This window comes from Polyodon spathula, chromosome 3 (genome assembly GCF_017654505.1).
Source record: "Polyodon spathula isolate WHYD16114869_AA chromosome 3, ASM1765450v1, whole genome shotgun sequence".
Lineage (NCBI taxonomy): Eukaryota > Metazoa > Chordata > Actinopteri > Acipenseriformes > Polyodontidae > Polyodon > Polyodon spathula.
Genome location: NC_054536.1, coordinates 90,351,811 through 90,423,899, shown reverse-complemented (window position 1 = coordinate 90,423,899; position 72,089 = coordinate 90,351,811). Strand labels below are relative to the sequence as shown.

Below are 72,089 nucleotides of genomic sequence, written 5' to 3'. Positions count from 1 at the left end.
TCCCGTAAGACATCTTTACTGGTTTTAAAGAAGACTTTTGTGTAACATTGTGTGTATATATAACTGTTTATTTGACCAACCATGTGTTTTTCACTTGTCATTTTCACATTCTTTTGGAGCTTTCAATGTTGACACGCCTTGTACCTCTGTTCATAATATGCAAAATCCAAAACTTTTAGAAGGTATCAAGTAAATCACCACTTGTTAAATAGAAAAACTGGCCTGTTTTTAAAGACATATACTTTATTTACCATACAAAACATAACTTGTCACCATATTCTATTCTAAACATAAACAATATTTTCCATTACACACTGAAATTCACAATATAGGCTATATATATATATTCTAGCTGAGTGTGCCTAAATGTACATAGAAATTTCCGAGCACTAAAGGACCAAGATCAAATGAAACTCATTAATTATATCCAGAATAAGCCCATGCAAACAGGCCTGGAAGGAAATTGTGTTTTATGTTTGCCACACTTGGGCCAAAAACTAAATGGACTGAAGTTTCCTGAGGCAAATTCGAGTCACCCACGGAAATTAGAAAACAAGCACGAGGCACATTTATTTTATTACTACTTATTATTCTTAATCCCCCAAAAACCAGAAACAAAAATATAAGGTCACTTGAGATTTTTGCAAATAATTACAAGAACGTTGGCGTGCAATTACTATTCACAGTGAAGCACTGGAAGCATTTCTCACTGCTGTCTCTGATCTGTGTGGAAATATTAAGAGAGCACAGCCTTCTTAATACAGATGCTGATAAAACCATTAAAACAGGACCCACTCTGGTATTATACATACTTACCAACAAACATGCACAGGAATGCTTTAACACTTCAAACAACATCTATATTTATATGCAATTTGTGATATACTTCAATGGTGTTTCAATAATATTTGGTCATCTTTTCTTTTTTTACTGACTGTCTTATTATGTAGATTTGAGAGACAACACAATTATAAAATGAACAAACACCACATATGATGACACAGACCTAAATGAATTAAAAACAGGGTTGAGCTGTGTCTGTTCTTTCCTGGTGATGCAGAATTTGCACACGAATGACCCCAGTGACCATCAGCACATTCACTGCTTCAATGCCTTCCCCCCAAACAGTTCCTGAATGGAATCTTGAATCTCATCATTTCAAGGCTGTACTTGGTGTTTTTCAGACGGAGATGCCGACAACAATCTAAAGAGTTCCCCCTCCCTTGCTCCTGTTTTGCAGTCTTGTGAGGCATTGTCATCACTGCCATGTCCCAGCACTGAGGATGAACTGCAGGGAGGAAAATAAAATAGTCAAGAGGAAATTGGTTTCCACAACATACTGAAAGCCTGAGTAACAGAGGAGAACCTTAATTATCTCCAGTCACAAAGAGGGACAGGAAATGTGGACTTTTAATTAGCCGTTCGGAGTGCAGTCCGTTTTTTTTTTTTTTTTAAGCTAGCTAGATAATTTAAAAGGAAATAATTCAAGTCTGACTAAATGAAATTCACATAATCATAATGCAGACAATTGAATTTCCTCCACATTCATTAATTCAGTGCAGAGGTGTAGGCAAAGGCTTCTATGATGAGCTGTCATGGCTCAATAAAAAAACCTCAGTCAATTCATTTTTTCATTATCTTCATATCAGATAAACAGAAAGTATACTGACTAGATAAGCTGAAACACAAAATACCTCTCTGAGTCAGAATCCGAGTAGGTTGGGCTTTTCTCTTCGTGTTTTTCTTCTGCAGGGAATCGACTGTTTGCACTAGAGTATCTCTGTATTGCTTCTGCAACAGTGTACTTGGTCTGCCCGGAAACACAAGCCTCAATCTTTGTGGGGCTGAGCTTGGACTGCAGAAAGAGGTGCAGTCTGCTATCTGATAGCAGGGATGTATTCTGTAAAATTCTTCAAACAAAACAAAAACAAAAACAAAAAAACACATTATAATATATAGCCATTTTTGTTTATCAGAAGATAAAATCTCTAAATACTGTATATTTTATTAATACTAATCTTAGGAAGTTAATCATTTTACCTAAAAGCACATAGGAACATGTTTTATTTAAAATGCCTATTAGTGAAAACAACCACAAGCTACTTAATCTTTACCAGATGCCCTGGTAGGATCTCTCTACAATCCAGTATATATAGTATCATCACTCTAAACTCAAAATACCAGTTTATATTTCCAGATAATCATTCCAGGTTTGTTTTTTTGCCAACAACAACCAAGTACTGGTATGCACCATCGCTGTGCCACTACAGCTGTGGCCTTGCAGCCATTGCCACAAAGTGGTCGGGCACCCCTCCCCACGGTAGAACAAAACACAAGCTACTTGTTTTAGGGGAGCTAGCCCAACTCTCCCATGGGGGAATACTGTGGGATAGACCTATGTATCTAATATAACAGATAAGAGGGGTAAGGGGATAAAACACACATACACACACAATTTTAAAGGATAATTTTGTTTCTGTACACGTCCCTATGGAAATGAGTGTTAGCACTAAGAATATAAATATTTTTCTATTTTATCGGTGATCTAATACAATTAATTATCCAATACAATAAATGAGAATTGATATAACTTAAAATGATGCTTTTTAAAGACACATTTTTAAATGGCCTTTAGATTTTTTTTTTTATATACACTTGTAGAAAATGTAACGAATGGAAAGTTCATAAAGTACTGTTTTGTCAAAAGGTATTGAATTCAGTTCCATTAAATCCTGATTTCAAACTGTCACAGAGACAAACATCTATAATAAAGAATAGGCCTAATTATTCTGTATTCTCTACTTAAAAAAAAAAAAAAAAAAAAACTGCAAAATTACAGTCTGGAGTTAAAGATTAAGTAGCACGGTTCTGAAAAATAATGTGTTCCACATCCCAACACGTTGCTACAACTGTTTAAATAACATACCTTTAGTTTTTCTTTTCATTGTTAACATCCTGACAACATTTTACACATATAAGTCTATTTTAAAGTTATTTTAAAAATGTCTGTTCTAATCTGGGTTTGAGATCTGTCCTCTAAATAACTGCAGGAAAAGGAAAATGAATTTTTTAAAAATAACAAGTGCTCTGGCTTTTTTGTTCTGTACCACATCATGGGTCGTTATTGCTGTGTTACCTATTTGACAATGTGAGCAATAATCCTGACAGTGCACTAGAGCAGACATTTTGAAAAGAGCTTTGAAACAGACTGTAAAAAGTTGTCAGAATGTTAACAATGAAAAGAAAAAGTACAAGTACGTTATTTAAACAGTTATAGAGGCATGTGGGGATGTGTAACGCTATATTTTATGCAAGACTGCTACTTGCTCTTTAATATGCCCCTATGTGATGCATGCATTCAGAATGGGCATGGATTTTGTTTCTGCATTGTTGCAGTTAACACGTAAAATCAATTGCACTTCTATTACTTCACACAGTAGCACACAGTTTTTGTGTCAATGTCCAGAAAGGTAACTTTAAACCCCTACACATTATTGGGAAGTAGAAAATAAATAGAGCTGACTGTTAAAAGGCATAATAGTGAAATGCAATAGTGTACATTCAGACCAAGCGGACTCAATGATCAATATATGAATAAGCAATTTGTATTCAGTGCAATCTGTTTTGATGAAAACATCAACAAATATCTGAGAAATATATGTAGCTGCTCACAGTGCTTTAAAAAAATAAAAGCCTAGAAAGAAATGCAGAGTACCATACTACTTATAATTGAATTGCTCAATCAGCAGCATAAAATGTTGACATTTTTTGAAAATAATTTTCATTAGGCTATACATTGCTGTATTTCAAATTCAGTTTATATACTGAACTAGAGCCCCACTACTGCTGAGAATAATAATTGGAAACAAAATTACCCAACTAAATTGCACTGCATTCGCTCTACTACAATTTGCTACCACCCATGTAAATGGCAAGCAGTTATGCTCAACTGTTTGCACATTGATCAGGTTATTGCTTCTCTAAAATTAGATTTATTTTCTTTATGAAATAATATTTAATCTGCAAAGATATTTTAAATGGTTTGAGGCAGTCCATTATACATAAAACAATCTTTAAATTATACTGGACATTCATTTATTCCAACTTGATTTTATGTCCAAAACAATTTTTTTCTAATGGCTGCTGGCCCCTTGATGCACTTTAACAAGCTTCACAACTCCCTCATCTTGGTAGGAAAGAATGAAGGAAATATAATTCAATGAAATACTAATGCCTTTGGCCATTTCCTTCCAACATGTGATATTAAACTAGTGCTGAGCACACCATTCTGTGAAAGCCCAGCAACAATTAGAGGTCACACAGTATCATTTATTTAGATATGGTAAAGGAGATGCAGCTGGCACAATTTTTTTTTTTTTTTACTTCAATCATTTTTTTTTTTTTATATGCACGCAGAATGCACGTTGTTTTGCTTTGTGCTTAAGCAGTTTTAACTCGAACAATATTACAAATATTATTTGTAATATTACTTTTTGTAACATACATGTCCTGCCACGCTGTACATACAAAGTACTGCACAATGCCTTTACCTACATCTACTGTATATACAAGTCAAAATGCCAGCATGACAGACAGACAGAGAGGCTCCTCCACATGTCCCCACATTCAAATACTATGAATAACTTCTGCTAAACAATGGCCACATCAGTTTTCAGCAATTTGATAACTAGTTCACTACACATACAGTTTGCAAACGTTTGTCACACAGACCAATTTCACTGTACTACAGCTTTATATTTTAAATTCCAGTGTGACTTGGCAATTATATTTTAGAAATGTAAAATGCCATCCACAAAATGGAAACTTCCATATAAATAATTGACAGAACTTACTGATACATACACAGAAGCTGTGCAGAAATGTCCTGCAATGCTCACAACCAGCCACAAGGTGGCAATGCTACGACAGGCCACACTGACAAGTCGCCAATAACAAAAAATGTCAATATATTCCAAAGTATCAGATGCTATGCAATAAAATACTTACTTTTCCAGGAACTCTTGCAGCCCTTTCATCCTCTGTTCTACATGCTGTGTGTTGTTCATACTGAAGAATGGGTTTTTTGAAGGGAGTGCAGGTACATCTCTAAAAGTAGAAGCAAAACAGCAGCACATAAACAGCTTATTGTATGTAGTGTTATTAACAGAATTCATTCTGGACCAATGGACTGAACACACAGTCAGTATAATGAAGCAATACAGTGCAGCATTTAACTTCTCACATTTTGAGTTGAATACCTTTGTCAAGCTGTCAAGTTGTACTTCAGTTCCCAACACTAACCTACTTCTAGTGTAATGCAATTCAAATGGTGCATGTATTTGAGAAATATTTAATATTACAATATAACAACCCTTATAAATCTGCATGGTCATTCTGCAGTTTTTCCATGGTTCTACAAGGCATTTACCATAGTTTACCATGCTTTTTGATATGCTTCTCGACTTCACTCTGCTTTCACTTTAGTAAACCTTCATAAGGGCAAGTTTGCAAGATGTCCACAAGCATGCACTGTATCATGCACCACAAATGTTATTAACATTCCAAGTGCCAGTTATATACTGGCAGACAAATAACTACAGTGCTTATTCCTGTTTTACTGTTGTTATTTTATCCAAACACTATGTCGTCAATATTATCAAATAGCACATACTATTCTGTTATGAAGAATCACACAGTCTACAAATTGTAAAACTACTTGATCTCAAAAGTATTTGATTTAGTAACTTCTGAACTATTTCTATGTTTGTTGCCTCTGTTTCCAACAACATTAAGGTTCAGGAGGTTTGAATAATGAATAAATAAATACTGAGAAAACACTGCTCAACTGATCACAGAAATTACAACTCAACAATTAAACTAATGGCCATTCATTCAGAACTAATTATTTCAGGTGAAAAAGCTTGCTTGCCCCTCCCAATACAGAAGTTGAAGCAGAAATGTTAGGAATTAAATAAAAGTCTGACACTTACATTAGTAGTGCATTATCTTGAAGTGCTTGCCTTAGCCATGCAAACTCTCTGTACCTTCTTCTAACACAAGAGGTCTTCTTCCTGAAACACATGCTATTTGTCTGCCAAAAAAATATATGAATTAAAAGATGGTATGCTACTCATGTATCAAGGATAACTACGAGGTGAGGCTGCCGCTAATTTTAACAATAGCAGCACAAGGTGTGATTGATAAAATCCAAGGGACTCAAAGGCAAGTGTGGAAATATGGAACCACTTCTTTCAGGCAGTTTATTATTAAATATCTGTGACATTTTTTAATGGGAATAAATTCCTTGTTAACGATTATACAAAACAAAAGATCCAAGAGAGTATGTATCTCTAGATAAGCTTCTCACTGTGGCAAGTGTGACATGCAGGCATGACTCAAGCGAGACAGGCTGGTGACTCCTATCTTCTGATTTTACTGCTGTCAATAGCTTGTGTTAAAAATACACTAGTTTCATCACAAACGGATGCAGTGTTCTCTTGATATTAAATACGAAACTTCATGACATACAGCCTCCACTATATTAACAGAAATCATAACAAGGTTCATTTTAAAAAAAGTTAGCAAATTATTGCATTTAAAATTCTGTACGTACTTTTACCAGAACCACTGGAAATCACATCCTGTCACTCAGCATATTACAATAAAAAGATATGTTGATACTTACATGAACACAAATCTCATAATCAACATAGGACTGCCAGGAGTCTTCTTTTTGTATTCTGGGGTCCCGAACCCAAACACTTACAAATTCCTGCAGAAGCATTACAAAAATAAGAGCAGTTTGTTTAAGCAACTACAAAAGCTTTGTCTTTGGTGGCAGTTCACTGGTCTGTGCAGTTAAGATCTCAGCCTATTTATGGGTAAAATGGGGAAGTAAAAATACTGACTCATATTGAATAACACTGCATCACATTGGGTTTTTTTTATTGCAATTCAAGAAGTTCCCATCTTATGTGCAGTAAATACTGGTAGAAATATATAACATGTGACTGGCAAAACCCACTAGGGAATGTGAAGGCTGAAGCCCAGGGAGTTTACCATAAATCCCTACACTTAGAGAAAACAGAGAAAGTCACATGTTGTGGCCAGCAGTCAGTGTGTTGGATTTCTGTGGACAACTTGTATTACAACCCAAGTTCAAAGGTCAAGAACACAGGCCAGTACATTTACCCTATACTGAACTCTCAACACTGATATTATTAGATACCAAGAGTAAACAGGCATGCATGTTCATTATCACTAAGGAATGCACAAGCTCACCTAACCTGTTGCTTAGACAAGCAACGCTGCTGCTAAATACTCTGGATTTCTGCATTTTTCTGTGATTCATGCATCTGAATTTTGCAACAGAGATACCTATTGAGCAGCAGTTCCCCACTGCTTAGGGTAAGATAGCATGTACTTTATGCATTTGATAAATATTTTGTGTGGTAGTTTTTTAGCTAAAAAAAAAAAAAAAAAAAAAACAATTTTAGAAAAACTGAGTAATTCGTAACAGTCAAGCAATGCCTATTACAGTAGTTCAGTTTTATACTTTTAAATAAACAACCTGATCTAATTATGACTACCCTGATGCACTTGTCCCAGCTTGTTTTGTGTAACATTCACACCTCAGTAAATCTACTGAATAACTTCCTTATTCCATGGATGAGTTCAGTTGTTTAACAGGCCTGTCATGTTCAATGCTCTTCAGTGCTTTTTAAAATAGGGAAGTGTACTTATTAATGATGGGGTTTTCTCTTGTCTTTAATTAACTATTTTTGTAAAGATCTGATTTTACATTCTATTTTACTTCTCCAGGTTCACCTCAAAATAAAGTATTTCCATATAAATGCCCAAACACCAGTTAACATTCAAAACTAACATTTGACACACCTTTTTTGTTCTTTTGTTGATTTCATCCATTATTCAAAATAGCTCTGTAAAAGAAAGCAAACCAAACTGTAAAAAAATGAAGATTTACCCTGCTGACTAGAAACAGGGTTCACTGTGCACAATCGTACTGCAAGCAAAAAGTACACATTGTTTTATCTTAGTGTTACTGAGCACTTGTTGTACGGCTATGAATATCAGTTACTCTAATGTATTATCTTGTTTAGAATTACCGTGTGTTTGTCACTATATCCTAGTAATTTGTTATTTAGAATAATGTAACTACCAATAACACATCTACACAGTTTTGCAGAGGGAAGGTTAATGGAAGTTCCAGAATTTAGAGGTGATTTTGAGCTTGGGTGCATGGGTGCTATAAACTTCTGAGTTCGAACTCAAAGAAAAGTGAATCTAAACAAGAATACTACTGCTATGACTACTACAACCACTACTACATTAGTAAAAACAACCAAGCTGTCCTTTAGACCCCTTCTTCCACCACCCCCCCACCCCCCACTGTGGAACCTTTTTTCTTAACGCATACTGTTATTCTTATATTCCACTGGGAGGATTAAGAGGTGATGCAGATGTTGATAAGTGCAGTCTTTATGAAATACTACCTGACAGTAATGTTAAGATTGCAGTTATTGGAGCACAGCACAGAGGATTCTTGACAAATACAAATCACTCCCGAATATATGTACTAAATCCCAGAAGAACAATTCAAATCACCTCCTTTTTTTTCATTAAACAGCAATTCTGTATACTACAGACCTGAATGAATACTCCTGCATCGTCATGGTACATTTAATCTCTTTATAAGTGAGGTAGCTGCTGCCACACTTCAATAGGCAATACTCTAAAGTTTGTAACCTGAACTAAGCCTGATATTACATCAGCAATATCTGCTTTCAGTGAACCAAGGCAGCTCGATACTTCACAGTATTACCAAAAAAATTTAATCATTTAAAAGAAAATACAAGCTTTTGCTGGCTTCACACACATCGATTAACACTAACCTTGGATTACCTAATGTTACCTTAGGCAAGGTAGACCAGCGAGTTGTGAAACCAGCCCTGAAACTTATGTCAAATGCACGTCACATAACACAAAAGTTACCTTTAGTACATCTGTAATTAGTGAATGTATTTTGATGCTGCACTTCCAATAATCACAGCATGGAATGCAGTATTGAAAACATGCGAGTCAAACAGAAGCAGCCATTGGTTACTTTCAGTTTCATGTTAATGGGAAAACTCAGAATTCAGCATGTTTTGTTTGTTTGTTTTTGACACAGGCCTAATGTCTCAGTCGAACAGAATCCGAGTTCAGCTTTCATTATAATGTGTCTTTTTCTGTCACTTTAAACTGTTCAATCACTTGACCTATAATTACGGACAAGACTGTGGCTCCAGTAACAGCAACAATACTCCTCAGTAGTGACTTCACTTTACAGAACTGTCTTTGATTAAACACTTAACTATCACCACAGACAATAAGCTGATAGGTAAGAACTGGAAGGCAGTTTTGAAAAGGGGCGGGGGGGGGGGGGGGGGGGGGGGGGGGGGGGGTCTGTCTGTATGGGTGAGGAAATGTACAATAAAATACACCAAGTGTGACACAACATGCTTTCATGAATAAACATGAAAACAGTATTCCTATTATGTAAAGGTTCTTAAATTTGAAAACGAGAAATGAACTGTATTCCAGAGGCAAGAAATAACAACAGTCACAGGACTACAATGTGCTATTTAACTTGTCTTTAATGGGTCTAGTCATTACCATACTAGATTCAGTCTATTTTTAGAAAAGCATTTAAGAATAAGCCTATTTAAATATATTTATATAAATGACTTCAGCATTTGACTGAACTGCACACTTGGAAAATAGAATGTATTGTTGTAATGAGATAAGTTGCATTTCCGTTTATAAATTAACATTAGGCATTACCAACATACAGAAAAATACCAAATACTTTAACCATGGTTATGAAAAAGAAAATGAACGTGCCTTAAGTGAAACACATCAACATATACACTTTAAACAACATACAGCAACAGAAATGACACTCGACAAAAATGAAAGCTGAAACTGGCTACACCACCAACAAAATGTGAGAAAAACAGTTTTGTATGGGTTTTAATTAGATCATTTCAGACCTTTATTCTTCTTCTTCTCAGCTGATGCAAGCTGGACTATTGATGTCAACAGAATGCAAGCTGAAAAGGGAGAAAAAATTAATCATTGTACAAAACACATTATGCATTTATTTACTTTCTAAAGCTTATTGCAAAGAACTAGGACATGAATACCAGCAGGAATAAAAAAAACACACTTCACAAACTGTCAAGTCACGAATTCTACTTCAATAGGCTGTAACTATCGGTCGTTCATGTAAATTATGTGTTAAATATAGACAAGAAAGTTGGTTACCAATTACACTCCTTATATACACAAATCCTCGGTCTTAATGATTTCAACTGTAAATGTGATCATTCCCAATCTAAATACACTACATGTGTATGGCAATTAAAATGCATCCAGAAACAGCCTATTCCAGCATTTCAACATTAAATATAATACATAGTAACGCTTAAGTACAATCAGTTATTAAGATCAACTGCTGTTTCTAGCTTGAGACTATACAGTATGTTACAGGACAGTAGGTTACTTTATCTTAAAAAAAACAGTTAGTAAAAATACGTGTTGAGTACTGTACGTATGAAGCGTCAGTTATGTGAAAACCTGATTTACAGTAAACAAGAAAGTCCGACCATAACAAGCATTCATAAATGACGTGTAAACATGCAGAACTGTTTTTAATGTAGTTGATCTTGTATTGATAGATAAGTGAAGCAACTCAGTGGCTGAGGAAACGATATCCTATATCCTCGTTCAAATGGAAAGAATGCCATTCATTATCCTCCTGCACAAACCAACACACAACTCCGGTATCGATATATTGTGTCCTGTGTTTTTCATATTGTTAAAACACTTAGTCGATCTAGCATAGTCGTCTCCAGTCTACACTCGCTAGCTATGGCATAGATAGCACGAAAACAAACACTGCAGATTCTGATTGCATTCACAGCAAAACTTCAATAAGGTATACTAAGCACGGTTGCCTTTACTGTATAATAACTATAGGAATTAGGTCTTATCTTACCTTCGGGTTTATGAATGAAACTGTATCGCCAAGCCGTAGATCATTAACAACACACCCCTTGTCCTTTGTCTAAGCTTGTTTCTAATCACGTGCGTTTCTACACGCTATAGGATGAATACCTAAACTCAAAGGGAGAATTTAGCGTCACGAAAACGTCACTAAAGACCAACCGTACCTTTCCGCGTAGCTTGCACACAGAAACACTAGCAAGGAAATTACGCCATCTTGCCTAGGTCTTCACATCTACAGGTGTAAAAGGTCTCGTTTTTATTTTTATTTTTTTGAATGTTTGTGTCTTCTAACGTGTGTTATGCCTCATAAAATACAAACCTTAATTATGTAGTTTTACTATGTTCAAGTAATATATTTTGTATTTTAATTATTAAGTTTACATTTTGAGGCCCCAAATTTTACGCGCCATGTCTGTGAAACTGTCTGAAAGTTTAAAAAATAAATAAATAAATTAACACGTCTGTTGCCTTTCTGGTTATGTGAATTGTCTTGTTACGTTATCTGACGTGCCTGTGTATTACAGCAAATCAGTCCGCAACGAAGACTCGTTGAGGGGGCTCACCTTTCACTGAACCTGCTGATTTTTAAACATCCTAAGAATGATATTGATGAAGTCAGAACTGAATATGCATGCCTGCAGGCTTCAAAACAACACCATCCAGCATCCTTTGAATGTTTTGAAAAGCAACGTTACTGCACTGTTTTCCTTTTACACAGCTGAAGAAGGGTTTTTGACCAACACGTAATAAGTCATTTATTTTGTAATCATTTAAATGTTTGCGTACATTAACTTATTAATGTACACTGCAGTTCAACCTCTTCAGAAAATCATATATGTTTTAATTTTCCATGTACAGTATTAAAACATAATTGCAACTTCATAATGTAACTGAATGTGTTAGAATGCTATATGAAAATGTGTTTACAGTCATGTAAATTGTCTTGGGTAAAGCTGTCTGCATGCAAAATAGCTATAACAATTGTGTTCAATTTCCTATTACTCTTCTATTAAAACCTGCTACATTTTCTTTCTCTATTCCCTTAATATAATCTCTAACATGGTAATGGAAAAATTGGAAAACCGCACGTTAAAGTTTAAACAGCAATTAAACACCTATTTTGTATCTCCGCTTTTACGTTGCCTTAGAGAGAATGTACTTCTGTCCCTAGGCAATATGGCCGCCGGTTTGCATCCAGCCACTCAGAGAGCGTGTATAGACGTGTCCTATCTAGTGTTTGTATATATCTATGATCTTCCCTTCGCTTCGGGTCTCTTTGGAACGCCTCCTTGCTTTCTTTCACTTCACGTGCACGCGCAGCTACGGAAGAACCTTAGGTTCAAGCAAGAAGCTTCGACTTCTAAAAGCTTGCTGGAACTCTTGTTGACAGCACTGCAGTGTCAGCCTCAAATTCACTACCATTGGGTTTTAACAAAGTCTAAACCGGGCTTCTAGTATAATTACTTTTTCCACATATATTATAGAATCATATGTTTGCAAAAAAAAGCTAAAGTTTGGACTAAGCATGTTTTACGTGATCAATTGAATCTATTTTCCTTTAGGCAATATACAGTTTTTAATTAAGGCTGTTTTATCCAAAAAAAAAAAAAAAAACGCAGCACAGGGGTGGTATTAACTAGTAAAACAATATGTTGTCGTTTACCGTTTACAGAGATCATATATATATATATATATATAACCTGTATTATATCGATATATATATATATAATATTACTATATATATACATAATTTATACTATATGATGTATAAACATATATGTATAATGAAGGATATCAGGTGTTTCATGATGCCACTACAGGTGTCATTAAATATGTCATTCCTATATGAAGAACGTATTGCCCCAAGGTAATTGCACATTTTTATATGTGTGCACACATCTTTAAAAAAAAAAAGAAAGAAAAAAGCAATACAGAAGGTCTTGAAAAAGCTTGCTCTCAGATGACCATGTTTCTGTAACACCTATCACACTGTAGTTACTTGTTAGTGCAGTAGCTTCAAGCTCTAACATTTAGTTTTTGAGACATCTAGCATTTAAATAAATACATTTAACGTCTATCTTACCTGAGTTGTTGCCCTTGCTTTGATGTAGTCTTCCGTCTGTTTTTTGTGGGGTTTTTTGTGTTTTTTTTTTTTTTTTTTTTTTAAATCTGCTTTTATAACGCACAATTAATGCTATAGCTGTGTAACATACTACTACTACTACTACTACAAGGAGAGACAAGCATGGCTCCGGGACTGGTGAAGAAAGCACTTCATAGGCTGGGATCGGCTGTTCCTGGGTGGCCTGGTGTTCATTGCATGACCTGTCGGCTGTATTGAACTGCAGTAGCCCAAACCCGATCGACCAAACAGACAGCTCGGTTGGCAGTGACAAGATTTGAACAGCCTTTCAAACACCCTGACTTCTTCCATATGAAGGATCTTTTTGCACCTGGGGCACAAGAGTGGCTGCAGACACCAGCTGATGGAGCAGTACCTCTTCGCTGCTGTTTGGAACAGGACATCCTTGATCTGGACCACAATGGAGCACCTGAAGCAGGCTCTGAACTTCACCACATGTGGCATACCGCCGCGGCATCATCCTGTTTATCAGCCGCGACTGTCAGTTCACCCACGTGCTCAACAGCATGGCCAGAGACTGCGGGGAGTAAGCCCACAGCCGCTACTGGCAGGGCGGTCTGCTGACCAACGCTAACGTCCAGTATGGTAATGACGTTCGCCTGCCGGACCTCATCATCTTTCTCTGCACCCTCAACAACATCTTCCAACAGCACGTGGCTGTCTGGGACGCAGACGATCCCCCACAGTGGGCATCGTGGACTTGAACTGTAAACCCAGTCTGCTCATCTACCCAGTCCCGGGGAATGACAACTCACCCCCAGCTGTGGAACTCTAGTGCAAGCTGTTCAGAATGACCATCAACAGAGCCAAGGACAAGAAGAGGAAAGTGGAAATCCTGTACGGCTTGAAGAGCTAGAATGATTGATTGTAAATAGGGGTCTGTGACAGGGACAGAATGAGGGCGCTCTGTAAAGGGAATAGAGGTCCCTGGATTGGATAGCCAGATAATTAATTCCCAGGGTTAGGCAGAAGTCGGCCATCTAGAAAGGGGGCAAAGCTACAGTATACTAAATCATCGACCCAGAAGGGAAACGATGTGGCAGACGTGGATTGGAGGTGTGATTGGAATTGTTAACCAAGGGGTCATGATTGACGGTATATAAGGGGACATAGCAAGGTGATCTGTTCCTTTGTTATGGTTAACACTAACCGGAAGGAGACCCGTATTGTGAAATCGTGAGTATTTTCTTTGTTTTTGTCATCTAATTGTACTTGTTTGTTATTTAGACGGCTAACATGATCCGGAGCTGTCGCTACAGGCCAGCACAAAACCCGGACAACACTGCACTTTGTTTCACGATAAATTGTATTTGCACCACGAGCACTACAGCACTCGCTTTGGACTGGTGACCGTGTTTGTGAATTGCGGGTGTATTAAAGACTGTGTTTATTGTTTTGGGACTGAGCCCCTGGGTTAAACTGTGTAGTACACAGCATTGTGTACTACTACCATTCGTTATTTACCATTTGCCATCAGAGTTTGGATTACAACTAAAATACCCTTGCACCTGGATTATCGTTGTCTTTTATTGATCACCACATCACTCCTGCACATACACACTGCTAACCACTTTTCCTCAGGGTCTTGTTTTAATGTGGATACTCGTCAGTGAACCGACAGCTGTGGTTAAACCCCCCCCTCCCTCCGATTACTTTGCAAAGGGTTACTTCAAAAACATGTGTCCTTCTGAGGTTTCTGTTCACTTGTACTCCAGTTAGTTTGCTGTCTCTAAATCTGTGAGCAGATGGTACAACAGGTAGGTGTTGTATAATTGCTAACGGGTTGAGTCAAGTCATTATCTGAAGGTTTTGTGTGGTATAAAATATTGCGAAAGGCATAATCTGTGACTGAACATGTGGGATATTTGGTGAAATTGATTATAACCTATAGGATGTTGACGACTATGGAGATTGCATGTAGTTGGTCTGTTCTTGTGAAGAAAGCATATTGATGCCTGACGTTTTACTTAAAATGATCAGTTAGTATTATAGATTTATGTTTCAACTTCAAGATTATTTCTCTGTTCACTGCTGCATACTGGCACTACATTTAACAATATAAAACTATAATTGTCTTAATAGGGTTCTTCCTGCCTCTTGCGGGTCTTCATACAACAAGGTAAAACCAAACCCATTTAAAGAGTGCAAGAGATGAACTATCATTTAAGCACAACTTGGGAAATGTTATAATGTATAAGTTGCCAATCTATTTAGAGGTAGATAGATGTACTGAGATGGTCCAGTCGCAGCGCAAACATAACGCATTTTGCATTTTGGTTACGACAATTCGCAAAGTATACATTTTGTCGTACATACTATTTAACAATATGTTAATGAAGGGAGCCGCAATATACTAATTTAAATATTATTTGCGTCATCTTAACGAGAGCTCTAGCAGGAATCGTGCGACATTTTCTTCAAATAAAATAGCGGAAGTTGAGTTGTGGTTTGCTGCAGCAGATAACGTCTATACATGAAAGGGTGCAAGAATCAAAATAACATTGTTTTTGTTAAATGTAAAAGTCATCTGTACAATGCATTTTGTTTTGCCTATTTAAATACTTATATATAAAAAAATGAAAGGCAGTTTTAATCCCATCAGATTCTATAGTGGGGCCCCAACCTTCACCCCCCAAAAAGCTTTTCATAATCATACAGTATCCCCTCAAACTGGATAGGTTTGTCTGAGATAAGGAGGTCAGGTTTAAATACAATAAAATCGCACTTACATACATTTACAGTTCTCGATGTATTTTAAATATAAATCATTGCGCTGAAATAAGTGTACAGTAGTAAAATTAAATGAATACCGAGCACACTTTCTTTTCACTTTAGTCTACTAGTAACACAAAATAAATCATGCTGCTGCATTGTACACATTGGTATAAATATTATTTTAAATTGAAACTAAATGATTTTATTTTAATTTTAATTATTATTATTTTAACTTGGTCTAGTAGCCTGGACAGTTAACACACAATATATCATGGTCCTGTACAGATGCTTAGAATGAGCTGGAGGGGTTAGTGGCACATGTGTGCAGTCTATTGCTCCCAATATGCTGGGAAAACCAGAAATGTCACAGAAATGTGTTTTCAAGGCTTTTTTTATTCAGTATTTTTTATCCCTCATTTGCACTATCTCCACCCTGTTTTTGTGAATTTCTGCAGAAATGCCCAGAATTACATATTCATTTAAGGCTAAAGTGCAGATAAGAACTGCAGCTGCAAAGCATTTGTTAAAATGATGCTAGCAGCGTTGTGTTTGTTCAGTACATTTCACACTACACTTCTGACTGGTTTGCATGTGGTTTGCAACGATTGAGACGGATTACTCACATTAGTACATCTACCCCTTTTAATGTTTTTAGTCAAGCAGAAATAAAGCACATAACTGTCTAGTTTTGGACAAGGGAATTGCACGCTATTTAGTTCAGATTTCTGTATTAGTGTTGAGTAATAAAAAAAAGATGCAATGTAAAATGTGATTATTAACATTTCTTTGAAAAAGATGAACCTCCCTAATAAAACAAATCTTTGATTACTGTCAATTTTTTTTTTTACAATATTAAAACATAAATTTAGATAACAGCACTGGATACTACTAAAGAATAGCAATTTGACTAAAATGTAATGTCATCATCAATAATACAGGACAGTATTTAGACAAGCAGTTCTTCTGTTGTAATAAGACATATACTAACTAAGGCCTATGCATCAGCCAAGGAGACATGTACTTTAATGTATGGGATCCTAATGAAATAATTAAAACATGTTTTCAATACTAAACAATGTATAGTGTAACAGCATATCCTCTAGAGTAGGGGTAGCCAACCCTGGTCCTGGAGAGTATAATCCAGTATGTTTTACAGGTAACACTTAATCATCAAGTTAATGTGCTCAATTATATCAGGAGTGGTCAGCTCTGGTCCATGAGCGCTGCAGGTTGTTCAAGTTTTTGATTAAAATTGTTTCTATATTACTTAATTGAACAAATTACCTGCTTAACTAGTCAAAATGAAATAGTTCCAAGACTTTAGAAATTGATGATTAAGGGTTACCTATAAAGCTTGCTGGATTGTGGCTCCAGGACCAGAGTTGGCCAGCCCTGCCATAGAGTTTACAAAGCGGCAGTCAAAGTAGTAGAGCTGCCCTCATTTTGAACATGTCAAGCAATGTGCTCCTGTGAAACTTTTCAACGCTGCCAAGAAAGTGGGTTTTACTGCTGTTCATCTTCAGGGCATGCATGCCAGGTAAGTTTATCCTCATAAAATGCAATTACAACCTAAGGACACTTTACATAGGCTTCTCTGGCTGGCACTAACTCTACCTCCTTCGAGTCCTTCCTGAATTTAGAAAAAAACAGAAACAAAATCAAACAATTACTGCTCGCCCTTTCAGACTGCCCGAAATGTAATCGTTCAAGGATGAAGAAACATACAGCCATCGGTTCACAATTCAAGATTTACTACACATTCCAACAATGCTTCACTATCCGTCGCTCTGTTGTTAAAATGCAGTTCCAGCAAATTCCTTTTATTGTTCTGCTTGTTATCAATCCCTCCCTGTTCAATTTTTTTGCAATGTTACACTCTAGATCTTGACTATTGAGATTTATTATTATCATCCATCCATTACCAATAACCAATTAATCCTTTACAGGGTTGCGGTGAGACAGAGCCTCACCCGGCAGACACAGGGCACAAGGCAGGACTACACCCTGGACAGGACGCCAGTCCATCGCAGATTATTATTATTATTATTATTATTATTAGTCACAAAAAAAAACTGTTGTCCTATTTCTGGATTAATATTGTTGCCTGACTTATTGTATAGTTTCATATTTATTTACACAGAATTATACAGAGAAATTCCAGCATTTGCTGTTTAATTGTTTGAATCAACTGCTAAATCACAATGTATTCAGTTTATAATTCACCTTAATGCATTTCAAATTATACTGTATTTTCTTATTAGTTTCCTTATATATTACAGTATTCATTAGACAGATCATAGGCATTGCTCTCTGTTTCATTTTGTTGTGCTGACTTGCTTGCATATTACAGCACACTTTCTTTTTTGAAAATATTTAAATACTACTTTGTGTAGTTTTGGCGGAGTGTCCCGCCCCTTTGTTTATTAGTGTTTTATGTTGTATGTAGTTTGTTAATGTTGCTGTTTTATGTGTAAAATGCACAGGATAAATATGGGTTACGAGCACGAGTGTTTAAAATGTATGTTTGTATTTAGGCACGAGGATTGCACTTCATGTGCAGGTAAAATGTAATATGTGAGCACGGGGAATTGCACTTTCATTACTTCACGTACAGTTGTATCGAGACTACAACTGATTGATTAGCAATCGAGTCTTGGTAGAGCTGCATAAAAGCAGCATGTTTTCACTCACTCAGGGTTGTGTGTTCGGTGAGTGGAGAACAGGTGGGGAGGAGGAGAAAACAAAAAGTAAAACTAAATAATAAATTTGACTCGCCATGTTTGTTTGTTCGTCCACTGCTTGTTTACTGTTTTGTTCGTCTTTTATTTGGTGTCAAGTGCCGTGTCCTGTTTTTGTTTAAATCTTGTATCTGTTTCATTAAAACGCTGAGCGCAGTCATTGCGTCTCAGTTTCAACCCCAGTACTGCCTGCCTGTGTGATTCTTTCTGGCCTGACTTCACCCCTACAGCCAGCCTGTTCACAGTAGTATATGTAAATGTATATTTATATTTAAGCAGCGTGACGAGTTAATGCGAGAAGGTTGGTTTGACTGAAGGGTAGGTCTAAACTAAGTTGTTTTGCATTTAAACATAAGTTAGTCAGCTTGACAAGAGACAGACATGGAATCTAACATATTAAGGAACAAAGTTATACCAAAAAACCATGGCAGGTTTCAGCCAACTCAAAAATGAAGGTCTTTCTATGTTTTTGCTCATGGATTATATTTTCCTATGCAAACGCTGACTCCGCTCATTGCGATGCATGCGCTCTAGTATAGTATTAAAATGATGGTGTAGGGGTTGAGTTACGGTATGCTGAGAGGCTCAAGACAGAGGAGTGCGATTTACCATGTGTTAAAAAAACTAACTCATTAAAAAGCATAAGTTAACTGTGATTTAATTTACCACCCTAATTAATAGCTATCTGTGATATTAAATATGCTGAATGTTGTGGCTGAAATCTCTTCAGACACTTAATAACCAAGCTTAATATTTTCATAAACACAATACATGACTCATGTGAAACCATGTTATCCTGTTAAAACAGTACAGGTAGGGGTAGGGTGGGTAATAGTTGAATGCAAAAAATAATACAAAGTGGAAAGAAATCTAAAAGAATGTTTAGTGTGCTCATGACAGGTTTTTGTTTCTGCTTTTATTCAACCCATCTTCTAGATGGGATTTAAAATAGCACATAGTTAAACTGAATGTTGCTACAGACGTCTTAAAGCAAGCATTAAAATGCCAGATATATATTCACACCCTAAATGCAGTACCAGCATAATGAAGAAATCCTCACCATTTCATCAGGAACATTAACTCTCCACTGCTGTCTGTCGATCCAATGATGCGCTCTGCTTCAAATTCACCGGCAAACCCTGTTGGCTGGTCGGCCTCCTCACTCTCATTGGCCTCCTGGGGTTTGTCTGCCTATTGATGTCACAGTTCTACATGATTTACCATACAGTAACAACTGGTGGTAGCATCACAAAAACAATTACATGTTTCTAGTCCCCTACTCATCGCTGATGTTCTTTTATTTTGCACGATTCAATTATTGTCTTGGAAATAATTTAGGTTGCTTGTAGCCAAGTTTTTACCATTATCTCCTCTATCAAGGAACATCTGGAACTTCAATTTAATTAGGGCAGATGACACACAGATTTCTCTGCATTAAAGATATTATAGATTTCTAGCAGTTATTCAACTCCGAAGACTAGAAGTATCTCCTCCTTTTTCTCCACCCCAACATGGGAACATAAGCCCAAGTACTGAAAGGCTGGCACATTTTAGTGCATCTATGGTACTTGGGCGGGGGGGGGGGGGGGGGGGGCGACAAAGTGACAAAAGGCTATTTGGTCAACCTATATCACACTGGTAGAAGAAACAATAGGGTTTTTATAAGTAGTTTGCAATAAGGGGATTCAACTAGCAATCTGAGGGTATATGCTGATCGATTCAACCTTATGGTATCTTTAATTGTATTTAGATTCTGTTTATTATTTAAGAACATAAGAACATAAGAAAGTTTACAAACGAGAGGAGGCCATTCGGCACATCTTGCTCGTTTGGTTGTTAGTAGCTTATTGATCCCAAAATCTCATCAAGCAGCTTCTTGAAGGATCCCAGGGTGTCAGCTTCAACAACATTACTGGGGAGTTGATTCCAGACCCTCACAATTCCCTGTGTAAAAAAGTGTCTCCTATTTTCTGTTCTGAATGCCCCTTTTTCTAAACTCCATTTGTGACCCCTGGTCCTTGTTTCTTTTTTCAGGCTGAAAAAGTCCCTTGGGTCGACACTGTCAATACCTTTTAGAATTTTGAATGCTTGAATTAGGTCACCACGTAGTCTTCTTTGTTCAAGACTGAACAGATTCAATTCTTTTAGCCTGTCTGCATATGACATGCCTTTTAAGCCCGGAATAATTCTGGTCGCTCTTCTTTGCACTCTTTCTAGACCAGCAATCTTTTTTATAGCGAGGTGACCAGAACTGAACACAATATTCAAGATGAGGTCTTACTAGTGCATTGTACAGTTTTAACATTACTTCCCTTGATTTAAATTCAACACTTTTCACAATGTATCCGAGCATCTTGTTAGCCTTTTTTATAGCTTCCCCACATTGTCTAGATGAAGACATTTCTGAGTCAACAAAAACTCCTAGGTCTTTTTCATAGATTCCTTCTCTAATTTCAATATCTCCCATATGATATTTATAATGTACATTTTTATTTCCTGCGTGCAGTACCTTACACTTTTCTCTATTAAATGTCATTTGCCATGTGTCTGCCCAGTTCTGAATCTTGTCTAGATCATTTTGAATGACCTTTGCTGCTGCAACAGTGTTTGCCACTCCTCCTACTTTTGTGTCGTCTGCAAATTTAACAAGTTTGCTTACTATACCAGAATCTAAATCATTAATGTAGATTAGGAATAGCAGAGGACCTAATACTGATCCCTGTGGTACACCGCTGGTTACCACACTCCATTCTGAGGTTTTTCCTCTAATCAGTACTTTCTGTTTTCTACATGTTAACCACTCCCTAATCCATGTACATGTGTTTCCTTGAATCCCAACTGCGTTCAGTTTGAGAATTAATCTTTTGTGCGGGACTTTGTCAAATTCGAAAGAAAAGCTTTCTGGAAATCTAAATAAACCATGTCATATGCTTTGCAATTATCCATTATCGATGTTGCATCCTCAAAAAAATCAAGCAAGTTAGTTAGACACGATCTCCCTTTCCTAAAACCATGTTGACTGTCTCCCAGGACCCTGTTACCATATAGGTAATTTTCCATTTTGGATCTTATTATAGTTTCCATAAGTTTGCATATAATAGAAGTCAGGCTTACTGGTCTGTAGTTACCTGGTTCAGTTTTGTTTCCCTTTTTGTGGATCGGTATTACGTTTGCAATTTTCCAGTCTGTCGGTACCACCCCTGTGTCAAGAGACTGCTGCATGATCTTGGTTAGCGGTTTGTAAATTACTTCTTTCATTTCTTTGAGTACTACTGGGAGGATCTCATCCGGCCCAGGGGATTTGTTTATTTTAAGAGCTCCTAGTCCCTTTAACACTTCTGCCTCAGTTATGCTAAAGTTATTTAAAACTGGATAGGAACTGGATGACATGTGGGGCATGTTGTCAGTATCTTCCTTTGTAAAAACTTGTGAAAAGTAATCATTTAATATATTTGCTATTTTTTTTTCTTCCTCTACGATTTTGCCATTTGTATCTCTTAAACATTTAATCTCCTCTTTGAATGTTCTCTTGCTGTTGTAATATTGGAAAAACATTTTGGAATTGGTTTTAGCTCCCTTAGCAATGTTCATTTCTATTTCTCTCTTGGCCTTTCTAACTTCCTTTTTGACTTGCGTTTGCAGTTCTGTGTACTCTTTCTGCGTACTTTCTTTTTGGTCCTTTTTTAATGCTCTGTAAAGTGCCTTTTTTCGCTGAATATTTTTTTTAATTGATCTATTAAACCATTTGGGCAATTTAGTTTTACATTTAGATTTGTCTACTTTAGGGATGTAATTGTTTTGCGCCTCTAGTACTACATTTTTGAAGAACAACCATCCTTCTTCTGTGGGTGTTTTCTCTATTTTACTCCAATCTACTTCTGTTAGTCTCTGTTTCATACCTTCATAGTTTGCTTTTCTAAAATTGTAAACCTTAGCTTTAGTCTTTACTTTTGGGGATTTAAAAAACACTTCAAATGAGACCATGTTGTGGTCTGAGTTTGCCAGTGGTTCTCTGACCTCTGTTTTAGTTATTCTATCTTCATTATTTGAAAAGACTAAATCAAGGCATGCCTCCCCTCTAGTGGGTGCCTTCACAAATTGTGTTAGGAAGCAGTCATTTGTCATTTCCACCATTTCTATTTCATCCTTCGCGCTACCCACCGGGTTTTCCCATTTTATTTGGGGGAAGTTGAAATCCCCCATTAGTATGGCTTCTCCTTTGCTACACACATTTCTAATGTCATTGTATAACAGATTATTGTGCTCACCGTCTGAATCTGGCGGTCTATAGCATGCTCCTATTATTATGCCTTTTGAATTTTTGTCTGTTATTCTGACCCATATTGATTCGGTTTTATTTTCTTTGTCCAGGTTTAACACCTGGGCTTCAAGACTGTTTCTTATGTATAGCGCTACCCCTCCTCCTCTTCTGTCCTGCCTGTCTTTCCTATACAGTGTATACCCACAAATATTATATTCGTCCCCATCACTCTCAGATAACCACGTTTCTGTAACACCTATCACATCATAGTTACCTGTTAGTGCAGTAGCTTCAAGTTCTAGAATTTTGTTTCTGATACTTCTAGCATTTAGATAAATACATTTAATGGTTGTCTTACCTGAGTTGTTGTTCTTGTTTTGATGCGGTCTCCCTTCTGTTTTTTTGTTGATTTCTCCCCCCTTCCTTTCTAGTTTAAATGCTTCCGAACCTGCTCGAGGATCTTTTCTCCGAGTAGACTAGTTCCCTTGTTATTTAAATGCAGTCCATCCCGTCTATACAGATAGTCCTCGTTGTAGAATGTGGTCCAATGATCAAGATAGGTGAAGCCTTCCCGTGTGCACCACGTCTTCAGCCATTCGTTTTGATTAATTATTTCCAGCTGTCCATATGGTCCTTTGCAAGGTGCGGGTAGTATACCAGAAAATACCACAGTTTTGGTTTTCTCTTTTAATTTCCTTCCTAGCTCTCTGAATTTGTTTTGCAGGGATTTTGGTCTGTCTCTTCCAATGTTGTTTGTACCGATGTGGACGACTACTACCGGGTTGTCTCCTGTTCGTTCTAGGAGCCTGTCCACGTTCTCAGTGATGTGCTTGACCGAGGCTCCCGGAAGGCAGCACACTGTTGTAGTAAGGGGGTCCAAACTGCGAATTGAACTTGCTGTGTTTCTCAATATGGAGTCCCCAACAATCATGACCTCCCTTCTTTTTGCTGTCTGGTCACCACTGTCAATAGGGTCCTGGATGTTGTTCCTTTCATTCTCTTGTTGTTGGTTCTGCTCATCAAAATTCTGAAGTGACTCAAATCTGTTGGTTGTTTTGATTTCTGGTGGTTGTGTTTGACGAAGTTTCTTTTTTTCCTTGCTTCTGCCTACCTGAACCCAGCTGTTCTGACCTTCTATCTCCATGGTGGCTTTCAGTCTGTTAGGGGTGATGCAGACTTCCATGAATTGTGGGTGTGCCAGTTCCTCAAGATCCTGTTGCTGTCTCACTTCTTCCAGCTCCATTTCTAGCATACTTACTAGTTTATGCAAATCCTGGATCGCGCGGCACTTTACGCACACTTGGTTTAGCTCCGCTGGGTTTTCTCGGATTTCCCACATCAAGCAGGTGTCACAGATTACTGGCTTGAAGACCATGTTGAGGGTTTTTTTTTTTTTTTAAGTTTAGTTTCTTCTGCAGCTGTCAGCCTGCTTTCAAACTGCTTCGAAACTGCTCTGTACTTTTCCACGCCTGTACTTCTCCCACTCGCTGTCGCTGGGAAGACTGCCTCGTTTAACTGCATTGTTCTGCTGTGCTGTTGGCTCCTCCCCTCGCCCGTGTCTCAAAACGGCGTTGAATTTGAATCAGCTGCTCCGAGTTTCAGCTTGTTTGTTATCAGAAAAACACACCCGGCTGTTTGACTTTGAGCTGCTGCTGTGTTTCCCCAATGTCCTCTGTTTTCTGATTAAAGCAATTCAAGATGCAATTTCTCCTTTCTGCTTCGAAACTGCTCTGTACTTTTCCACGCCTGTACTTCTCCCACTCGCTGTCGCTTTGTTTATTACACAGCATTTTAACTATGGGTCCTGTAGCAGTGCTTTCATTGTCCACTTGCTTATATGATTATTTTTAATAGTGGCATTACATTAAGTAATAATGTTTCTTTTGACCAGTGACTGACTTGAAAAATAAAATTCAATATACTCTTAACAGTTAATACTTGTCTATAGTCTATATGTCTTTTTGCAACATTCAAACTGTCAGGTAACCTAGCTTTAACATTGAATCATGGGAAAACGGGAATCATCTAAAATAAAATCTGTGTAATCCATACAGATATAGAAAAACACAACCACTAAAATATATTCTAAATAAGTGATCATGCTATTTTGAAAACCACTAACCCAACTGCAGACTGGAAATTCCATGAAGAAGAAGAATCATACATGGAAAATGTGTGACTGTTGTCTTTCCACGAGGCACAAACAGTGCAGAACTACATTTTAGACAGAGGAACTGAGAAGAATTCCTGGTGCTACTGGTGGGAAATAAAACTGTTAAGCTTGTGTCAATACAAAATGAAACAGAAAATGTAAGATTGTGCTCAATGAGAACTGTTTGTGCGTGCCTTTTGAAATATTACAACATACCAATTATTGAGTTTTTAACATTTATACAACATTTAAACTAGCACACAGAAGAATAATATACAAATAATAACAACCTGCCTGCCTGCTGTCTTTCCAGTACTACTCTTGTATAATCTTACCCAGCGGTGAAATTCTCAACAAAAAAGTGCAGGTACTTGTATGCGCAGCCAGATGCAAACATTAAACAAATTAAGACAATCTGTGACAATGAATAAATATGTTTAAAATGTATACATATCAGTAGACAATTCATTTATGAATACAAAATAAGCCTTAAAAATAACTGATAAAATATAACCAATTCACCATAAAGCTGAAAATACTGAAAGCTTGAATGTTTTATTCAGTCATGTACTGTAATATAATACTTAAGAAAACCTTAAATGACAATCATTAAGAAATATGACAGTATGCAATAACTGCTGTACAGTGAGTTTTCTTTCAAGATATCCTGAAAAAAGGGATGTCATAAAAACAAACAATTGTGCTAATAGAGGAAAAACCCTCATTATTATTATTATTATTATTTTTTTATGCACCTGGCCATTTCAATCTCCACAGTACCCTCTGAAATCATCCCCTTTACTTTCCTGAACCTGGGTACACCCCTACAACAGGACCTGGCCATGGCACACAATAACAAGGCATGTGCTTCTCTGTAGATTAATTACCATGATCTACTCCATAAAAAGATGGGAGGCAGAAACAGTATAAAAGTAGACATCACAAGTTTTTTTTTTTTTTTTTTTTTTGTATTCCCTGGTATTGTGGTTCCTACACAATAAGCAGTCTGAAAAGACACATTTTTATAAAGTAATATCATTGTGGTTTATGCCTTTTTTCAGATGTACCTGTATACACAAATGAAAACTTATCTTAAATAAACGTAAAAAAAAAATTGTAGAAAAGGACGTATTGTACAACGAAAAAACACCCCAGTTTTGGGTTCCGTTTATTAGATAGGGTTGCCAACTGGCCCCATGACTCCGAAACACTAAGCCAGGTCAGGTTTTTTAACTCCCCTCTAAACCACAAATGAATTGATTTTAAATCGATGAGGTGGGGTGTGAATTGCGAGAGCGGCTTCAATAAATTTTGAATTGTTTCACTGTGACAACGATTCTAACCAGATTACATCATAACAACATGTATTAAACTTGTATTACTTGAAATGGTAAACAATATCTATCAAATTAGTGCAATTCGTTATAGAGAATGCGTTATAGAGAACTTTGCACTCACCCGCACTCTTTCTCGTTTAACCTTGTGGGTAACGTTCTATTTACAGTAGAACCTCAGGAGTACGAACACCTTGGGAATGGAGGTTGTTTGTTAGTATGAAATGTCCGTCAAAATAATGGACAAAAATTAAAAACGGACTAATAATAGGGGCATGCTATAGACCGACAAATTCAGGCATTGAGCAAAATAATCTGTTATACAATGACATTAGAAATAAGTGCAGCAAAGGAGAAGCCATATTAGAGGGATTCCCCCATATAAAATGGGAAAACCCGGTGGAGAGCACAACAGACAATGGGGGAAATGACAAATGACTGCTTCCTAACACAATTTGTCAAGGCACTGACTAGAGGGGAGGTGTGCCTTGATTCAGTCTTTTCAAATAACAATGGCAGAATAACTAAAGCAGAGGTCAAAGAACCACTGGCAAACTCAGACCACAACATGGTCTCATTTGAAGTGCTTTTTAAAACCCCCAAAGTAATGACTAAAGCTAAGGTTTACAATTTTAGAAAAGCAAACTATGAAGGTATGAAACAGAGACTAACAGAAGTAGATTGGAGTAAAATAGAGATAACATCCACAAAAAGGGATGGCTGTTTTTTAAAAATGTAGTACTAGAGGCGCGAAACAATTCCATCACAAAAGCAGACAAATCTAAATCTAAAACAAAATTGCCAAAATGGTTTAATAGATCAATTAAAAAAAATATTCAGAGAAAAAAGGCACTTTACAGAGCGTTTTTGAAAGGGACCAAGAACAAAGTACACAGAAAGAGTACTTGGAAATGCAAATACAAGTCAAAGAGGAAGTTAGAAAAGCCAAGAGAGACATAGAAATGAGCATTGTTATGTCATCTGCTATTCCTAATCTACATTAATGACTTAGATTCTGGTATAGTAAGTAAACTTGTTAAATTTGCAGATGACAAAGGTCATTGAAAATGTTCTAGACAGCATTCAGAACTGGGCAGACACATGGCAAATGACATTTAATAGAGAAAAGTGTAAGGTATTCAAGCACTCAAAATTCTAAAAGGTATTGACAATGTCGACAAGGGACTTGAAACAAGGACCAGGGGTCACAAATGGAGATTAGATTAAGGGGCATTCAGAACAGAAAAGCGGCACTGTTTTATACAGGTGTATGCTTTTGGTAACTAGCAAGCAAAACAATTAAATTGCTTTAGCAACAGTTCACTTAATTCACACACACTTTCCATGTTCAATTAATTTGTTATGTAGACAGGTGAGTTGAAAAACCTGACCTGTCTTAAAGTGTACCAGGATTATGGGGCCAATTGGCAACCCTACAGTCCTCACAACAGAAAATACTAGGATCACAACAAAACAGTACTTTGATCACTACATTTAACATTTACCTTGCAAGTTGGGCAGTGTTTGAAAAGTGTGAATCACACCTGTATCCGTATCCCTGACTCGCCACATCTGAAGCAGCACTTTGCTGATCCTGTTTTTTAATGTTAGTCCCTACTGTCAGACATATCACTTGCCATTTTAGAAACGTTTGCGCAAATTCTGGCAAGGCAATACGCGTTATGATAATTATTTCTAATATTTATCAACTATGTAACTTATGGCACACAGACGTGGATTTGTGCCTTCAGATTCATCTTCAGCAATGTTTCTCCCCAATTAAGAAATAATTACTCCAATGCCGCTGTTTTCACATCTCACGGCTAAAGTCTTCTCTCATTGATCAACCAATGAGCGCTGACACAAAGCGAAATGGGCGGAGATTTGTGACGCATGCCAAAATGAAACTGATCAGAATGAAAGCTCGGCCAATTAACATGCAGTGATTATACTGATGTTAATGGTGGCCAATAGCAGCTAACAAAAACAGAAACAGTACGAAGAAAGAATACAAGCAGCTGAACTGTGCTGAATGAAAGCGCATTTGAGAAACATTGCGCTAGTGGACTGTGAGAGTGGACAGAATGCATGCACGTTAGATGAAAAGCTACCGACATTAAAATAAGTCCCAGTACAGAGTACCGGTGAGTACTAGTAGAATGTTACCACAGATCTTACCTTTGCTTTATTGTTTTAGTGGTCTTGATATTTTGAGTACACCTAGCATGGACCTAGCAAATCTATACAAACGCTTTTGTTTAAAAATACAAGAAGCTGAAACACAGCTATTTGTGAAAGCATAACAAACTTTGAACCATAGCCGAACACCCACAGATGAAGTGAGGTAGGTCAGCAAGGAAATCCAGGAGAGAAATCCTGAAGAGTGAGGGAGATTTTAAGTCGCCGGTATAACCAGAATTGCGAAAGGAACTACAAAAAAAACATGGAGGAAGTGGAAACAAACACTTCTGTATTTGATCAAATCCACTCATAAAACTGGCACGAATAATAATATTCCATACGTTAGCCTGGATAATTAAGTCTTTTCTTGGGTCTAACATAACAGGAAACTTGACATCGCCCACTAACTGGTGTAATTTCAACTAGCTACATCACGATACGGTAACCCTGTATGCAGTTTACTTAGATTAGAACCCCAAAGTAACTTACCAGGTAGTGATGAAACTATCATGGTGGTAGTGGTATAGGGAGCCATCTAATGTACAAGTGTCAGTTACATTTTTACATGCACATAAAGGATGTAAGGTATGGATGGATAGGTTATCAATTGCTCTGATAATTGTGCTAAACTCTCTAAAGATAATTAGAGCAAGTACACCTGCAGAGATTCCAACTTCACAGGACTAATTTCATTTAAATTATTTTTTTTTGTGTCTGCAAGGGTCTGGTTTAATATACTGCAACCAGTACTAAGGGCACATCAAGTGGACTAAATCTGGTATACTACAATTGACCCACAGACACCTTACAGGTACACCCTTACTCCTAGTTTGTTGAACTGCAACACATTTAGCAAGTTGTACATATCGAGGAAAACATGTGAATGTATGTACACATTTTTTCTTGAAATTGTTCAATTTATCAATGCTTCTTACACACACAAGCCAGTGTACCCATTTCCCCAGTGGGAAGCTGTTTGTACTGCATACATGAATTCTTCCTTTACTTTTCTGACAATACAATCCATTTGTTTATATATTGGACACTACTGAACTGATAGATTCCATGTTCCTTTGTCAATATCCTGAGAGCATCACAAACACTGTAAACTGTGTTCAAACAAATATCTATTACACACACTAGCCTCATTTAAATTGTACAAATGGGGCCTTTTAATTTGGCTGCTCAACATTTAGATATTTAGGGGAACACTAATGCTAATTGAAACAGATTTAAAATTTTGGAATTTGTCTCAACTTACTACAAAATGTGCTTATATGGGTCATAGTAAAAAGTTAGCTCAGGGTTGCTGGGGACACATTTTGAATGTAGACACAAACTACAATATGGACCTCAAATATTACCCCTTATGCATTTGAATCTAGTACTTCAGATTTCACAATTGTGAAAGTCCAAACAGCTGAAGTTGTGACTTGCTGCTTAAATGCACTCGAATTTGGGATTTGAACCAGATATTGTGCTTCACAACTTATTTCACTTTAAAATACATGACAAATGCTATAAATTAAAAGCATATAAACTTTATTGAACAGTTCAAACATATTTACAAAAGTGAAAAATACACAGTATCAACTGTTCATACTGCACAAACCAAATATTTCAGCTCAAAACAGAAAAGAAAACCTAATAGGGAAGTAATAATTAATTCCTATACAGATTTCAGCTTTGTGCAACAATACAGGAAGAAATGTGTGTCCAAATAGATCAACAGTTTTGAGTTGTAAGAGTTTCCCCAAAACAGATGTTGTAATGTGGACTTCATTTTTAGCCACCAACTGGTAATCATACCACCCCCTTCCTATTTTTCTTCACAAGTGTCTACTGGCTAACACCTTTTTAAAAAAAAAAAAAAAAAAAAAAAAAAAAAAACACAAAAGCATGTGCCATTAATGCACACTTCCCTACAACTTAAAAACTGAAGTAACAGCTACAAGTTCAAAGCTGCCTTGCATGATAAAACCTTGTCATGTTCTTCTGCAAAAGCATCACTGCTGTTCATCTTCCGGGCATGAATGCCAGGTAAGTCGCTCTTCATAGAATGCGATTACAACCTGAGGACACTTCACATTCGCCTCTTTTGCTGGCACTAGGTCTGCTTCATCTGACTCTTTCCTGAATATGGGAATTAAAATACATCATCATCATCTACCTGGGGTAACAAAGGATTGGCACTATTCTGTATTTAATTTCAAAATCTTACCATTTCATTAGGAACATCAGCTCCCCACTACTGTCTGTGGCACCAATAATTCGTTCTGGTTCAAGACTCCGAGCAAAACCTCGTGGCTTGTCAGGCTGCAATCAAATTTAAGAGGGGTTAAGAAAAGCCTAATCCCCTAGTTACATCTGACCTGGAGACACGCTTGAAAATTGAATGAAACAAGTATTTAAATTTTTTTCAAAAAACAAAATGTTCAGCCCAATTTTACCTTTTAAAATCTTCCAATGTTGGCAAACTATTAGTGTATTGGCTGTCAGTATGCATGCACTCTGGGGTTGAAAGGGGGAGATTATACCCTAACCAGAAAATATTCAACCACCTTAAGGCCATCTGTCTATCACTTACAGTTTCTTTTTTCTTCTTGGCTTTGCTTTCTTCAGATTCACTTTCCGACTTCCTCTTGTTGGAATCAGTTTTTTCAACAGTTTTCTCAACAGTAGCCTTTTGATTTGCAAGGAAACCTTCAATTAATTCTGGGCAGTCCAAGTTTTCCTCTGGCTCCCATGTGTTGTCAGCACTGCAATAAAAAAAACATATGGTTAATTGCACAGCAATTTAATTCCTCTTGTTTGCATGTTTGTGAAACAAGCCATGGGTAGGATACGTTGCCTTGCAGTTTAGGGCTCCATGAGTGGCCTGTAAATATAGAAGTAGTAGATTTTTCCTCTTCACACTAGTCACTCAGCCTATTCTGAATCAAGTCCAGTTGGAGCCTTGCAACTGTAGTAAAATTTAGCAACTGGACAATAATGCATGCCACCTCAACTGTCTGTTCTGGAAAAGTGCCATTTAACATGTCTAGAAGGGACATTACAATTTAACCAAAAAGGCCTTAACAGTCAAACTCAGATGTCAGAAACAGCATAAAATGTGTCTAACTGAAAGACGTGTATGAGTTAGTTTTACAAGTTGTCAAACTTTGCAGTCGTGGTGCCAAAAATGGTCAGTACATTACTTAAATAAAACACTACTAGCACATGATTTTAAACCCCCCGCCCCCCGGTCTTAATTTCAGACAACTTACTCTCCAAAGCCCTTCCACTTCAGGTAGTATTCAACCTTGCCATTTACAACACGCCGATCAATGACCTTTTCTACAACAAATTCTTCAGGCTCATTCTCCTCCTCTGTTCTTTTGCTTTTTCCATTTTGCTTCTTTCCCATTTTGACCTGAAAAACAAGGAGAAAAGTTCTCAGTGGTTAACTGAACTGAAGGAAAAAAAATGGTACTGAAAAGACCTTACAGCTAAATCTTGTCCTTACCAGCTTCACTAGAAACTATACTCAAATCAATGGACACTGCAAAACAAACCTCACTCCGCCTCAAAAAAAGAAACAAACCTTGGCAGTGTAATGTCTCAACTTGGACCTAACCCCAATCTTTCAGGATTCCTAATATAGGCAAGAGCAATCCCAGATCTGGATAGGATTGGTGTGGAAAATAAGCCTTCAAATCAATCTTGTTCTCTCCATCATATTAAACCCAGAATTTGCCATACTAAGGAGAACAGACACTTTCCACACCCTTTAAAAACTACAGAATGCACAAATGTGCATGGGCAGATCTCCTGATATGCAGCTTCCTTTGGTTCCAGTTCTACATCTAGATCCAGTTACTGTTAGACTATTAGAAACTGAAATAGACTTTGCGTAAACTCCATCTCCGTTTTCCCCCATCATGTTATCCTTACAGCTCGAAGAAATTGCATTTCACAAGGCTCACACTTTCAAAAACGTGTTGAAAACCACCATATTTACTTCATAACACTACCTGAGAAACAGTAGCGTTTTGTTGAGTACTTGAAGGTTTGCTTCCAGGCAATTTTTGACTACCCTGTGGCTTAGGTGTCACAATGGCTGACAATTGCATTCTGTCTGCCTCAAAACCTAGATTTTTCCTTGACTAAGTCTGTGAATGACAAAAAGTAGGATTCACACATGTTTGACAGTGACAGGAGTTAAGTTTAAAAAAAAAGTAACAATTGCTTATTTAATATACAAAGCTATTTCCCAGACCTCATGTTATAACAAACACCATTCATTGTTAGATATTTCTGCTAAAACAAAACCCCCCACACACAGTACCCCCCTAGTCTTAAAAGGCGCGCGCTGTGTAAAGGATATAATTGTATGCTGCAACAAAGCTGTTAAACTGTTGACGGAGTGGGGTGGGGGTTTGAGGATCCGATTAACTTCCCATGTCGGGTCGATTTGGAATAAACTCAGTTTGGGATTCTTGCATGTTGGATTAAGAGTTGGTGCACTGAAACGCTACATTTCACACTGCTTTTGAATAAAAAAAAAGTTCAACTTTAATTCGGCACTTGTTTTGTACTGCGTTTTAATTAAACGAAGAAAAAAGGCAGAATACTGCACACGAGACGAAAGTGGTACACTTAATTTAACTATTCACAATCGCAATAACCTACTCCAGTATATCGTTACAACTTTGCTACATAGATTTAGAAATTAAAATGCACACAATTCCAGATATGGTCCCAAACAGCTACTGTTATGGTCAAGTCAAAATAACTCTATACTGTACAAGACTACCACATAGGTAAACATTACATGAAAACAATTGCGACTTACCCATAAAACCCGCAGAGGAGTCTCATAACAGTAAAGCCAACCGCACGTTAAACACTGGGAATGCGCGCTATGAGAACTGCCTGCTTTTGTGTGCTTACAATCCAGCAAGTCGAGATCTACTTGAGCAATTACATGAGAAAAATAAATAAATGTATTTCAGACCTCCAAACCATGAAATTATATTACTGCATTGCCGCGTAGAGCAAATGCGTAAGAAAACGTTGTGGACATTTGCAACAACCGAACCAATCTTACCGTTACATAAAAGGAACAAAAAAAAAAAACGACTAACCGTACATGCTCCAGTGGAAAGTATAAATACTGTAGCCTTAGGAAAACGTTTAACAGCAGTGTTAACAAAATGCAATACCACGGCTGGTATTTGCCACCCTATTGATTTCCATAGCAGAAACACACCACCCCTCCCCCAGTTACATTAAAATAGCTTCACTCCTTCCAAAAACAAATCCTACAAAAAGCGAACATAGGATATGTACTTTCAATTAACAGTGTTTATTTTTAGAGTTGAGCTCATGATGCACTGTAGAGAAAACATGTATTACGTTCACTTTAATTTCAGCAAGCCTACGAAGCGAGATAGGCGGCCGCAATGCAGACCAAAGCCCGTACCGTGACGCTTACATTTTTCGTCTCAATAAACAATTTCTTTACATCCGAGACTGTTAGCATACGGGGAAACTTTATAAAATAGGTTGTCAAAACAGCTCTTGTTTGATAAAGAACCAGAAACTCTCGACGTCATTTTGATTATTATTAAATTACACCGGCATTCGATTCGGCACCGATCGCTATTATCGCTTGAAATGTAATTTCAGTTTTACAACGCCACAGAAAAATGTGTTATTTCTTCTCGAATCTTTCATAAATTTCCATGCGGAGCAGCCCCATGACTTACCTTTTCCCAAAGCTATCACAATGGCCCGCCCTCAAGCTGCCCCTTCTCCAGACTCTCGCTGCCGCCAAATCCCGCACGGCTCTTATACCGGCAATGCGCATCTGCCACCGTTATTATTATTATTACAAATATAGATTTACAAACATTCCCATTGATTAGTGTATCTGATTTAAAAACCTACTCTATATCTTAAAAAAATAAAATCGTTAGTTATATATTTTTTTACATTTCCCGGGGATCTGCGCCGTTTAAAAGGTTAAGGGTTATTCTCAAAAGGAGTCACGTCACCTACGTCGAACGTGGGTAGCCATAGATATAAAAACCCAAACTAGCACACAAGCGCTCCAGTATGGAAACCGGCGGCCACGCTGCACAGGGAGAGAAGTACCCTTCATTAAAAGCGGAGATACAAAATAGGTGTTTAATTGTTGTTTAAACTTATTTATAACAGTAATATATTATAACTACAAATATTACGTGAAAATATGGATTTACAAAAACATATTTGCTTTGATTGTTAAATAAAAATAAAAAACGCTGTCATTGAAATTACTGTATCATTATCCGATTAAGTGAAAGTCTGATTTTCCGGTTATATTAAATGGAAAATGTGCTTTGTCATTATCATTACCTGTTATTATTTTACCTGGTCAAACATAAATAACTTATCTGTGACTTGACAGTCTAGTTAAGAACCTTGCGTGGCTTCTGCTACAAACTATAGATGTGATCAAAACATAAAACCTGACTCCAAGCAGACAACACTCAGATGCATTAGCTAGTCGTCGTTTTCAGCACAGGCTAAATTAAAACACCTACATTCTTAACTCCTGGAAAGTGAAATTCCGTGGGTATAGCATGATCCCTCAGTCTTATTGTTTGCCAGTCAAACAGATCTTCTGAAATGCTAGCTGCACAACTGTATTTTCTCGATATCCAGAGGTTTGTTTGTTTGTTTATTTATTTATTTATTTATTTTGTCAGAAGCCTGTTGACGACAGCGATTCTCCATTGATACATTTTAAAAGGATTATTCGGAAACCTAACAATATTAAAACATTTCACTGAAAAAAATAAAAATAACGTATATTTTTGTTTTTATAAATTAACTTTCGCACTATTAACTCTTAATATGGCACAGCGTTGTAGTAGCCTATACGTTCCAATTGACTCAATTCTCTCTCTCTCTTTCTCTCTCTCTCTCTCTCTCTCTATATATATATATATATATACACAAACACACTACCGGTCTAAAGTTTTAGAACACCTCCATTTTTCCAGTTTTTGTTAAAATTTACGCAGTTTAATGTCTCAGTGTACTCTGAAATTAAAGCATAGAAAAAATAAACAACTGGAGATAAAAAAAGAAATCATGGAATCGTTTTGTTTAACAAAATTTAATCTAAATTTTTCACTCATCAAAGTAGCCACCTTTTGCAGATATAACAGCTGAACACACTCGTGGCATTCTTTCTACAATGGAAATCAAATATTGTTCGGAAAGTTCTTCCCAACACTGTTGCAGAAGTTCCCACAAATGTGTTGCACTTGTAGATTGCTTTGCTTTCACCCTTCTGTCCAGTTCATCCCAAGCCAGCTCGATGAGGTTTAAGTCTGGAGACTGTGCTGGTTATTCCATTATTTGAAGCCTACCGTCTTGTTCTTTTCTTCTAAGGTAGTTCTGACATAGCCTGGAGGCATGTTTTGGGTCATTATCCTGCTGTAGGATGAACCCCTGACCAACTAGGCGTATACCAGAGGGTATTGCATGGCGCTTCAAAATGCTGTGGTAGCCGTTTTGGTTCAGGGTGCCACACTCTGTGCAAGTCGCCAACTCTGAATCCAACAAAAGAGCCCCAGACCATCATGCTTCCTCCTCCATGTTTGACAGTTGGTGTACACACCGAGGAACCATCCTTTCGCTTACTCGATGGTGTACAAAAACCCTACGTGATGAACCGAAGATTTCAAATTTTGATTCATCGGTCCATAAGACCTTCTTCCAGTCTTCAGTAGTCCACTGGCGGTGCTTCATGGCCCAGGCAAGCCTCTTTTTCTTATTTTGCCATCTTAGCAATAGCTTTCTTACTGCCACTCGACCTGTCAAACCTGCAGCACAAAGTCTTCTCTTCACAATTGAAACTGAAACTTGCTTACTTCAATCAGTGTTAAGCTGTGCTTGAAGCTGTTGTCCTGTGAGCCGCCTATCACGCAAGCTGTTGACTCTCAGAAACTTGTCTTCTGATTCTGTTGTGGCTTTGGGTCTGCCAGACCTCTTCCTGTCAGAGTTTCCTCCAGTTTCCAAGTGCCTTTTGGTGGTGTAGGAAACTGTACTCACTGACACCTTGGCTTTGCAATTTCTCAAAAGGAAAGACCTACACTTTTAAGGTTTATAATGGTCTGTCTGTCTTCCTTTGTTAATTACCTTTTTCTCACCATTATGATAGCAATATACTACTTCCTTCAGTACAATACTGTCCAAATAATGCTTAAGAGGGTGTAGTAACACAGTCTGTTCCAACACTGCTTTTATACAGACAGAGGGTTTGTAAGTAATTAACAAAAGTTGGGACATCTGTAGGAATTGTTAGCATCAACTTTCAAGGCATAATTTACTTCCATTGCTGCAGAACAGCTGTAAGTTGTTAACCCATTACTTGTTCCCTGAAAAAGGCCTTTTTGTATAACTCTGAAATGTACATTATTTTTCAGTTTTTGGTAACCTAAACTTTTTTTTTTTTTTAACCTCTGGCAGTTTACCGCTTACCTTTGTACCATTTCAGGTTATTCGCTGGACTTGAACTGCTTAAATTTCAATAAAAACTGGAAAAATGGGGGTGTTCTAAAACTTTTTTTTGTGTGTGTGTGTGTGTGTATATATATATATATATATATATATATATATATATATATATATATATATATATATATAATTACTGTAGCGTGCACGGGGAAGACGGCAGCAGGGCTGGTAGGTGTGATCCTTGCGGGGGAGCCGGCTCTTTTGTACAGCGGTATCGGGGCTATGCTTTTAGTGCGAGACTCCCAGGTTTACGCCCGCCCTCCACCTGTGTGTGGATTGCCTCGCCCTGTGTGAGGCGCCTGCCTGCTTTAGCCAAGATCGCTACAATGCTATTGCTCCTTATTATACCTGTATTTACTCCTGCACTTAAACTGCCTTAATTTAGCTGTATCTACAATACTTGTAACACACTTATCTAACCCTGATGTCACTAGTGCCATATTATCGGCTCCAGTTTGTTCTGCCCCTTACTTTAACTTTTACTTTATCTTGTACTTGCTCTTATTAGGATTGAAGTTATTGTGTATTGTACTTGCTCTGACTGTCTGAAGTTATTACCATTCTTGCTTTTATTTGAACTGTAATTCTTTAAAGTACTGTATTGTAGCGTGCACGGGGGAAGGCAGCAGCAGGACTGGTAGGTGGCGTAATCACACAGAAAGACATAAACCCGATATACATTCCTTACAAAGGAGCCGGCTCTTTTGTACAGCGGTATCGGCGCTTTGTTTTAGTGCGAAATCTCCAGGGTTTGCGCCCGCCCTCTGCCTGCGTGTGGGTTGCCTCGCCCTGTGTGATGCGTTAACCAAGATCGCTACAATATTGTAGCGATCTGTGCATTTATATGATGGTGTTTTGTGTACTGTAATCCCCACTCTATTGGTTTCCTTTCCCCTCTTTATTCCCGCAGTTGCTTGTTTAGCTTTGCCTCTGTGCCTGTCTGTGTGTAGCCTGCGTACGTGGTGCTTTCTGTGTCTCCCTAGTGGTTGTTTGTTGTTCGTGCCCAGCTGGTTCCAGTATGCGGACGAGGAACAATGTAAACTCTAGTACCCGCTCACCATAAAGGGGCAGAGCTATACTATAAACAGGGCGCTACACCGCCAATATTGTACATAAGAACATAAGAAAGTTTACAAACGAGAAGAGGCCATTCGGCCCATCTTGCTCGTTTGGTTGTTAGTAGCTTATTGATCCCAGAATCTCATCAAGCAGCTTCTTGAAGGATCCCAGGGTGTTAGCTTTAACAACATTACTGGGGAGTTGATTCCAGACCCTCACAATTGCCTCCTATTTTCTGTTCTGAATGCCCCTTTGTCTAATCTCCATTTGTGACCCCTGGTCCTTGTTTCTTTTTTCAGGTCGAAAAAGTCCCTTGGGTCGACATTGTCAATACCTTTTAGAATTTTGAATGCTTGAATTAGGTCGCCACGTAGTCTTCTTTGTTCAAGACTGAACAGATTCAATTCTTTTAGCCTGTCTGCATATGACATGCCTTTTAAGCCCGGAATAATTCTGGTCGCTCTTCTTTGCACTCTTTCTAGAGCAGCAATATCTTTTTTATAGCGAGGTGACCAGAACTGAACACAATATTCAAGATGAGGTCTTACTAGTGCATTGTACAGTTTTAACATTACTTCCCTTGATTTAAATTCAACACTTTTCACAATGTATCCGAGCATCTTGTTAGCCTTTTTTATAGCTTCCCCACATTGTCTAGATGAAGACATTTCTGAGTCAACAAAAACTCCTTTTTCATAGCTTCCTTCTCCAATTTCATATGATATTTATAATGTACATTTTTATTTCCTGCGTGCAGTACCTTATACTTTTTTCTATTAAATGTCATTTGCCATGTGTCTGCCCAGTTCTGAATCTTGTCTAGAGCATTTTGAATGACCTTTGCTGCTGCAACACTGTTTGCCACTCCTATTTTTGTGTCATCTGCAAATTTAACAAGTTTGCTTACTATACCAGAATCTAAATCATTAATGTGTGTGGTTGCAGAGAGCATTGGACTCTAACAGGGTGCTTGGAGATAGGATCCTAAATAAATAAAGCCTTTTGAACTGATTTCAGCGTGTTGCATATGTGGCAATATTTTAAATGTAGTTCAAATAAAAAAACAAAAACAACCCATTATACTGCATACACATTATATATACAGTGCTGTGAAAAAGAAGTTGCCCCGTCTGATTTTCTGCTTTTTTCCAAAATCTAATATTAGATAAAAGGGACCTTGAGTGAACAAATAACTCAAAATGTTGATACTTATTTCATTTATTTATTAAAGTTATGCAACACCCAGTGCCCCCGTGTGAAAAAGGAATCACATCTTAGACTCAATAACTGGTTACGCCAACTTTAGCAGCAATATGTGCAACCAAATGCTTCCTGTAGTTATTGCTCAGTCTCTCACAGCATTCTTGAGAAATTTCGGCCTACTCCTTCAAGCAGAACTGCTTCAACTCAGTGACATTTGTGGGTTTTTGACCATAAACTGCTTGTTTCAGGTCCTGCCACAACATCTCAATGGGGTTTAGGTCTGGACTTTGACTAGGCCATTCCAAAACTTTAAATTTCTTGTTCTTCAATCATTCTGATGCAGACTTGCTTGTGTGTTTTGGATCATTGTCTTGCTGCATGACCTGCTTCAGCTTCAGAATTCATGGTTCCTTCAATGATGGCAAGCTGTCCAGGTCCTGATGCAGCAAAGCATCCCCAAATCATGACACTACCACCACCATGCTTGACCGTTGGTATGAGGTTCTTGCTGTGGAATGCAGTGTTTGGTTTTCACCAGTCATAACAGGGCCCATGTTGTCCAAAAAGTTCCACTCATCTGTCCATAGAACATTGTTCTAGAACTCTTAAGGATCATCCAGGTGCCTTTTGGCAAACTTGAGACGAGCATTAATCATCTTCTTAGTGAGCAGTGGTTTCCGTCTTGCTACTCTGCTATGAATCCCATTTTTGCCCAGTCTCTTTCTGAGGGTGGAGTCATGAACACTGACCTTAGCCAAGGCAAGAGAGCCATGCAGATCCCTAGATGTTGTTCTAGGGTTCTTTGTGACTTCCTGGACGATTTTACGCCTTGCTATTGGAGAGATTTTGGCAGGACGGCCACTCCTGGGAAGATTCACTACTGTCCCAAACTTGAGTTAAGTAGGGGAGCAATAACGTTTTCACACCTGAAGATTGCATGTTCGATTACCTTGCACACCAAACTTTGGTGTCATTTTTTTCTCTCAGACTCCCTCTATATACTACTACAACCACAAGATCTGACCAAATTCAATGTGAAAAATGTGCAAAAATGCAGAAAATCAGATGGGGCAAATACTTTTTCACAGCACTGTACACACACATAAACCTACTAATTTAATGTGCACAAGATCAAAACTACCACCCACAAACATAGGGTATCAATTCAAGTTTGTTGCAAATTAAATATGACCATTATCATAAAACAGCTTTGTTAAAACTGCTTTGCTCCAAGTTCTAATCTCATAATAAGCAACAAAAGTGTACAGAATTTTATATTGTAGGAGTTGCTGGTGCAGCAGGCTAAATCACTTGCTTTTCATACCTTTTCCTTGTGGAGAAAGAATCCAAGTTTTATTGTCTTAACCTAGTACCTAGAGCATAAACGTCCACATCTGGCAACCAGAATACTAGGTGTTCAAGTCAGGCTTGAGAATTTTAATTATTATTTTATTTACTTTGTTCAAGTCAGGCTTGAGAATATTAATGTAATATTATATATATATATATATATATATATATATATATATATATATATATATATATATATATATATATATATATATATATATATATATATATATATATACACACACACACACACACACACACACACACACAGTGCCTTGCAAAAGACCCCTGACCAATTCTCTCATATTACTGAATTACAAATGGTACATTGAAATTTCGTCTGTTTGATATTTTATTTTTAAACACTTAAACTCAAAATCAATTATCGTAAGGTGACATTGGTTTTATGTTGAGAAATATTTTTAAGAAAAAAAATAACTGAAATATCTTGCTTGCATAAGTATTCAACCCACACACATTAATATTTGGTAGAGCCACCTTTCACTGCAATAACAGCTTTAAGTCTTTTGGGGTAAGTATGTACCAGCTTTGCACACAGTGTCGGAATGATTTTGGCCCATTTTTCTTGGCGGATTTTCTACAGGTTGTTCAGGTTGGTTGGAAGACGCTTGTGGACCACAATTTTCAAATAGTGCCACAGATTCTCAATGAGATTGAGATCAGGACTTTGACTGGGCCACTGTCGGACATTCACCTTTTTGTTCTTGAGCCACTCCAGTGTTGCTTTGGCCTTGTGCTTGGGATCATTGTTCTGCTGAAAGGTGAATTTCCTCCCAAACTTCAGTTTTTTAGTGGACTGAAGCAGATTCTCTTGCAGTATTTTCCTGTATTTTGCTCCATCCATTCTTCCTTCAATTGTACCAAGATGCTCATTCCCTGCTGATGAGAAGCATCCCCACAGCATGATGCTGCCACCACCATACTTCACTGTAGGGATGGTGTGTCCTGAGGCATGGGTAGTGTTAGGTTTGCGCCACACATAGCACTTTGCGTTTTGGCCAAAAAGCTCCATCTTGGTCTCATCTGACCACAAAACCTTTTCCCACATCGCAGCTGGGTCACTCTCATGCTTTCCGGCAAACTCCAGACATGCTTTCAGATGGTACTTTTTGAGTAAAGGCTTCTTTCTTGCCACCCTCCTATACCGGCAGAGCTCTTGATATGGTTGACTGGTGCACCATTACTCCACTCCCAGCCACTGAACTCTGTAGCTCCTTCAAAGTGATTGTTGGCCTCTCTGTGGCTTCTCTCGCAAGTCTCCTTCTTGTTTGAGTGCTGCGTTTTGAGGGATGGCCTTTTCTTGGCAGTGCCTGGGTGGTATGATGCAGCTTCCATTCCCTGATTATTGATCCAACTGTGCTCACTGGGATATCCAAACACTTGGATATTATTTTGTACCCTTTCCCTAATCTATGCATTTGTATTACTTTATCTGTAACTTCTGTAGAATGCTCTTTGGTCTTCATTTTCCTTTAGATTCACAGCCTTACCAATGATCCTTCAACAGTGGGGTTTTTATCCAGAAAATGTGACAGCAACTTTAATGGTTCACAGGTGGAGGCCAATGGTAAGGTAATTGTGCCCTCATTAGGGCAATTCATCGGTGCAAACTGGGAGCTTCCACAGCACAGGGGTTGAATACTTATGCAAGCAAGATATTTCAGTTTTTTATTTTTCTTAAAAATATTTCCCAACATCAAACCAATGTCACCTTACAATAATTGATTCTGAATTTCAGTGTTTAAAAATAAAATATCAAACAGAACGAAATTTCAATGTACCATTTGTAATTCGGTAATATGAGAGATTTGGTCAGGGGTCTGAATACTTTTGCAAGCCACTGTATGTATGCCAGTTTTCAAAACTAGAGAAATTACTCATCATTCACGTTTGTTTGGAAGAAATGTGTAGACATAAAATGTACAAAAAAAAAGAGTGAAGCAGCTCTATAAAACACTACCTAATAAAAAAGTAAAAATAAATGATAAATGACACACATATAGAAAATTATTTATTTATTTATTTTTTTTTTTTACCTGCAGTACAACTACAGCGTATATACAGCCACCAGGACCCTATAACCTTTTTTTGTTTGTCTGTTCTTTTTAAATCAGCAAAAAAGCTGGTGATCCAATACATTTTCTTTTTTTTCTTCTTCCCCTAAATACTAACATTATCATTTAATTCAAAATGGAAAGACATAAATACACAAAACAAACCACACTTTAAAAAAGACCTCAATTCCAGAACCTACACTTTTGTATATATAAAACACACACACACACACACACTTGCCCATTCCTTAGAAATAATCTATCTTGGCACACAAGTGCAAAGTAATATTTTAAATCAGCAAGAAAGCAGCTGAATGTTTCTGTAGGACAATGTGTACTTCATACATTACTTCTTGTTTGCAATATAGTCCAACCATTGGCATTCTAAAATAGTACTTCACACTTGGAAACATGTACTTGTACAGATTGGATTGGAAATGATGCAGAAAAGAAAAAAAAAAAAAAAGCTTAAAAGAATGCTTCCAATTCATTTGAAGTTCACAAGTAGATAGTCATAGCAAACAGCAACACATTCAGTGCTTATAAACCTGGGGACTTGGTTGGTGTTAATGAATGCACATCATGGGCAAAGTGCTTCCAGTGTAGCCTTCCATGAAAAGTATACAGACAGAACAAGTCGCACAATAATGTCTGGTGTAGTTGCAAAATTTTGGCTGACCTTTGTAATCATTTTAATTTTGGCTGAGCTCTGCAATCATTTCAGTTCCTTTGTCTTATGATATGGTATGTTGTTTATAAATGGATCTGTATATACTTAAAAAAAACTAACACAGAAAAGAAATACTTTTTATTTTTTAGGATGGTGTATAAATGCAACTGTTTGATCCCAAAATGTGCCCTGGTACTAAATCCCTATACACCCAAAAGCTAAGGCCATTTAGAAATAGAAGAATACCAATGACTCATCAAATAAGGCTCTTGAGTCAAGTCATTCACACACACACACACACACAATGAACTAAATGTACTATTAGCATCATCGCACATCTGCAAATGACCAACTTGGGACGTGATATCTCCCTTTAATTAGTTATTTATTTTTACATCCACATACCCGCTGCTTTTATTGGTGCTTGTATTCCTAGTCTGTGTTTATCGTGTTTTGATTGGTCAACAGATCTGTCAACAAGCAACATGCACACGAGTCATAATCTGTAACCTTGCTTTCACTGTGTTTTTTTCAGTTTCGAAGTGTAGTTTAAAGCTCTTTAGTTTCATTTTAAAAATCTTTTCAGCCGGAATGGACTGATATGTACGACTTTGTGGAGAAGTCAGGATTTCCACTTTGTCTCATACGCGGTGAACAACTGGCTTCAAACAAAAAAAATCAAATTTACCACGACATGCTGCATTTGCAGTGAAACAACCATCTGAGGTGCGGAAAAGGTAAACTACTGGCATGGTCAAATAAAGGTGGAAGTCTAACTTCAGCAAGTTTCATAGGCTCTTTAGAGATCGTTCGCAAAGGTAAGCTTTTCACTGACGGGGAATATGTGAAGAGCTGTATGCTTAATATAAACAGCCAAGCTGTCCCCAACAAAGACAAAATCTTGCAGCAAATACAAGATATGCCTTTATTTGTAAAAGAGTTTACGGTCGAGCTGTGAAAATGGCAGATCAGATGGACAAGCAGCAAATAGAAAATATAAGTTCTGCTAGATATTTTGAGTTTGCTTTTGGATGAGTCAACGGACGTCTGTGGTGTTGCACAACTATGTACTCTCGGTTGATATATATGTGCAACTTAGTACTTGCAATTCTGCCAATGAAAAAATCAAACAAGAGGTGAAGACATACTTAAAACTGTGCTGGTTTTCGTTAGGCAGAAGCAGATTCAGTAAGGGAAGCTTGTTTCAGTGTATACTGATGGTGCACCCAGCATGATGGGGAAACAAGGGATACATTGCTGTTTTGTCACAACAGAAACATCCCATTTTAAGCTTTCACTGTATTACGCACCAGGAACTCTTTGTACCCAGTTGTGCGGAGTAGAACTTTGTGATGTAATGGCATCGGTAGTGCTTATTGTCAACTGGAATCTTGCCCAAGCCCTCAATCACTGTCAACTGGAGTCCCTGCTGGAAGAAGTGGATTGTGAGTATTCAGGACTTCTGATGCACAACCATGTATGTTGGCTGTCCCGTGGCAAAGTTTTAGCTGATCTGCTAATGTCGTTCAAGTCTCATTTTATGGACTTTCGCAGACACAACACTTTGTTCAAGCTTACAATTTGTCCCCATGAATCTCGTGTTGAAACATTGGACTTGAGGGTGATTCCAGGAATCTCAATCGGAGATTAATCAACTGGACGTTGCCGACTTCAAGGGGTTGAAAAGTTTTGCACTCTAAATTCAAATCTGGAAAGCATCACTTGGTAACACGCAAAACTGCACAAATGGACTGATTTGAAGAAATTGGAGAGCGAAGATAACCTCATTCTGCAAACTTGGAATGAACTTCTACAAACATACGGCACAATGCAGAATATCAGCTTGGCTCTCTTAACCATGTTTGGCTCCACCTATATGTGCAAACAGGCATTCTCCCACTTGAAATCACATCATAAACAATTTGTACTCAAGATTAACAGAAGAAAGCATGAATGTTTGCATGAAGCTAAACTTGACCAGCTACGAACCGGACTTCAAAGAAATGAGCATGGACTATACCAAGCATCAAATAATGTTAACAGCAATGAATACAGAAACTATTACTGTAGTCTTCTAGAGAAAAAGATACATGCAACTCACACTTGTAATATTTACCATGATTACCTGTAAATTACTAAGGTGCTGTGGCTGATCAAGTCCCTTGTGTCAACTGGCTGTGGTACTGCATTTGAGAAGTTATTTGTTATATTACATTGATGTCATCAGAAATTGTCAAAATCAGCATATATCGACTCAATGGACCTCTAAAATTGGTCTTGTATCACAGGGATTCCTCTAAATATACAGGTTTGACTGTACTAAATTGATTTAGATAAACTCTTTGTAGGTTGTTGCAAGTCCAAATTGTAATTCTGTCTGCATATTTGCTTTTATTCCGTGAACTCCTCTTAAAAGGTGAAAATGTCCACATTTAATCGTAAGAATTCCACAAATCGATAAAAAATGTCTTAAATGAAAAATCAACCATGAATACAAAACCAAATTATTTAGCCCTGTACAGAATGCAGCAACAAGCCCCATATTACAGCATTTTTTGCGGTGGGGTCAGTCAGCAGGGGGTTCATCCTTATGTAATGAAGACATTTTCTCCTTAAAAACAGCAGCAGTTATGCATTAGAGCAAGCAAAAGTCATCAAAAGAAGTCTTTTCTCAGGGTGAACTGCCAGTTAGCTGCTGTAGAATGCAAACATGCTACTCCCTGCATCGTGGGGGTGGGAACCTCCAGCAGTTCAACTCCTGCACTGTCAGTGCTTCTTGTCCTTTGTTTTTTTGTCTGGTTTCTGCTGTAATGTCATCAGTCAGCGAGGCACAATTAACACACTGCCATCACTGTTGCACTGCAGAGAGTACTGGCTGGGGTTGAGTTGCCTGCCTTGCTCATCTCGTAATCGGCTGAACACATCCCGGTACAGCTCATTCAGTTTTTGTTTCATTGTGCCGATCGATTTGTTCTGCTGGGTACTTTCCTTCAGCAGCTTCTCCTTCTGCATCTGAAGCTCGTCCACATTGTTTTCCAGGTTTGAGATGACATCTAACTTGCGCTTACGGCAGTTTTGTGCTGCCACCTTGTTCTTTCCTCTGCGCCGAATGTCGCGGATCAGGGTTACCTGAGCCTCTGTAAGATCATACTTGGAAAGAAGCTCCAGGAACTCATCCACAGGCATGTTAACAATCTCCTCCACAGAGAACGGAATTCGAAGTGCCCTTGCTCTTCTCTCGTCCCGACTGAGGTCTAGATCTTCACTGGAGTTTCTCTTGACGCTCTTAAGTTTTTCACATCCAGAATGTTGAAGAGGAGAGGCCAAAACATTTTGGTTTGGGGGCTGATTGTATGTGTGATTATGATAAATGTTTTCTGCTGTTTGCATGGGAGACCACTTGCTGTTTTGGGATCGACAAATTGTGCTGCTTCCTTCAGCCCTTCCCACAGCATTCCAGGAATCTGATTCAGCATCGCTGCTGTAACCCACAGCTCCTTCATCATCACAGCAGGATGAAGAGGAAGACACTTCTGAACTGCTTGGGGATCCAGGGCTACGGGAACTACAGTTTAGAGAGAGTCCAGAGTCTGAGTCAGGTTCTTCTAATATTTGAGTGTCCATGTTGTCCATACCTTCTATACCAAGACCCATTAAATTAATCTGATCAAACACCGCCTCGTCAAGAAAGCCAGACAAGGGGTTTTGGTTAGTTGAATTTCTGGTGCAGTTTTCAACAAGGGGGAATAGTTCTGATGTCAGGTTGGTAACACTGAGCAGCATATCGACATGTGTTGAATTAGTAGATTCCAGTCGAAGAAGATTCTGACTGCCTTCATTCCTTGTTACTCCACTGCTTGTTCTGAAGGCCTGGGTAGCATCATGAAGACTGACATTTTGACTTATGGCTTCAGAAATATCCATGCCAATCTCTGATATTGTAGGATTAGGAACAGCCTGAACATTTTCAGTTTCTATACCCTAAAATACACAATCATATTAATAACATTATCTTTATCTATAGCATGTTCACAAAAGTGTGTGGCATCAATATAGCCTCAGATTTTGATATCTTGTGCTAAAGAATGCCATCACCATGTAAAAATATACCATTAAGTCTGACAGTTCATATACGTCAGACAGAATGGGAAAGAGACATTTTCTGTATGGAGTGAATATGAACCAGCTATTAAATAAAACACTAATAAGACTACTAGGTCATAGAAAATGTTTTGTATGTTTTATTGCACAACATCATACATGAGTAAACCAAGATTTAGGCGTATACAGGTGCAATTTGAAGCATAAACCGAGAATAGCTCATTTTGTAAGTCAATGTCATTTGGAAAGTCAGTCATAACTTTAAATGAATAATTGGCTTACCTGTAACTCAGACAAAGACAGGAAGTCCTGCCATCGTTGTTCCATGTCAACAACCAAAAAACTCTGTGGTTCCACAGAAACCCCCTGCAAAAGTGATAAGGAATCAAGGTTACCACCAGGTAAATCCTTACAAATAAAACAGTGCCATTATGCCAGGGTTTCAAAGGAGAAAGTGAACTTGTGTGCACAATTACCACTGGTAGGAATGGCCATTCAAAAATAAATGGAAAAAAAAAACATAAAAAAAAAAAACCACACACACATACACACACAACTCCAAATATGTAGCACGTTAATTCTGACCATACCATGCCACACCATTGCAGCATCCCAGTGGATTTCACAAGACACACTAGGGCCTGTTCATAAAGACATAACTGTGTCAAACAAAAGAACCCTTGAAACAGCATTTGTACGGATTCTAACGAGCTAGAGATAAAGCGCTTGTTTATGGATGGATAAAGCTTTGAAAATCCTATTCATAAATATTCACAGTGACCTTTAGCTGAACAGTAGCTGTTTTCACACAACAACAAAACAAAATTACAGCACGTATTTTGAAATCTTATTTTACCAAATAGCACTCTTATTGCTACTGCAATTTGTAATGTATTTTATAAATCCCAAATCCTAACTTTAATAAATCAGCCACGTATTACAGAGACAAATATATATTTGATTTTTTTCAAACATGGAATTACACTGCTTTTGCTGTGTTAGACTCAAGTGCATTAAAAAAGAGGGGTGAACAATGTTAATATTGTCTGTACTATTGAGGGGAAAGGCAGATTGAAAATCAAAATACTGTAAAAACAAATGGCGTTGCAATGGTTTTTACTCTTCAAGTGCCCCTTAGAAGCTTGCCCTTCAAAATACCAGCATCTATGGGGCAGCTCTGGCCATATGGTTATTAATTATAGTGTCTTGTTTAAATTAAGATCTTTATTCTGATGGATTAGATAATGATTGCTTGTTCAAGAGCACCCTTTACCAAGGACGCAGTCCAGGTCTTTTAATGAAATGAAGGCTAAGGAACATATGGTCATATTTAGTTAGGTCTTTTGGGACATTAACAGAAATACACATATGTAGAAGGACCCACCTCATTATCAGAGACTGAGCTCTCTTTCTCTTCCACATCACTAGGCTGTTGGCTTGTTTCCGAGTCCTGGTTCTGCTTTTCCTTTTCCCCCTGGTCCTCAGGAGTGTGGTCATCGCCTCTTTGCAGACGACAGTTCTCAAAGCCTACTCCCCCCGCTCCTAGAGATATATCTTGTCTCCAAAGTATTTCAATCAACTCAATATCCTAGAAAGAGAGACACAATACATGTGTAATTCAGTTGCCAAAAACTTTTGATACAGAACAGCAATGTGTTAGCCGTGTGGGTAACCAGTATAAAATGATGCTGTATGTGTTCCACAATACGGATTAATTCAATTTTATATATTTATTACGAGGTGTAAACAACCAGGAAAATACAGAGAGGTGCTCTAAAATTAAAAAAAAAAAAAAAAGAAGATATTAAAAAAAAAAAAAAAATATATACGATATATATATATATATATATATATATATATATATATATATATATATATATATTATATATATATTTTTTTTTTTATTATCAGTTATTATTTTGTAGTTTGACAAATTATTTTCTAAATACCAGATACAGCTGGCTTGAAAACAAAGCTTAACAAGGAATACATATTTACAGTGCAGAAAAATATTAGTGTTGAGATTCACTATTAAGCCATTTGCTGCAAGTGCAGTTTATTACATTTTTTCACGCTGATGTATGGCAGGTATAAAGGGTTCATTCTTGTGACAAGATTTGCTTGTCAAGGCTCCCGAGTGGCGCATCTGGTAAAGGCACTCCGCATGGAGTGCAGGATGTTCCCTATAGCCTGGAGGTCGCTGGTTCGAGTCCAGGCGACCGTGGATGGGAGTTACCAGGGGGTGGTGTACAATTGGCCGAGCAGCCCAAGTGGGGAAGGCTTAGGTAAGCCAGGGTGTCCTCGGCTCACCGCGCACCAGCAACCCCTGTAGACTGGCTGGGAGCCTGCCTGTAAGTTGCCAGGAGATATGTTGTCCTCTACATGGCAGGCCTACAGAGTGAAAAGAAGCTGACAGCACACATTTCAGAGGACACGTGTGTTCATCGTCATCTCTCCTGAGTCAGAGCAAGGGTGGCAGCTGGAAGCTATGTTGAAATAAAATAATTGAGCCCCCCAAATTGAGGAGAAAATCTGAAAAAATAACTGAAGATTCCAAAAAAAAAAAAAAAAAAAAAAAGAAGAGTTATCAATGGTAGTTTGTTCTGGCTTTTGCTGGGATTAAACCGATGGCTGCAATATTTTTTTTATTTCTTTAAAAGACAGTAAAGGTCCTTACACACCAGACGTGATGCAAAGAGCGACACGACAAAATCAATAAAACCTCTGCTTTTCAATAGCGCCCTTCACACCAAAGACGACACAACAAGCGATATCGCTGCGACAAATTCCAATGCGAGCGATGAAAAACAAAAAAGAAAAAAAGAACGTATTTTTGAATTCGTCGCGCAACAACTACACAACTGTGCAATCAGAAAACAGCTTCCAGTCATGTGGTTTGAAATCAAGCCCTGTTTCACTTTCACTCAAAATGCAGGAGAAGATCATACTTGCAGTATCTAATATCCCTTACCTTTTTGACAAAGCAATTATTTTTGTTCAAGTGCGGGCCAACAATCTGCTTCAAACTGAGTTGTCGACATACAAAAGTACTGCCTGAATCTGGCACCGTCTAATTTTAGTTCTTGGACTAATCTATGGAATTCACCTATAGATGATCTTTTTCTCAGGCTGTCATGCACCCAAATCCGGCGCTTTAGATATCTGTGGAATAACAGCAATAATACTAAGAGCTCTTCCTCTTCTCGATCAGCCATTTTCTATTGCATTTGTTTGTTAGTAATCATAATTTCTGAAAGATTTGGCAAATTTCCAGCGGTTGCGTCACGTCTGTGATTACTTCTGGTGTGCACTGGGTTTTCGTAGGGAATTTGTCATGCCAGGTACATTGTTTCAGTTTAGTTACTTGTAGGAATGCTTGTTTTTGCTAGTTTTGCCATAACAATTGTTGAATTCCTGTCAAAGTTTGACTTTCCACTTCAAATTATGGCCCTAAATGTTTGGAGAAAGTACTTTCTTTTTCACATTAACTCCCTGTCTTGCTGTTAATATGAACCTTTACAGTTTCAAGTGTAATGTGGTATGCTGATGAGGGAAATGCATATACAGAATATTTGTTTTGCATTGCTCTCCAAAGACAAGCAGTGGTTTAGGTGGGCAATTTTATACTTCAGACAACAGCCCCGAGCACAGTGAATTCTCATTAAAACAAACTCGGATATGACTAACAACTTGATAGTAAGAATTTTCTACAAGGTCCTGGGAACATTCAGCAGTTGCTTATTGTACATTCCTCTTAGTGCAAAATATTATGGAGCCATTTTAGGGAAGAAAAATGTGAATAAAATGTTCTATTTCGAACACCCGAGTGTAATAATACAGGCTTATGAAGCTGTGGGTGCAAGTTGTCAATGTTTCTGACCTGCTCAATACCCTGATGTCAAGGACTTTGTGTGCAGTTCATTTACACTGCATGCTTTTTAAAAGTTCACTTACAGCCGTATTTAAATAAAAAGTAAGTCCTTTGTTCTGTAATTTCAATAAAAACTGACAGCATGCCTTTGGCTTTAGATTCCTGAAACATGAACTACTGATAAAATTTAAAAAAATAAATAAATAAAATTGCTAGTCCCTTGAAATTTGTATTCGTGAGAATTGACTGCATATTGCTTTTCTGCATCACCCACAGGAGGGTATACTGCTAAAATATTTATAGCACCCATATAAAAACCTTTACTAGCTGGCCAGTTGTTGCTATGGCTATTCCATTACAGAAGATTGAACAGCACTCAGCTGCTACATTATTTATATAGCTGATACATACTCATCTGAAGAGAACCAATATGTGGAACAGGTCTTGAAATTCATATAGAGAGGTAATCCTTAAAACGATGGCTTGTGTGACATGAACTTCGATTATATCTGCTTTCCCCATCTAGGAATACAAAGCCTTATAGTAAGTATCTATGTTATTGGGAAACTACTTTTGAAATAAGTGTTGCTACATTACAATGTCGAAGAACACATGCAATACTGGAGATAAGTCTTCATTAATCAAACAAATACTGAACCAAATGTATGCATCAGTATGATAGTGTACAAGTGAAATAAAAATAGAAGGTGGACAATCCTGAGGTCAGTATCTCCTTATGGTATTTGTACTTGTTAGTATAGATAACAGTATAATAACATATGTTTCTCGTCATTCATGTCTAATAATTGGGACTCTTGCAGTGTTCGCTGATTGTGGAACAAAAACCAAGAAGCCAGCTGCACATTCTGCTTCTCCAGTTTTATTTTCTGTTTATTACATTTTTAAACACATTTGGAAAACATTGCACTAGAGACAGATTGAAAGCTTAGGTCAATCAGGCCCTACATTTTTAAAAACAGGGTATCGTAACACTAGGACTGTGGTGGAGCTAGGGAAAGCTCGTTTTTTTCATTAGCGTGTGCATTGTTTGGGTGCATACTGACTCAGCTGCCTGCTTTCAGTGGGTTTATTTTAAAGTACAAACTTCCTTGTTTTAACAGGCATTCCTTCATGGGAGATTGGAGTAGTGTTTTTACCATGATCAATAAGGAGCATGAACAAATAATTATTCAATAGTTATCAGTTTAGCGTAAGCCGTATATCCTGTCTTTCTTTTATATATACTGTGCTCCGGGGATATGGAAAAATATTTGCATCAATACCATTTGTTTTCCAAGCTTACATTTGACAAGCTGCTGCAGAATATTTGTCTCATGAAGTTTTACTGTCAGTGGTCTCTACCATATGCACCAGGGATGAAAGGGCATCCTTTCCAACAATGGCAGATGCCAATTCCATTGTATTGTTTTACTTATTTACATGACAATACAATGAAGAAAAAGCCTTTGTGTTTTTAAAAATGTTGTTGAAATGTTATTAATTTACAGTGTCTGCATGCATGCATCCATATGGTTATTGTATGATTATGAAAACTTTGTCTTGGTAATTTTGACCTAACAGAAATCCAAAATAGTTTAAAGTAAAAGAAAAAAGATGAAAAAACAATTGAGAAAGGGTAGTAAAAATGGTAATAAAAGGTCTTAGCAAAAGTTCATCTTGTGGTTGTGGTTCATTGTCAGCCTGTCAAGTATTCCTTCATATCATTAGTCCTTATTCTCTGGATTTCTACATAAAGGAGCCAGAGCAGACCTAATCATTGTTTCTCTCCACTTTTACACTGCATGCGTTTTCTCTTTCTTCTGCAATATCAATACTGACTGTGCCCAACAAATACATTTGTACGTTGGTTTACATATTCAATTACATTATATTATTTGCTAATAAACTAGCCTAATTGCCAAATTGGACCTTAACAAGTTTGCTGGAGTTTACTTACCAGTTGCAAAAATGCATTGTCTCCAAGATATTATCGTGGGGAGCACCCAAAACTAATCGTCTATTAACAACATACTTTCTACTTTTTCTACTAATTAGTCCTATTAGTGCTTAGAAACAAGGACACAAAAACGAAGCTACACATCAGCAAAACAGAAACATTTAGGCCTGTGGTGATAATAGACCACACTGTGTTTAGAACATTACAGTAAAAACGAATTCACTCAGAACAACAATAGACAGCATCTGACCCTAGCTAGCTACTGGAATGCAGCACACTTACCACTGGTACCTTATACAGACAGGTGTGCGACTGCAGGTGTCTGATACACGTTATTGTGTAACATAACAATAATGTACATTATATATTTCCTACATATTTACCTCTTTTGTGAGTTCACTTCCACTCGGATTGGCCAAGGCCCCGGTGTTGTGGTCTTGGTTCGATTGCTGAGGATCATGCTGGCTGCTCTCTTGTCTTGCTTGGCTATGGTTGCCTTCACTGTTGTTTTCGTTATCACTGGAATTATGGATATTTTGTAAGACGTTTAGTACTACCGAACTGTCAGTGTCAGATTCTCCGGCAACTGTGTGGACCAACCACGCGTTTACTTCAGTGATGGGGAAGCGAGGAGTACCGAGAGATTTCACTTCATTCAAAAGTCTTCTGGATGTGAAATAGCAGTCCAAATCGGGACATTTGCGGTGCAAACCATAGCCATCTAAATGGCTCCTTGAACTGTGAAACGGTGTTTGTATATAAACTGAACTTGGCCCCAAACTGGTCTCTGGAAGCGGTGAAAAGTATCTGTTTACGTAAGAGTCAACATCTACCCTAACCCCAACTAAACTCAGTACAATGGTAATCTGAATCAGCCCTTCTGTAAAATACTTCTTCATGTAGTTCATTTTTAAGAGTAACGGCAATAACGTTATAGGGAAAAAAAAGCCTGTCAGCAACACTCTTTTTTTCCCCCTATAAAACAAAGAACAAGCTCAGACCTCGAACAAAAGAGCACGCTTCCCAGCTTGCAACTAACTCTCAGTCAGACAAAGGCAATAGTAAAACTGTTCTCTCTAATTTACCGGCTTCCTTCACATGCAATGAAATGAATAGATTTTTAAAACACGTGCAGTCTACAAAACAGGATACTAACCCAGACTATATCCACTTATTTTAAAAATAAAATTCTTGCATGGTTAAATGTTTGTTTTACTTTCCCTTTGACATCATAAATAACACAGACCCGGTGAATTCAATCCCCTCTCTCACAACATCGTGAGGAGGAGACTCCGTGCAGGATTTGCATAAATACAACAGCATATTCAACCGGCCACTGTCAACTCTTCCTGGCGTAACCTTAGGGTAATTAGCTAGGGTGCGGGGCATTGTGGGATATTTAGTGCCTTCTGACTGCTCACCACTGTTGCGAACACGACTTTGTGTTAGTAAAAACTACAACTTCCACACTGCATTGCAACCGCGGCTGTATTTGGAAAATCATAGGCCAGCACAGCCACCAGTGTCCAAGAGAAACGAAGTATTATTCTTAGTACCGGTATTATTATTTTTACATAATATTTTTCAATATTGTAACATGTTTCTTAAAATTGTTTCCAGTTCCAGTTTTAAAGTATTTTATTTGGCTGTATGGTTTAATTACCTTTTTTTGTTTGTTTGTTTTGTTTTTGCATTACATAAGTGCACTGTTCTGTGGGCATAGAAACACGTTGAGGTTCTTCCAACATCGTGATATTGTATGAAGCCTAGTTTATGTATGCTTTATGTTTAGCTGCCATTAGGAGAGTTCATCATGACTCAGACAGATAGATTACACAGACACAGGAGAGGAAGACAGGTGAAATATTAGTAGTTTGTGCAACTGCCTGCTGGAAATAAACTGTTAGATTGCAAATAATAATAATAATAATAATAATAATAATATAAAAACTAGAAATGGTGCGTTTTTGTTAACAAATCTGAAGCATCACCAGGGAAATATCTGGCATCTCTGTGAGGAAGTCGCTGCTTAACAGATGAATTGGGTATTTTATGCTGAAAAGAAAATCTGTAAGGACAACTCTGTTAAACGAGTGAAAACAACAAAAGCACAAGGGTAAACTAGGCGACAGCAAGAATGAAAAGCAATTAGGATCAGAAATGAGCAATTAACGTAATTTGTCACGTCTGTTTGAAATAAAAACAAATGAATTAGTTTAATTAGGAAATAGAATTGGCTTAAAATAAGTTTAAGGGGATGTTATGTGATCATAAATAAAACCTGCAAACATAAGTATAATCTTGCAATGTTACTACACTTTTGAATCACAGGAAATGTGTTTGATGTAAGTGGAAGTAGGGCGGAAATTAATAATCATCGTCAAAACCACTTCCTGTGTCTCCCACAGTGACCAGATCTGCTTGTGAGTCATTCCGACCACCAGCCTGCAGTGCCGTAATTTCAGGCAGATTTATACACTGGACCCAAGTCTCATTCTGTTTGCACCAGTGAATAGTTGGCCCTTTTAACTCAAGGGAAGTAATGTTAAAACTGTACAATGCATTAGGAAGACCTCATCTTGAATAGTGTGTTCAGTTTTGGTCACCTTGCTACAAAAAGGATATTGCTGCTCAAGAAAGAGTGCAATGAAGAGCGACCAGAATTATTCCGGGTTTAAAAGGCATGTCATATGCAGACAGGCTAAAATAATTTAGCCTATTCAGTCTTGAACAAAGAAGACAATGTGGCGACCTGATTGAAGCATTCACAATTCTAAAAGGTATTGACAATGTCGACCCAAGGGACGTTTTTGACCTGAAAAAAGAAACAAAGACCAGGGGTCGCAAATGGAGATTAGACAAAGGGGCATTCAGAACAGAAAATAGGAGGCACTTTTTTACACAGAGAATTGTGAGGGTCTGGAACCAACTCTCCAGTAATGTTGTTGAAGCTGACACCCTGGGATCCTTCAAGAAGCTGCTTGATGAGATTCTGGGATAATAACCAGCGAGCAAGATGGGCTGAATGGCCTCCTCTCATTTGTAAACTTTCTTATGTTCTTATTTTCATGCTTTCGATGGGAGCCCAGCCCAGAGTCCATTTGTTTTTGAGCCCATTTAATGACTAGACGTAAAAAAATATATACCTGCCATCTACGCCACTGGGATTAGGAAAAAGAAAAAACCTGTAGCAAGGTAGTACTCACGGACTGTCAATCAAAACACAAATCTGGAAATCACAGCTGAGAGATTGTCTATCTGGAAGCAGGACGCACCTCAGAGCTGACAAGACAAAGCAGCGGATATTGGCTCGATTCTATTGGGTAGGTCTTCATATTGATATGTCGAAATATGTAGCCCTATACCCAGACTACCAGCAAGTAGCGCCGTGTCGAGTGCGCCCAGCCCGTTTGGTTCCAGTGCTGATTATTTTCACTCCTTTTGAACGCATTGCAATGGACCTAGGGGGCCCTTTGTTATCTTATGACTCCGGGTATACACATATATTAGTAGTGGTAGATTATGCAATGTGATACCCGGAAGCAGTTCCATTGAGGTCCACTAGTGCCGCTGCAATGGACACGGAGTTAATACAGATTATGGCTAAGGTAGGGATCGCAAGGAGATTCTAACTGATCAAGGAACCAACTTTTTGTCTAACGCGTTACAGCAGGTATATGAAATATTAACAATATATCCCATCAGGACGTTTATCATCCACAGATGAACAGTTTGGTGGAACGCTTTAATCAGACCTTGCTGAGATGTTTTGTAATGCTAGAGAAAAAACATTGGGCATCGCTTCTTCCCTACCTCCTTTTTGCAGTAAGAGGTGCATATTTACAGTATAATCATAAATCTCAAAAAACTACTCACTTCTAAATCTTTTGTAGTCATTTTTGTATTACTTTAATATAAATACATGTTAATTTGGATTCATGTGTTGTTTTTTTCTGACTTTATGTGAACGAAAAGACACACATTTGCCCGTTTTCCCATTGGAAATAGTGATATGTTGAAATATCACTGTTCTGGTCACAAAAGCAAAGTTTGTAGGGAATAATAGCCATTTTCTATACATTTCAGGCATAAGCAATTAGGAAATAGCACTTACTACCCAGGAACAAAAAAAAATAAAAAATTTGTTACACAGTGTAATTTGACTTGTATTAAGCCAAGGGGAAACCATTTTCCACATCTGCAATGTACAGCATATCCAGCTGTGGAAAATGTTTTCCCCTTGGCATCTTAACACAAGAGTAACATTATCGGCTATGCAGTGTTTATAAATGTCTGCTGAAACTTCAGTAGTGGACAGTACCATTTATAACATCCCCAGAAGACACACTTTGTAGGGGACCCCAACCTCCACATCTACAGTAAACTGTATATCCAGCCATGGACTGGCTTCCCCTATGGCTTCTTAATAAAAGACTCACATTAGAGGTCATGCAGTGTTTATCGTGTTTATTGGAATGTAAGGAGTGGAGAGTGTGGATTTTGCATTTCTAAGAGCCCCAGAAGACATTTTGTAGGGGACATCAATTTCCACAGCTATGGATTCTTAATCCTTTACTCCATAGAGTACTAGAAAAAAAGTATGTTTCATTCTAGTCAGCTGCCATCACTGTGCTACACTTAATATTGTGTCTGTTTTGATAATGGTACTGTACCAATACCCCTCCAACCCATCAACGTTGGTCTCTGACTGGCTGAAATTATGAAGGTTACATCCTCAGAACCACTCAGTAAAATTTTACAAAAACTACAATGTTTTTTTTTTTGTTTGTTTTTTTGTTACAACGTTTTTGATTTCTAAATATGCTGGTTACCCTTTCCTTTACATGCTTCAGCAGGACGCTGTGCCCTGCAAGTACTGATAGAAATGACGTCACAAAGTCACGGGTTTGGTACAAACAGCCCCGATACCAGCAATGGTAGTCAGGGTGTACTTTATTCAAAGTGGGCTCACAGCCCCGACAGAACGAGTCGCTCTCAGTTGTGGGTGCACTTCCCCAGTGTGGTGACAAGTGCTCGTGCTCAAGTGCAGGTGTTCAGGGCCAAGGTAAACAGCTCTAGGGTTTGGGTGAACTAGCAGTGGTGCAGCAGTTCCCTGGGGTCAGTCACTATTAACACAAAGCACAACACGTAGACAAACGGACAAATAAACAAAACACACAGCGGCTCAGGTTACACATTACATCTAACCTCAAAAGCCCTGCACTCACAGAATGACAGCCTTTATATATCAGGAGACTGCACCCTATGATCAGCGCAACTCGACACACTTGCCCACTGTCTAATGCAACACATCTGATCACAGTACTCTCGTCCCATAATATGGGCATTCCGCCCTGCATCAAGACAGCCAACTTCCATTTCTGCCCCAGCCTTCAAGCCGGCTGCTCTCAGCACAGCTGTGCAAGTACCTCTGCTTAGCTCCCTCTTGGGCCGGGAGGGAGATTTACAGCTCCAATCCTCTCGCTCCCTGTTACAGTGCCAAGTTGATTTTGTAATACTAAATTCATAACAATAGTAAACAGTGCATATATATATATATATATATATATATATATATATATATATATATATACACACACACACACACACACACACACACACACATATATATATATATATATATATATATATATATATATATATATATATATATATATATAGAAAGAAAGGACAGATGTATAAAAACAGCCCCTTAGAAGAATATTACAACCTCCATGCTTGACAGTAGGTATGGTGTTCTTTTGACAATCGACCAGCTCACCGCTTGAAACACCAACCCCTTTCCCTCATGTCCCTCTTTCCCCATGTAGATTCTTGTGGGCAGGTTGGAGGGAGGGTTGGTCCGGACCCCGGTGCCTCCCTTTGGAGACTGCGAATCAGCGACAGGGGACCTAGGTGACATGGATGAGGCGTCAGGAGTGCAGGTTGGTAAATGGGCAGGTGCAGCAGCCAGCAGAGGTGCAAACCTCTTGAACCTTGTGACCGTGGAGCGACATGTGGGCCACCAGGGGGAGCAAAGCAGGAAACCAGGCGACCAACTGTGCCTGGAGATGCAGAGGCCCAGGAGCTAGGCCCAGCGACCAAAGTTCCGGACACAAACGCCTGGTGTCTGGGAGCCCGGATCAAGGGCTCTGAACTATCAGCATCAGTCTGGACATAGGGTTGGTGGTCGGACTGTGGTGGAGGTGGTCCCCTTGCCTCCTCCTTCGGCATTGGCAATGCTGGCAGTGGTGTAGTGCACTCCGGTAGTGGCAACGCTTGCAGTGGCAATACTGACAGCATTGCAGGGCCATTCAGTAGTGGCAATGCTAGCACGGCAATGCTGACATCGGCACTGCTGGCAATGGGGCAGGGCACAGCGGCAATGCCTGCAACGGCAATGCTGGCCCCTCCGGATGTGCAGCTGGAGACAGCTCCCCCTTCTTGGTCACTGGAGACAGCTTCACTGCTCGTTTTTGAGAATGACCACCACTCCCACAAAGTGACGCGACTCCCCTGAGACAAGAAACCAACCTGAGGCCTCGAGAGCACTGACATAGGTGTCCAGGCTGCCATCCCACAGCACTGGGAATTAGAGTGGATCCCCCTTCAGCATTTGCACAGCCGCTGTTTGGAGAGCCTTCAGGTGGAGCCGTTCCTCACATGACATGAAAGTAGGCCTCCGTGAAGAGGGGGTCTGCCCATGGGCTGTCCTTGAAGCCGTGCTAAAAGTCCCCACATGAAAGACTGTATAAAAGACTCACTCTCTCTCTCTCTCTCTCTCTATTTGAAAATTACATTAAGAACCACTCAGAGTGATAGCAAACATAAAAATATGATGTTTCACCACACCTGACAATGCACTTTTGTAGTTTTCTAATAGAATAGGTTTGAATCTAGTTCTACTTTGAAAACACTGTCGTCAACAGCAAACCTAAAGACTTAAAGGGGGCAGTCTGTGCATGTTTAAAACGGCTCTCATGCCGATATAATGCCTTACCTAGAAACAGTGGTCTGTTTCATCAATTCCTGTGCATGAATCATAACTCGGAAATGAAGGTAATAATGAATAGCTTTAATGACTATGGGTGTTATTTCTTTTTTCAATAACTACACAAAAGAACATTAGCCTGATAAACAAAAGAAAATATACTTGAAGATAAAATATTAAGATCTTGCACAAAACCAACTAATAATGCAGATAAAACTCTAGATTATGGACCACCTGCCTGTCGGTACTCAAGGATTACCCCTAAAAATAGATAGTTGATTCAATCCAGGGTGATTCTGTCTTGCTGAAAAACACTGTAATAATCAAGCTAACACTGTAATAAAATACAGCTGTGGCTTATCAAGCTAACATAGAAGTTAATCAAATGTACCCCTTAGTAAATAATACAAACAAAAACAGTGCTTATCCTAAGTGTGTTTTCAGAACACCTAGGTGCAGCTTCTTAGCCCACTAGGCCACCCTGACTCACTGTTCCTATGATGACTAGTCAGCAACATGATTGCATTGACTCTATGTGCCCCTAGTGGCCATGCAGGTAATTAAAAGCTTTTATACATGAGAATTTTAAAGTGCTCATACAAATTGCATTTTTTAAAAATATATAAATTCATTCTATAAAGTACGCACTGTTGAAATTGTCCTTTGTTTATTGTACAAGAACAAGATTGTTCAGAATATTCTCTATAAATGCATTATTTAGTCATTTAGCAAATGCTTTTATCCAAAGCGACTAGAGACTTGGAGGTGAACTATGCATCACAACTGCTGCTGCAGAGTAACTTACAGCAGGACCTGGTTTTTTCTGGCTGATCCGAGGGACGGAGCACCAGGCGGTTAAGTGACTTGCGCAGGGTCACGCACAGTCAGACAGCGTTTGTTTATTAGTACTGAACCCCTTTTTAAATATAAAATAAGAAAATAGATTTAAAAACCTAGATTATCATCTATCACAGTGTCTAAATATAACCATAAGAATAACTGCCTTCCAGCAACTCTAATACCTGTGGGAAAATCCCAGCAGTTTCCTTGCACTACATTACCTTGAGATGTGCTATATTGCCCCATAGATAGGAACAGGCAGCAGCAGCAATAAAATCTCTAATTACATGCAATCATGTGACACATTTACATCAGTTAAAACCAAGGCTAGAATCATAACACTTGTTAAATAAGCTATTCTCTTTAATCATACATTTTTGTAGGTTTCTTGTTTCCTCTATAGCAAGGATGGTATTGCTTAATATGAAACTATAGGCTATTTTTGTTAAATACTTATACTGCTTTAATAGGGCCTATTATAGCAGACCTTATTTGGATATTCAATATTTATGAATTGACTTATTTTTATTTTTTTTTTATATATACTGTTCCATTCATATTCATAATTCTTAGTCTTCTTTGGAATCCTAGATAGCTATTTTTCCATGTACACCCTTTCTTTACCTCGATGCTGCTTCTCAGACACCACTCCTCTGCTCTCAATCAGTAAAATGCTGCCCTGTGTCAACCCCTATTCCACTACCAAGATATACATTCCATTCTCTCTCCATCACAATACCGGATAACTTTCCCTTGAGACATGCTTTTGACTGGATTATTTAGCGCAAACTTTTTTTTTTTTTTTTTTTTTGAAAATATGATCTTTTACATTTGTTTGTTTGATCAATGGTGTGATTCCCCAAACATATATGTACAGGGTCTTCTCAGGCATTGAAGGTGGGATAGAGAAGTGCCCTGCTAAAAAAAAAAAAAGGTACACTTCCACTACACTAATGCCCTTGCTTGAAGATTATTCCTGCTACTAACAGGAGTTACTCAAATTTAAATAGCATTAACTTCAATAAACAAACAGCAACATGGTCTTGCTTACAGTTTTGTGTTGTTGTTACTAGTGTAATACTTTTGCCCGTTACACCTGTTATTAAACAGTGCTCTACATGTTTAAAAAAAGAAAGCAATATGGTATTATTTTGTGAACCTCAGCGCAGGAGCAGAACTGCAAGACACGACTTGACTCTGCTCACAGGCGTATCAGAGGTAAATCTCCCCTTTCCAGCGGGGGCATTACCTGAATTCAGGTGAAACCCGCAGTTTTCAACTGCTGCGCTTTGGCGCAGAACAGTTGAAGTAGTCTTCACCTTTCACCCCTGTCTGCAACAACCAATGAAATAGTGGGTCGTTTCTAAACCCAAAATTTCCACGTCGGCAAAAGTCAAAATGGAAGGAGGAGGTGAGCAAAGAGCTTCAGTGTTATTCAGTTAAGCAGGTACATGTAATTGAGGAGGATTTTAATAAATATCACCTAGGGTTACTTTACAGGGAACGCTGCATATGTGCGATATTGATATGTAGGGACAGTCAGTCACGTGTGCAGTTTTAGGTGGTTTCACCAGAAGCTGTTCAGGTAAGGGAACACTGTTGGTTTCTGTTCCTCAATTCTGGATACTTGTGTGATTGTATTTTTTAGAAACAATTGTATGACGTGCCTGTGCAAAAGTAACTTTTTAAGTCTAACTGAGTGACTTTACGTGAATATAAATTATAAGCAGATCATGTAGTATATGAAAACGTACGTTTCATTTTAATTGTAACGTAGTGTAGGGTGCACGGGTCTATGTTAAGTTCAAAGTAAGAATTCTGTAAATGTTTTCTATGCTTCATAATTCAGAACTGTTTAATATGATAGAAGACCGAAACTTCGTAATATAACTTGCATAAAGCATAACAAAATGAGTGACGTGTCATTGTAAAGTAATTATATACCTGTGTACGGGCACTAGTGAAACGCTGCATTAGTTAAATTTTACACATCAATAACTGTAAATGGACACGTTAATATTTAACAAAGCGACAGTGTTCAAAATGACAATGTTCAACTTTTTTTTTTTTTTTTGTGGTGGTGTTAAAACGACTGTAGAGTATACTTTTAAAAATAATAAAAAAAAAAAAAAAAACACCTTGTTCTAGTGTATTGTTAAAGTCGATTTCCATTCGTTTGGAAATGCATCACATCCTATTGGAAAGAACGAGTTTTAGTCTTTTGAAAGCAAAGTTCTGTAACACTCGGACTCTGAGTGCTATAGAAGTCAGTGCACTACAGAACTTTGTTTTCAGAGACCAGTGATCACCGGAACGTGCTTTAGGACACGTCACAGCAGCCTGTGGAGACGGAATGGACGGACTGGAGCTGCTGGAACACCGGGCTAATGTTGATGGTGTGTTATGTTTAAAAATGCTTTCTTTAGTTTGATGTTAACTTTATATATAATTACTATGTTTGGTATAAAAAGAAAGGTTAGCCGCCTTAAACTTATTTTGTACATTTTATTCATGTTCAATTTATTCAAGTTTAATTTAGGAATGTAGTTGTATGAGAATGTAATTTTGGTAAACCCTTTTGTCTTAAAGAGAACTGTGGAGTCTAAACAGTTTTCCTATGTATGTGTTATGTTGCTTTTTTCTCTTAATTTGTATCAAATGAAAAAAAAAACTAGGAAGCTTTAAGTTCCATTTTAATGTCATTAAAATTAATGTATGGGTTCTTTTTAAATGTAAGATTTTTGTGGAATGAAAATAAAGGTGTTGAATTAAATGTGTGCCATGGTTTTTATCCATTTCTATCTTGGTTTCTATTCAATATTCCATGTTTGTTTTGTGTGTGTAATCTCTCTCTCTCTCTCTCTCTCTCTCTCTCTCTCTCTCTCTCTCTCTCTCTCTCTCTCTCTCTCTATATATATATATATATATATATATATATATATATATATATATATATATATATATATATATAAATGTGTATATATATATATATATATATATATATATATATATATATATATATATATATATATATATATATATATATGCATGCATGCATGCATGCAAACTATTCTTCGAAACTGAAGTTGTATGCCAGTCTTCTTCCTTTTTAAGCCTCCACTGACAAATGCTTTAAAGTAATGTTAGAAAAGAGTGTTAAGACAAACATAATACTATTATCCTGTTAGTAGGGTAAGGGGATTGTGTTTGACTTTCTGGAATCCTTTCTGGCTTTGGGTATGAATGAGGGTGTGTTTTTTTCTGCAAGAAAAAGATGAACCATCAGGTTAATGAACAACTTGGTCTAGGTGTGAAATACCAGAGGTGAATCTAAACAAGAAGACACTTTGTATCATCTGCTTTTGTCATTGCATCCTGCTGACTTTTTATTAAAGTACCCCTGTGGTCTTTAATAGAGCTCTCAGAATGATGTCTCATCTCCAAGAATATGTGGTACAGCAGAGTGTGACCATTGCCTGTCCCCTGTAATACTATAATATGTTTAAGACTTGCATAGCACAAATGTGGTATTTCTGACTTCCACTAGAGGCAGAGTTTGATAGTCAGACAGGTTAATGGTTCTTCTCTGGTATACCAAATGTTCCTCTAAAAAGGGCTGAAGGTGTGCTTTATACAAAATGATAATACAAAGTGAATCTAAACAAGAAGAATACACTGGGTGTGATAACTCTGAAAATTAATCCCTATACCAGTGCTGCTCTTCAGCAAACCAAAACTAATGCCAAGTCCAGAAGAAACACTGAGAACAATTTTAAGAGGTGGAAGCTGTTCTGTTCGCATATGAGCTGCCGTAGGACAAAATCCAAATCTCAACTAGATGCGTTTTGTAAACAAGGCTATGTGGCATTCAGACTTTGGAAACAAAGCTGTACTACATCTCTGTCCAGTTAGCAGAGTTAACTTGAATCATGCATCTGTGGCTACAATCTTCTCCACACAGAGCTGTGGTTTGTATTCTTGCAGCAGCCAAGCTCGTCTTTAGTAAGAACTATATTGTATTGGTCTTGGTACATTTGCTTGTGTTTGACATTACCCAAATGAAGTGGATGGCTTGAATAAGTGGCACTGAGCAGGGTCTTGAATTGACCGTAACCTTTGTCTAGCACTTTTGGCCTGTACATCTATAAAATAAATTAAATATATGTGCATACATTTGGCATATTAGCCAAACCCAGCCCAGTTTACTTACATTGTTATTGGTGTAAACTTGCCTTAGCCATCCATTCCTTTTCATTGATGTTAATTTCCCACATCTCCTTGAGGTCCCCAATCAGTCTTTCCTCCTCAACTAGAGCCAGTTGCTACTTTTTTCTGCTTCCTCGGACAGTGCCTTCACTATATGCAATAACTCCTGTCCACTGAACCCAGTATCTCTGAGAAGCTGGATCATGGAGTGTGTGACAGATCCCTGACAACCCACCTCTACTGGATAAACTCAGACACTCCACCCCTGCTGATCCACCTCTACTGGATAAACCCAGACTCTCCACCCCTGCTGATCCACCTCTACTGGATAAATCTAGACTCCATCCCCACTGATCCACCTCTACTGAATAAACCCAGACTCTCCACCCCTGCTGATTCACCGCTACTGGATAAACCCAGACTCTCCACCCCTGCTGATCCACCTCTACTGGATAAACCGAGACTCCATCCCCACTGATCCACCTCTACTGAATAAACCCAGACTCTCCACCCCTGCTGATTCACCGCTACTGGATAAACCCAGACTCTCCACCCCTGCTGATCCACCTCTACTGGATAAACCGAGACTCTATCCCCACTGATCCACCTCTACTGGATAAACCCAGACTCTCCACCCCCACTGATCCATCTCTACTGGATAAACCCAGACTCTCCACCCCTGCTGATCCACCTCTACTGGATAAACCCAGACTCTCCACCCCTGCTGTTCCACCTCTACTGGATAAACCCAGACTCGGTTAAACAGAAAGCAACCTTATTTTATATTTGCTGGAAAACTGGCTTGTCCTGAGTCGAGGTGAAAGACCAACACAAAAACAATAAGGGACTTCTGATAATGTTCTGTTTTAACAGGTATTCCATGTACAATACATTAAATACACACAGCAGCATATTCAACATTAAATAGATGTAATGGATACCATTAATTGATCCCAAAGGAGTATGGATTACTGCTGGAAAGATATCCCAACCTTTACCATTTGTAAACCGTGTTTTGATTTTCCATTATTTAATTTGAACTAACAAACATAAAGTAGAATGGCCTTCCAATCAGGGCAGGAATTGCTCACCTCTGATGTGTATTCTGTTTCTGAAGAATGTCTTGCACGCTTGTGCTCTCTGCTGGATGGTTGATAGATGTGTTTTTGTGTGTTAAATGCTGTTAAATACTAGTTTACCAGGAATGTTGCAAACCCCACAGCATTACATACCTCTACAGAGGTCTAGGCAGAAAACCTGCAGTTAACACAACAGATTAGTTAAGCAGGCATAGTTGTGGGATTTTATTTAATGCTGTTTTAGAGCCAATTAAAAGAAATTCAGTTTTATTTGCATTTAACTGCAAACAATTTTTGACATGCAAGCCCCTATTTTGTCAAGGCAAGTTGACAGTCTGGAGTTTACGTTTACATCATCCGAACTCATTTTAAAATAAATCTGGGTGTCGTCAACATAAAAGTGAAAATTAAATGCTGGTTAAACATACAATTTAAATTTTCTTTCAGTACTGTTAACTCAAAATAGGGGTGTTCTACTTTTTATTTTATTTTATTTTATTTTATTTTATTTTATTTTATTTTATTTATTTATTTATCAATCAAAAACACTGCTGTTGGAGTTGAAAAAATAGACTCTGCTGTCACCAACTGTCCGTCCATGTGAATTACATTAGCTACGTCCCAGACCATTTACATTAGGAGCCTGTGTAATATGTAGTAATACCTAAAGTGCTGTACATTGAAACTTATTTTAAAGGTTAATCAGGAACAGGGTAGCAATTCAAATCTTCACAGTACCCTTTCAGGTAAGTTCAACCCCCACTAGTACACTTTCATGTAAAGTATTGTTGGATTAATGAAAAAAATATATACAAAAAGATATGAAACCGTTTCACCCAGTGCTGCAAGTATAAATGCTGAAATGTGACATTGCTGTCAATCGGTGGTCTGAAACCCCCTCATTTTTATATTGCCATTTCTTGTCATACATTTTTCTACATCTGATAATCCCCTTTATGCATTGAAATATTGCAGGGAGCTGCAAAACCATTCAATCTTAAATACATTATTCTTCATGGACTCCAAATCTACAGAAAGATTTGTTTAGATTCCCAAATTATATTTAAGAAAGCCATGTTTGAACGTAAATATAACAGACAGATTTATCAATCTTCAAGTATATGGGATTGTATAACCCAAGTTTTATGTTGTAAGAAAAAAAAGCTTAATTTTTATTTTTATATATCGCTTTTCATAGTAGACCACCACCACAATGCGCTTTAAAACATAGGAGACTAGGGTGTGTGAACCATGCATCAGCTGCAGAGTCACTTATAAGAACATCTCACCTGAAGATGGAGCACAAGGAGGTTAAGTGACTTGCTCAGGATAACATAATGAGTCAGTGGCTAAGCTGAGTCCGAGGAGCTCCTGGTTACAAGCCTGTTTCTTTAACCACTGGACCACAGGAATGATTCCTGGTTTTAAAGCTGGTATAAATACTATTGAAAACATTTTTATAAAAATAAAATGTCCTTCACACACAAAATTATATAATATAACCAGATATTATCAAATTAGAGCAATACTACTACAATATTGCTGAGGAGAAATCTAGCAATGGATGTCTTATGCCTAGAGATAACACATTTCTTTTATAAAGATAAATATTTAGAATCTACCCAGCTCTGGTATAATGTAACTATTTACAATATTTATTTATTCTTTGACAGTACATTGTGTATGATGAGATGGCTAATCAATTGCACTCTATTTTGTGTGTGTTTGTTTGTAATAACCGTTGTTGTTTTTGGAGATGACTTGCAGTTTTGCGGAAAAGAATAGTTAGAAAAACAGATCTGCAGCTGGGTTTTCCTGCCTGTGCTTTAATTATTGTCACAAAGCTTTAGAAAAAGAAATACTGGCAAAGTCAAGAACAGTTTCAGGAATAACATTTTATCTCAATGACCAAATAAAATATGGGCCCGCTATTTCAAAGCTTTATATTGTGTAATGCTAAATGTGTGCCGCGGATGAAATGAAAAGTAATGCTAAAGCTCCCCCTGCTGTTTAAAACAATTATTGCCTAAATAACACAGCGCGGTAAATTCATTTTAACGAGGACAAGTATGCATGTTTTCTTCACAACGTGTAAATATGCACACAGATGTTCCAGTGATTTTTATAATTAACGCTGTATGAATGTGAAACCTGTATAGATAATTATTAGTCCATAACTCAAACACTCATAAATCTAAAAAGTTAGGAATACATTTCAGACCTATAGAGAGATCTTATCAGATAAATGTGTTTAGATTTAATTTGTATAGGAAAATAATATGCATCTACTATTAATTTCAAATAAAAATGGCAAATCTTGCCTGTCAAACTGTAACACTGTTACAATAACACAAGTCAAATAATTAAAATATGAAATACTTCTGTATTAGACAGTATGTTCTATTACAATGTGAGAAGAGTTGGCTTTATCCATAGAAATAACCTAGGGTCAGGCTATTTAATGTATTACTTTTTATGGTTCCAGCAGGATGTCACTCTCATCCAGTTCATTGTCCCAGCTAGTTAAAAATGCATTGTTACATTTCATGGGTTGTATACCCTTCACCAATGTTGATCCTTTATTGGTGAATGACATTACATTGCTTATCAGTATTGTCAGAGCATTACAGAAAAACTTGACCCTTGACATTTAATCTCATGACATTAGTTCTACCCAAACGTTGGTTTATATTCAATTTCCTGTTCTTTGTAATGACGGTGACTAGGATGATAGAAAGCTAATTTAGTAAACAGAACCCTAACATTGTATTCCTCACATAATTGTTGATTAGGCACTGCTAGATATTTCTACAGCTACTGTATTTTTTTAAAGAACTGCTTTGTTTTTGAAGGTGTGCTGTGTTAGTTTAGTGATCTTCTTGTTTACAGAAGGACTCCACAAAGTTCTTCAATGTTGCTCTTGGGTTAGTTGTGTGCCTTTTACTGTACAATCTGATTTATTCAGCTTTGCTACAGCTTTATGTATTACCAAAAAAGTTTCAAGTAAAAGATAAGCTAATTCCCTCACCACCCCTACCCAGGGGGAAAGGAAAGTTAGGATGACCCCAACTGAACTGTGTCTTCCTAAAAATATTTTTTTTGTGTGTCTATATACTCTGACCTAAAACATTACATTTGGGAAGTCAGTAAGATTTCTCCCTCCTCCTACTTTCACCCCCCCCCCCCCCCCCCCTTTCAAGTAAATACTAGCAACATGAATAAAAAGAGAAGGTAAGTTCATCCAATTTTCTATAACTTTGTCTCGGTATCTCTTTATGTTGCTAACTCTGTTGCTTTAGATGGCTAGGTCTATCCAACATGATTGCCTGCAAGTGGCCATGATGCATTATCAAGTGCATTCCAATAAACTAATAATCGCTTAAGATACTGGAATAAAGGAAATGTATTTCATATTTGACTTCACCAATGTGGTAGCACCAACGTGGCTTGGTAACCAATTCCTTAAACTGTATGTGTATTATTGTGCATTACACAAGCTCAGCATAGTATCCCTTGGTTTCTACTCTACACTTGAGTAAATAGCCAAGCACTCTGTTAATAGAAAACACAAAAATATGGCCTCCTGTTTAAACTTGTATTTAGAACAAGCATAAAAAATGACACAACCTCAAGAGAGATCTTCAATACCTGTAATACCTATAGTCAGTCCAGAGCAGATTAAGTAAGAGCCTTATTGTTCAGATTAGTGGCACCTGAGGCATGTTTCTACATAGACATATGAATGCATATGTGGCAGATACAATGTCGAAAGGTGAAATACTAATGAAGTTGCATTTCCATATAACGACAATCACACCACTCAGTCGTAATACCGGTCATATTTTATCACCACCATATATTTCGTGGTATAAGTACGAAGGTGAATCTCACCTACTTTTCTCACTAAAGTCCTGTGTGTTATGCTTTGCGATGAGTTTACAGGACCGGGCGATCGATTTCAGTTGGCTCACAAAATTTGAACATGTTTAATATTTTGCTATGCGATTTCCTCGCATCAGCTAATGTGTTTTACCCACTGGCAAGTCTCAAAGTCAGCAACCAATGTATTCACTGCATTCAATCATTTGACTGGAGACAGACATGCATGTATTCTCTCTCTCTCTCTCTCTTAAAAACACACATGCACACACACACACACTCATACACACACAAGGTATTCCATTGGTATAAGAACTAAGAAAGTTTACAAATGAGAGGAGGCCATTCGGCCCATCTTGCTCGTTTGGTTGTTAGTAGCTTATTGTTTCCAAAATCTCATCAAGCAGCTTCTTGAAGGATCCAAGGGTGTCAGCTTCAATAACATTACTGTGGAGTTGGTTCCAGACTCCAACAATTCTCTGTGTAAAAAAGTGCCACCTATTTTCTATTCTGAATGCCTCTTTATCTAATGGGTCGACATTGTCGATGCCTTTTAGAATTTTGAACGCTTGAATCAGGTCACTGCATAGTCTTCTTTGCTCAAGACTGAACAGATTCAATTATTTTAGCTGTCTGCATATGACATGCCTTTTAAACCCAGAATAATTCTGGTTGCTCTTCTTTGCACTCTTTTTAAAACAGCAATATCCTTTTTGTAGCAAGGTGACCAGAACTAAACACAATATTCTAGATGAGGTCTTACTAATGCATTGTAAAGTTTTAACATTACTTCCTTTGATTTAAATTCAACAATTTTCACTATATATATATATATATATATATATATATATATATATATATATATATATATATATATAGGAACAGGTTGACATGTGGGGCATGTTGTCCGTATCCTCCTTTGTAAAAACATGTGAAAAGTAATCATTTAATATATTTGCTATTTTTTCTCTTTGTCTATGATTTTGCCATTTGTATCTCTTAGACATTTTACTTCCTCTTTGAATGTTCTCTTGCTGTTATAATATTGGAAACACATTTTGAAATTGGTTTTAGTCCCCTTAATGCTCATTTCTATCTCTCTATCTCTCTCTCTCTCTCTCTTGGCCTTCCTAACTTCCTTTTTGACTTGTGTTTGCAGTTTTTCTGTGTACTCTGTTCTTGGTCCCTTTTAAAACATTCTGTAAAGTGCCTTTTTTCTGTGGATATTTTTTTTAAAATTGATCTATTAAACCATTTTGTTTTGGATTTTGTTTATTTTTGGAATGTAATTATTTTGCGCCTCTAGTGTAGCGGGGGCTTAGGCCTGTTTAAAAAAAAATAATAATAATAATTTAATAAATAGTACCTGTCTACCCCACTAAAGGCACCACCTTCAGATTAGGGTAAAAAGGTTTAAGTTCTTTTGTTTGACACTGAAATTCATTTAGGCAAGAAAAAAAAATACAATGCAAGTTTAACAACGTATTGTTTTTTTCAAGGGGAGAATACAAATAACATACACTAAAAGTTTAAAATACACAATAAAACGTTACAAATCCAATGGGTTCTTTTTCTTTGGTTTCTTTTGTAGGCCCTGAAGCACCCTACAGATCAAGCTAGCAAAGTTCTATAAGAGTAGACATTGCCCAGCTCCACTTACT

The 72,089-nt window shown here is 37.7% G+C and overlaps 2 protein-coding genes and 1 pseudogene across 5 annotated transcripts in view; 1 reads left to right on the top strand and 2 right to left on the bottom strand.

The window, feature by feature from the left end:
• Window positions 1–11,139, bottom strand: part of LOC121313622 (sorting nexin-10-like) — an 11,199-nt gene extending 60 nt beyond the window's left edge. Inside the window, exons 1-8 of the mRNA XM_041246354.1 lie at window positions 11,060–11,139; window positions 10,053–10,112; window positions 7,897–7,940; window positions 6,686–6,772; window positions 5,991–6,091; window positions 5,008–5,106; window positions 1,695–1,910; window positions 1–1,288 (exon numbers count right to left, since the gene is read on the bottom strand). The exon at window positions 1–1,288 is cut by the window's left edge and continues 60 nt beyond it. Coding sequence (XP_041102288.1) covers window positions 1,159–1,288; window positions 1,695–1,910; window positions 5,008–5,106; window positions 5,991–6,091; window positions 6,686–6,772; window positions 7,897–7,926 — 663 coding nt within the window. The 5' untranslated portion in view covers window positions 7,927–7,940; window positions 10,053–10,112; window positions 11,060–11,139 and the 3' untranslated portion in view covers window positions 1–1,158. The remainder of the gene's footprint in view (window positions 1,289–1,694; window positions 1,911–5,007; window positions 5,107–5,990; window positions 6,092–6,685; window positions 6,773–7,896; window positions 7,941–10,052; window positions 10,113–11,059) is intronic.
• Window positions 11,140–13,504: 2,365 nt separating this feature from the next.
• LOC121308816 lies at window positions 13,505–14,399 on the top strand (annotated as a pseudogene).
• A 16,062-nt stretch (window positions 14,400–30,461) lies between these two features.
• LOC121313621 (chromobox protein homolog 3-like) lies at window positions 30,462–54,742 on the bottom strand. 4 transcript variants are annotated; one of them, XM_041246351.1, is made up of 7 exons: window positions 53,817–54,696; window positions 48,990–49,193; window positions 47,888–47,971; window positions 31,861–32,006; window positions 31,182–31,353; window positions 30,816–30,910; window positions 30,462–30,727 (listed from the first exon to the last, which is right to left on the bottom strand). In XM_041246351.1, exons 1-7 carry the CDS (start codon window positions 54,339–54,341, stop codon window positions 30,601–30,603), a joined length of 1,353 nt encoding a protein of 450 aa, XP_041102285.1. In that variant the 5' UTR covers window positions 54,342–54,696; the 3' UTR covers window positions 30,462–30,600. The 4 variants fall into 4 exon arrangements, with proteins under 4 accessions (XP_041102285.1, XP_041102286.1, XP_041102287.1 ...); XM_041246352.1 differs by lacking the exons at window positions 47,888–47,971; window positions 48,990–49,193; window positions 53,817–54,696 and adding exons at window positions 32,608–32,745; window positions 34,345–34,528; XM_041246353.1 differs by lacking the exons at window positions 47,888–47,971; window positions 48,990–49,193; window positions 53,817–54,696 and adding an exon at window positions 34,345–34,521.
• Between the last annotated feature and the right edge of the window lie 17,347 nt (window positions 54,743–72,089).

Bases quoted from the DNA above. Each gene is read 5' to 3' on its own strand.
- LOC121313621 (XM_041246349.1), bottom strand. From the start codon at position 54,341: ATGAACTACATGAAGAAGTATTTTACAGAAGGGCTGATTCAGATTACC. The intron at 49,194-53,816 runs GTAAATATGTAG...CTCTCTTTCTAG, and splicing joins GAAGTGAACTCACAAAAGAG to GATATTGAGTTGATTGAAAT. The intron at 47,486-47,887 runs GTAAGCCAATTA...TGTGTATTTTAG, and splicing joins TGTCTTTGTCTGAGTTACAG to GGTATAGAAACTGAAAATGT.